Genomic DNA, 72089 nt, shown 5'->3' with positions numbered 1-72089 from the left:
GGTTTCCATCTCTTTTCTTGCACGATTAGCATTTGCTAGGGTTTGAGTTCCATTTTAGTTTTTATTCTCTTTTTGCAAGTAGAATAGCCCCTGTAGAATTAGTCTTCAGCCATCACAGTAAAAGCTTCTTCTAAGGACTCATAGGATTTGGCTTGTTCTCCTAGCGAACTTGTGCCAACTGATCTAGTGACAGCCTGCAGTAAGATCTAGTACTTCTGCATACAGCACAATCACTTCCAAGTTTGTTACGAACTACTAGGTTGATAAAAGTAAAGAAGGGAACCCTAGGAGTTGCAGCATTATTGCTGCAATACTGGAGCTCACCACTCTTTTTGGCGTCATTACCAGGGAAGCATCAGAGTATTTGTGATTACTTCTTTTCTTCTATTTTCTACTGCAACATTCTGCTAAGTAGTTTATTTCAGCAAGAGTAGAGTAGGTGTTTCATTTCAATTCTGCAATTTCATTTTAGAAAGCATAGATTATACATTTCTTGCTTTCATTTCAATTCTGCAATTTCATTTCAGCAAGCATAGATTAGACATTTCCTGCTTTCATTTCAATTTTGCAATTTCATTTCAGCAAGCATAGATTATACATTTCCTACTTTCATTTCAATACTGCAATTTCATTTCAACGAAAGTAGATTAGGCATCTCCTGCTTTCATTTCAATTCTGAAATTTTCATTTCAGCAAGGTTTATTTTAGTTAGCTACAATTTGATGTTCAATCCATTCAGTTTTTGCAAGTACAAGCAGAAAAAGAAACACAAAAATTCAAAAAAGAGATTTCCTTTAATGCCTCGTAGGAATAGAGACAATTCAGGAAAATTCCTACCCAACACCCTTAACACATCATTGAGTCACCCTTCTCTCTTCTTTGGTGGTAGTGATCCAGAAGATCTTATAGGTGAACCTCCAGAGATATACTGAGATCCTATAACAAAAGAAGAGCGAGAAAACATTCCTCCTTAGACCATAGATGAAAACAAAAACGTTAGAGGGAATGGGGAAAGAATAGAAGGTACCTTTCCTATCCAGGAGACCAATGGGGACACAATAATGAAAAACATAAGTCCTTCAACCCTACCTCACTTCCATGGACTGACTACCGAAGATCCTGATACATTCTTGTTTGAATTTGTTGTTCTCTATCAAACCTATGACTATGCAGAAGATGAGAAGAAGTTAAATCTATTTTCTTCTACCCTCAAGGATGTAGTCTTGCGCTGGTTCATGGGGTTACCTAGACATAGTATCACAACTTGGGCTCAGATGCAGTAAGCCTTTAACAACAAATACCGAGACTATTTCTGGTCAAAGGAAACCAAGGAATAAATCTTCTATATGACCATGGGTAGTGATGAATCTTTTGAAGATTATGAAGAGAGGTTTCAACTCAGTTATGAAAAGGCCAGGTGCACACTTGACCCCGAATCTCTGAAGTTGGTTTTGCTCAGAGGAGTCCCTGAAGACCTTCTAGATACCCTCCATTTGATCCTTAGGGGAGATATCTATCAACTACCTTTATGATGACATAAATACTGTGTTTAGAAACCATTCCAGGTTAGGTAGGAAGAGAGGTAGGGGAAGTCAACCATTAGCCAGTACATCCTCATCCAGCTCGTCCCTTAGAAACTAACTTGAGAATCGACTAGAAGATTTCAAGAGCAAGGTGAGGTAGACTCTTGCCATGCAAATGGATACCTTGCATATCAAAAGGAAATAAGAGGAAGCCGAGAAAGCTCTAGCCATCTTTTGTCTAAGGTGCATGAGAAAGCACCCTAGGAACGAATGCCCACTGCACTCTATAGAAGTGTGCGTAGTCTGTGAACAAGACCACCCTGCGAATTAGTGCCCTTAATTTCACAGATTCAAAGCTGTATATCAAGGTGCCAAGGGAGCCACATGGGCCAAGACCTTACCAACAGGGGATGCAAGGGACATCCCAGAGCTATTACAACCCCAATCAATCCACTTCCATGCCTTATTGGGGTCCCCCTACTCATCCTTCTTGGTCCACACCCCCTCCTTAGTCATATCCTCCTCAATACCAGGCCCCTCCAGTTGCTCATTCATTTCATCCTTATGCTCAACCACAGCTCCAGTGGAGTGCACCCCATCAGGTGTGGAGGCACTAGTATAACTCTCCCCCTCGCTCTTTTGCCTCCACCACCTGCTCAACCACAACCATTACTTCTTGCTCCTCCAAGACAACCTCAAATACCTACTCAACTAAACCCGAACCCTAACAACAGATAGGCCTAGCAGGTATATAGTGGGGAAAAATCATGCCCAACCTATGCTATGGAGATTCAAGAAATTAACCTATGATCTGGGAAGGTTCTCCCAACTAGCCAACCTCCTCCTAAGGAGGATGAGGAAGAAAAACAAGAAAGTGAACCCAAATTCATTCCACCCTTTTCTAAGAGACTAACTGGAACCACCCAACCGACCCCGGAAGAAACTAAAATTTTGGGAGAACTGAAATAGTTATTTGTAAAAATACCCCTTCTCTAAGCCATAAAGGATGTGCCTATATACAACAGGATGATCAAGGAGAAGTGCTTCAAACACCTAGGAAGGCAAAAGAGAGATGCCCCAACTATCAATGGCATAGGACAACTTCCCGATCTGATGTTGGGGCAAGTAATTTGTGTGAAATATCTAGACCCCGGGAGTCCTGTAGTCAATGTCCACATCAATGGCACCATAATCTCCCATACCTTGATTGATCTAGGGGCTTCCATTAATGTGATGACCAGGGACACTATGCTCAAACTCAACCTTCAGGGTTCCCTAAGAAAGACCTCAACAGTACTGCAGTTAGCAGACCGCTCCACTGTGACCCCTAAGGGGATTGTGGAAGATGTCATGGTCTCTATTGATTCCTGGGAGTACCCTGCTGATTTCTTGGTTCTCCAACCAAAGGAAAAGCTCACTAGGTATCCTCTCATCCTGGGAAGACCTTGGTTGGCTACTGCAGATGCCTACATCAATTGTCGAGCTAGGAACATGACAATCAAGAATGGGCATATGTCCAAGCAGCTAGTCCTCTATCCTCCTACCCAACCTCTGCTGGAACATGATTTACCCCTCTGGTTGGAGGAGGAAGATGAGGATGAAGTCTATTCCACACCATTGTGTACAATAGAAACTACCATGGGGGGTCCACAAACCGAGGATGATCTTATTGAGAACTTGATCCAGAATCCACCCCCCAGTGTGTTGCCCTTAGAAGAGCTGGTGGAAGAAACCCAAGCTAATCCTCTAGTTGATCTCTGTGTGGCTGATCTGACCTCCCACTGAGTCAAGAACGTGGAATTTGGCCCAGAAAAAACTTTGAAGATCAACTCATCCCTGTCCACCTCTCAGGAGAAAGAATTGTGTAGCTTATTGAAGAATCACTTGGATGCTTTTGCTTGGAGTTATAAGGAGATGAAGGGAGTCCACCCTTCCGTCTGTACTCATCACATTTACATTAGGGAAGATTGTAAACCAGTTAGGTAGCCTCAAAGGAGGATGAATCCAGCCCTTAAGGACATTGTCAAAGAAGAACTGCAAAAGTTGTCGGATGCAGGATTCATCTACGCCATCTTTGATAGCAAATGGGTTTCTCCTTTGGTGCTAGTGCCAAAGAAAAATAGGAAGTGGAGAATCTGTGTGGATTATCGGGAACTTAACAAGGCCACCAAGAAGGAACATTTCCCTTTGCCTTTCATAGATCAAGTGTTAGATGGACTGGCATGGAAGAAGTTCTTCTCCTTCCTAAATGGGTTTAATGGGTACAACCAAATCCAAATCGGCTCGGAAGACTAGGATAAGACCACTTTAACTTGTCCATGGGGTACTTTTGCATACCCGATCCTTCCTTTTGGTTTGTGTAATGCTGCCACCACTGTCCAAAGAGTAGTACTAAGCATATTTGTTGAACTGGTTCATGATTCAGTGGAGATCTATATGGATGACTTTACCCCTTATGGTTCTAACTTCCAGGAAGCTTTGACTAACCTGGAAAAAGTTTTATCCAAGTGTATTTAAATGAACTTGTCCCTTAGTCTTGAAAAATGTTAATTCCTGATGACTGAAGGGACCGTGCTAGGTCATACAATTTCTTAGCAAGGATTACAGGTGGATCCCAACAAGATTGTTATCATCCAAATGGTCCCACCTCCTCAAAAGGTAATAGATGTTCGGAGCTTTCTAGGCTTAGCGGGGTATTATGGAAGATTCATTAAGGATTTTAGTAAGCTAGCCTCTCCATTGTTTGGTCTTTTGGGGAAAGATGTTGAGTTTATATGGACTGACAACTGTCAGGAGGCTCTGGATGCCTTGAAAGGTAAGCTAGTAACTGCCCCAATCTTGAGAGGTCCAAATTGGGCCCTACCTTTCCACATTCACACAGATGCCTCAAACAAAGCGATAGGAGCAGCCTTAGGGCAAGTTGAAGAGAAGCTGCCTTATGCCATATATTTTGTCAGTAAAAACCTGTCTAAGGTAGAATTAAACTACACTGTAACTGAAAAGGAGCTCCTAGTTGTAGTCCATTCCCTAAACAAGTTCAGACACTACATCACTAGCTATCAAACATTCGTACACATTGATCATGCTGCAATTAGGTATTTGATGAATAAACCAGATGTAAACACTCATATCATTAGATGGTTACTTTTATTACGACAATTTGATTTTACTGTTGTTGATAAGCCGGGTAAGGAAAATGTTGTTGTTGATTTTCTGTCTAGACTAGAACTGCCTGTAGGTGAATAAGGAATGGTGGATGATCAAATTCCAGATGAACACTTATTTGTTATTTCACTAATCTCTCCATGGTTTACTGATATCGCAAATTACCTGGTTTCAGCATAGTTTCCGCCACACTTGTCCTCAAAAGAGAAGAGCAAGATTGTGAGGAAAAGCGCCCCATTCACTTGGATTGGGGGCAATCTTTTCAAAATTGGCCCAGATCAGATTTTGAGGCGATGTGTCAGGGAAATAGGAAGTCTTTGACATACTCTTAACCTGTCATGATGGACCTTGTGGGGGTCACTTTGCAGCAGAGAGGACTACTTTCAAAATTTTGCAGGAAAGTTACTATTGGCCCACTCTTCATCAAGATGTTAGGAGATACATCAGCCAATGTGACTAATGTCAGAGGATGGAGAAACCGACTCCAAGGGATGAGATGCCCATGCAACTTCAAGTGACCTTCGAGCCATTTGAGAAGTGGGGCATGGAATTTGTGGGTCCTATCAACCCTCCTTCAAAACAAAAATCTTACATCATTGTGTGTACTAATTATCTGACAAAATGGGCAGAAACAAAGGTGATTAAAGTGGAAATAGAAGAAAATGTAGCTGAGTTTTTAAGGGAAATTATCTTCTACAAGTTTGGCTACCCAAGAGATTTAGTTACAGATCAAGGGAGTCAGTTTACCTCCAATTTGGTTGAAGACCTACTCACACACCACAAGATTAAGCACATAATTTCCACCCCTTACCATCCACAATCAAATGGATAGGTGGAAGTCACCAACAGAGCTTTGGAAGGGATTTTGACTAAGGTAGTGAGCAGCAGCAAGAAAGATTTGGCAGATCAATTAGTTGAGGCCACCTGGGCCTATAACACCACCTGGAAAACCACCACAGGGTTTACACCCTATGAGCTGGTCTATGAGAAGAAGGCTCTACTATCAATATAATTTGAATATAACACATTAAGGATGGCAGCTTAGCTGGACCTAGATCTCAGCCATGCACAAAAGGAAAGATTGCTTCAGCTAAATGGATTGGAAGAACAGAGAATGCAAGCGCTACTCTACTCAGAGGTAGTCCAACTTCAAAGAAAAATATGGCATGACAGACACCTCAAATAAAAACAATTCTAGCAAGGAGATTGGGCAGTTTTGTATGATTCAAGATATACATATTTCAAGGAAAAAATGAGGACAAGATGACTGGGACCCTATACAGTAGAAAAATGCAATGAAAATGGTTCAGTCGTTATCTGGACCTTAGATGAAGAATCCATCCCTATGCTCGTTAATGAGCATAGATTAAATATTTATAGGAAGCCCCTTTCCAAGCAAGAGTTCATTGAGAATTTGGGAAAAATAGTGTTGGTAGTGGAGCAGGTCCCTGTCTCCACTCCACCCACACCCTGAACCAAAAAAAAAGAAGAGAAAAACAAGAGGAAAAAAATAGAAAAAAAAAGAAAGAGGAATAAAAGATCCTTGGCGAAAACCTCTTGGAGGCACCTAGGGTAGGCAATGAGGGTGAAAATCGCCTGGAGGTGCCCCAACTATCTCAAAAAAAAAAAAAAAAAAACCTAACTTCTTTTGAATGAATTGTAGGTCGTAAGAGTGTCACGCAAGAGAGAAAGATAGGATCGGGCTACATGCACCCTTCATAGTCCATCCCTCCATCACTATTATCCTTTTCCAGACCTCAGTCTCATTTGTTCTGAAAATTTCGCATCATATAGGAAACTCTATGTATTCTACAGGAGGATCCTATAGAAATTACAGAAAGGCCAAAATCAATTTTAGAAACGAACCCGAGGGTTGGAAATTCGTCTAGAAGGCCTGTGAACCTCCCTACCACCATCCATCTTCTTAACTCTCCATGTCTTCTCTGGACACCCGCATTTCCACTCGTTTTTTCCTTTCACTGCACAGACAAAATACAGAAATTATGTTTTTTTCCACTTTGAATACACAAAAGAATATGACAAATAAAGTAGCAACGTTCTTCTTGCTTATTCTTACCTGATACCTTCCATCTGCAATGTCTTCCATTCAAAACCTTTGCCAACTTTTTTTTTAAGCCTACTCAAGCAGCAACCTGAATTTTAGAAGGAGAAGCAGCTACAGGAAATCCTGTAGGATTATTGTAGCAGCTGATCCCTTTGAAAAACAAACTCTAGAGACAGGATCAATGCAACATGACATATGTAGCATGTAAGGAGTAGATCTTGATCAAGGAATCATCAGCATAAGATGAAGGCGGAGCATGCAAAGCACTAGCAGCAACAACAATGAGGAAATGTGGTGCCAGAGTCCGAGGTATGCATAGCACAACAGCGACTAAGCAGGTAAGTGGCTAAACCTTTTCCTCGATTGCATGAATACTATTTGAAAGCTGCATGAACTATGGGAATAGTCACGATTAAGCAGACTTGGTGGCCAGCTAACTGGCCACCCTCGTTCAGTTCCCTACACCCTCGTGGAATTCAGTTGATCCATGTCCAACTCAAACAACTGATCAGATACGCGTCAACATGTGTGGCATGTCAACTCGTGAAGAAAACATTCGAAACCAGTAGTGGTGGCGGTGTATAATGGGAGTAAGGGAGGTGATGGTGGTCAGGCGACATGAAGAACCATAATTACACTGGCGTAGGACTAACGGTATGGATGGGGATAACGTACCCATTTGGCCACCTCATCTCCTCACCGCAGATTACGCCAACAATTAAGTACAGTGCAGTCTAGGCCTCCACCACCCTTTGGTTCATTTTCATGTTACAAAGCTCTCAACTCCAATGCTTGTCTACCACCTTTAGAGCAGTGAACCAGTAGTTTCTTCCATTTTTTCAAAACCCTCCCGCCTTTCGGGTTCTACAGGAGCACTACTGCATTCTACATGAGCAGGAGCACCTTGTATAGGAATATTTCTACAGGGAAAATAGAGAGCAGCTCTACAGGCGAAAAAGTCAGAATTCTTGTCAAATTCGAGCTGGGAATGAGGTAGGCTTGAAAACCTGCTCTGCATACGATATGTTTAGATAAGGTGGTAGCTTAAAACTAGAGTAGTGGGTGAAGAGAAATGAAGAAAGATAAATTCAAAAGTCTACTGTGTCTTTTTTGAAGTTCTACACAGTCTCTCCATTCCCTTCTCTGTGTTCAAATTTGCCTTCTCTAGCTCACATTCTGTTGTAAAAAAAAGGGGGATGCAGTCATAGAAATCAAACCTGGGGAGGAAACGAAAATTGCAAGTCTATTTACTTTGTGAAAAAACCATTGTTTATATAGTCCCTGTTCTGTCAGCGTATTGATTTCTTCCAAGAACCAAGAAGAAAATTTAGGTTGAGAATAGTTTGAAGAAAGGGAGAATTGCAAATTGGTGTTGTGAAGAAGGAGCACACGGGAAATTCCTCCTACAGTTCAGAGAAGAAAAAACAAAACTTAGTTGTCCCTTTGTTTCTGATTTTGGAAATTGTTGTTTTTTCCTCACCTAAGCACTTCAGAAACCAGTAAAAACCATGCTTGGAGGTTTAATGAGAAAGGAGCCTTTGAACTCCAACCAATTGCATGAGCACCCTAAGGTGGTGGCCCTCTTCACCAGGGAAAATTGGATTATTTTATTTGAAATAATTGATGGATATTATGATGAGTTGACTGAAGAATGTTTTATGTCCTTAAGGCCCCATTTGAAAACACATGCTATAGTCAGTTTCAGGGGTCTAACCCTAGAGCTTACACCTGATTTTATTAGTCTAATCACAGGTCTTCCACTTGGGATCCCTTGGAGCAAGGAGGAAAAAACATTGGGACAAGTTGCTAAGAAGACACTTTTTAAACCTGGGGAGCATCCAATGGAGGATAAAAATGGGGTCAGAAGGACAAGCTTACCTCCTCCATGGAGTGAAGTCAAATACCAAATAATGAAATATATCACTTGTGAAGGAAGGTTCAATATAATTTATGGTTATCACTTTAGGCTATTGCATGAATTGAGGTATCAGATGGACCTACCTCTAGTTAGAAAACTCAGTCTCCCATATTTCCTCCTCCAATCTTTGATAGAATTTGGCACCAAGATGAATACAGGGGTCCTAGACCAGCTGGCCCACCATGGTCTCATTAAATTATTGGTGGAAGATGCCCTACACACATACACCATCCCCATAGCTTGGGAAATTTTCGGGAATATGTCCAGAGAAGATGACATCAAAACTTTGATTGAGGACATCAGCCCTTCTGGCAGCCAGCAGGAGGAAGAGAGAGGAAATTGAGAAAGAAATGCATGAGGAGACACAAAATATTCAAACATAGGAAGAGCAGGAAATAGAAGAGGAGTAGAAATAAGAGGAGAAACTTGACAAACCCATTGTAATAATTGAGGCAGAAAAGAAAACAACCTCAAAGATAGAGAAGAGGAAAGGAACAAAATCTAGGAAGAAAAAGCCCAAGAAAGCCCGAAAAAGACTGCCACAGGAGAGGCAACGACCTAGCAAGGGAAAGAGAAGACATTACCAGAGATAACAGAGACATAAGCAAAAAAACAGACACAGAAAAGACTGCAGAAGATGAAGGGGAAGAACAACAGAGAGAAACATCCCCTGAAACATTGGCAAAAGAAGCAGCAATTGTGCTTTCTGCATTGAGCACTTCAGCAAAACAAGAGGGCAAAAGAAAAAGAGAAACATCCATGTATTTCAAAGCCAAAAGGAGCACCAGGATTAAGGTGGGCAAGCCCCAGCCACCATCAAAAGAACCTATAATAATTGAGGATGGACCTATTGAGAAAAAGGAGGAATCCCCCTCCAAAATCTCTATCACCTATGAGAGAGGGAGTCCTAAAACTTGCACCTGGAAGGAAAGAATCAAACTAATGGACTCCAAAGCAGTTCTACAGGAAGCTCAAACCTCTCTAGATGAAACACTGGGCAAACTAAAAGAGACTGAAAAATTAGAAGAGAAGGTAGCAGAACAGTCACAAGAGGAAGGTAAGGCCAAAGACATACCTGAACCAAGCCCTCAGTCTAATTTAGGCTCATATTACAATCTACTAGAAGGTGGGAAGATCATCCCACAAAAATTCTTTGTGCCCCTTTCCTTTGAACTAGAACAAGAAAGGGCTAGAACCCACACCCGGATGAAGATTGCTAAATCTAAAGGAGTGGAAGATATCAGGCACATGGAAGAATGGTTGAAAGAGTTGAGAAGGGAGTTGGGCATGGTGAGGCACATCGAGAGCATTAGAAGAGCCCAACTACAGGAAGAGAATGAGCTGTTGAAAAAGTAGTTACAGGAGTGGGAAACTCAAGGGGGAGACAAATCACAAATTTTTGAAGAACAACAACTACGGAAAGGTCCCCTAGCAGATAAGGAAACAACAGAGAAACAACAGCAAGAGGAAAAGCCACAACCTGATGTTGAAATGATGATAAATCAATAGCAAGAAAGAGAATCTCAGGCAGTAGCTGAAGTGCTGATGTTGAAGAAGCAATTGCAGGAAAGGGAAGCCCAGATGGCCTGCATGGCTAGCTAGGAAATGGAGGCCTTGCAGTACAAGAAACCAACTAAATCCTATGCACTATATCTCAAAGACTGATGGCTCCAGTTCCAGCTTAAAACATTGGCCCAAAGGGGCATAATCCCATTCCAAAATTATGGTGAGTTTATGCATCTATGTGCTAGTAGTTCAGTTGAGGATAAAGCCAAATTAATAGAATTTTACTTAAAAAATATGGCACTCCCTGATATGAATTTTTGGGATCCGAATGTTGCATTGGGAGACCTACAACTCATGTCTATGGCTTCTTGGATGATCCATGAGGAAAAGAGAGTAGTGGAAATTCAACAGATCATGGCAAGAGCTAAGTGAGACCCAGTTAATAAGGGTTGAATCGGAAGACCACTCATCTCTCATATATGCTCATCAACACCTTGCAAGCAATCCTCAAGTTCTCCCTGATTATGTTGAAATGCAAGCACAAGCTATCACTCATTTTGAAGATATGGAAAGATTATTTGGTGATCATTGCTTCATGCTTGCATGAGAAGGTGCAATACATTGTCATATAGCTTAAAGATCAAGGAGTATCACTCCCCAACCAGAATGAGCGAGGCTTTGGTGAGAGTGCCCCTATACAAACAATCAATGAAAAACTTGAAATCCAACTAGATTGGCCTTAAGTTCAGTCCTCCACTACTCTTAGGACTATTGGAAGGGGTTAAGGAAGAAGAAGAACAAAAGCAATGGGAGGAAGTGGATAGAGTGGTAGGTTTTCATGAAAGGGAAGAGGACATCACCTCAGAGGCTTGGGATGTCAGGGAAGCTATTAAAGCTATCAAGGATGAATAACTGGATTAGTTTCTTAGAGGATGAGCAACCCATTCAATAGGAGGGTGATGATGAGCCCCAAAAATAGGTAACTATATGGGCTCATTTTGCCTATTATTTCCATTTAATCCACCATTCTCCATATTTTTGTGCATTTTTTTGAATATATTTATGTCAATTGAGTGAATGGGGATAGTCACTTTGCCACATAGTCTAATGAGTGTTTATTGCAGATTTTTGGACAAGGACCAGGCATTTATGAGCAGATTGGCAGCCAAACTTGAGGAAACAGGGCTGAGGACTTATAGGAGGGGTGTCTCCTACATTAATGACCCCTTCCTGGAGTTCTCCACTAGTAGCTTGGAGTTTAAAGGCCCACAATGATGATCCAAAGGGGCAGCCGACCAAGTCTAGTAGAAGTTGTTGTTATCTTTTGTTTAGGCAGTTGAGTTCCTTAAGTTAGGAGGACTATTTGGAGTCCCCACTTGTATAAATAAGAAGGCTTCAGGCCTCAGTAGGTTAGCCATTTCATAGTTTATTTTTGCGCTTTTTTGCAGTCTTGCACTCAGCTCATTTTTGAGCTCCTTTTGCAGACAGTTTCGTGATGTAACTATTATTTTTTGATCAATGAAGATGAATCCAGCTTTGAACCAGCACTGATATTTTCTAAAGGGCTGAAGCTCTTGGATTAGGGCCCAACCCAAGCTGCCCAGCACCCCCTTTGTGTGTTTATATGTTTTTTTCTTACATTCATAAGCTGATTTCTGTTGTTTAGAATTAATCTTGCTTTGGTAAAATCGGTTGCTTTTGATGATTAAATTACTTGTTCTCGCTTCAAGTTGTTTAAGTAGTTTTCTATAGTAATAGTGAAATATCCAAAAGGGCTACCAGTAGGCCTTGATCCCCTTTCTCCCTCCTTTGGACCATGAATTGAGGACATGGCACTGCTGCTGCCACCAAAAACACGTCTTTTCCTTTCATGCAATCGCTAGTGTGATGATTTGAGTTGGAGAAGCTTATATTTGCTTGGATTCACATGCTTAGACCATCTCTTGTTCATTTACCATGGCTTGCTCACATAGTTTCCTATTCATAAAGTTTTGTTCAACACTTTTCTATTTTTAGGTTAGATTTTAGGTGAAATTAGACAAACTCGGTTTTTCAGTTCTTGCTTGGGTAAATATTAAGAAGTAGGTGTGCAGCTCACTTGAAAAACATTCCAGCTTGTCATCCCTCCATAGCACAAACTACACCAGCTCATATTTCGTAGATTCCTTCACTCATGCACCACGTTTCACCAAATTGTCCTAATTTCTCCGCTTTTGTGCAAAGTTGCTTTCTTCCCCTTTGAGCAAGTCCAACCCTCTCCTTCATTCTTGATCTTCATTAACAGAGTCCTAGAACCTCCAACACCTTCATCAAGCCTTCATTTCCTTTTTCCCACCATTTTTCCACCTTCAAACCTCCAAAAATCACTTTTCGCCTCCTCTTGTAGAACTTCCTGTAGATTACCCGAAAACTCCTGTAGAAATTCATGCAATCGATTTTTCGAAGTCTGATCACAATGGAAGTCTCCAGAAGGGTACTAGGGACTTCTTAGGACCCCTCCACACCTTCCTCACCATCTACAAAAGCCAACTCCATCCTCCTTTGCCACCAAACCTTTGCACAGTCACAATTAGTCAAATCACAAGCATAATAAATCCGCATAAAAATACTCAAAATTGCAAAAAGATGATTTCTTTCCGTTTCTCTTCAGAAGTAGCTTCAATAAATAAAATTTACCTTTTTAGTAATCAATGGCACCTATTTGGATAGTTATAATTTAATTATGAATTTGATGCAATATATTTCAACTCGATGGGGAATGGAGAGGAGGATGCATGGGCTAGGGTTTGATCCAGGAACCCTAGGCCATAGGCCTAGGTGATGCAGGTGGTACAGGGAAGGCTCTGCCGGTACGGGGTTTGGCGTAGCTGGCGAATACACCGAGGACGGTTTGGGCGGACAACTGGAGAAGGCGACAGCTAGGGATTAGGACTGCAAACATCTTGATTTCGGCGAACAGGGTTGTGTGGTTACGGATGTTTTGGTATTACTCTTATGTGATTTTCTCTGTGGTGAAACCTCTCTGGCGGTATTTCCCTTGCGGTTTTTTCTTGAAACGGTCAAAACAGAAGTGGTTTCTGCAGTTTCTCTTCGGTTTACGGTTGTAAGGCGGTCTCAGATTTTTACGGAGAGTTTTAACCATGGTAAAACAAAGCGAATCGGTTGATCTTGACCCAGCCCCGGAAGACATTCTTACTGTCTGGGGAAAGGAGGTCACGGAGAAAAATATCAATGAGATCTTAGGGCATTCAGCCAACCTTTCGTCTGCATTATTCCCGGGAGGAGGTCCGTGGCGTTCAAATCCGGCAAAAGGGTTATTGGAAGAAAGTCTGGAGCTCGCTAGCGGTTTCGGAAAAGGAGGCAGGGTTTCGGAGGAGATAAACCCTCATGCAAGACCGGGCTCGCTGAAAGACAAGTTTAGTTCTTCGCCAAACAGTAAGTCCTTTTCCCCTGCAAAAAACTTTGTTTCTTCGGGCGGTCTCGAGGACATTATCAATTTTTCCCAAAACAAAGGGGTGTGGAGGACGGTGGGGGGTGTTCAGGGCGTTGGGAAAGGTTCGGGAGATAGGAACAACCAGCCGGCTGTAAATAGATCTCTCTTTACAAAAGAATCTTTGCAGAGTTTTTCCAAGGGGGAGGGGGATTTTGCGGGTTTTTGCAAGCTTTCGAATTCGGGGGTTTCCGCAAACCCTTCTGTTCATGGGAAGGCGGAGGTAGGCGGCTCTTCGGCTTCAGGAGAAGCGGGCAGTCCTGTGGAGGGTTTGATTGAAACCCCATCAGGCAATGAGTTTCAAAAAATCGTGGATGATGGAAATTTCCATCAAAGGGATGAAGGAGGTTCGAACCCTGCCTCAGGCGGTAGAGAATCGGAGCCGGCACCAGAGAAGGTAGGGGAAAAAAGAAAGAAGGCCAAATCGTGGAAAAAGAAGCGGGTCTCAAACCTGGTTCTAGGTATGGACGTTCAGGTCGAGGATGCTCTGGATGTGGCAGAATGTACTCTTGTGGGCAGAGCAAGAGGGAGGTATGTTTCTGGAAAAATTTTAAAGCAGTGGGCAGAGAGTCAGTGGTTGGAGACCCCGGCAAAGTCATTCAGGACCGCCACGTTGGTAAAGGGCTGGTTTATGGTTAAATTCGATTCTAAGGAAGCTATGGAATGGGTCGAGGGGAGAAATTGGGCATTCGGGAATAGGCCTGTCTTTTTTAAAAGATGGTCTCCTCTGTTCGATGCTTCGAAGGAGAAGGTTGACGAAATCCCTGTATGGGTCAGGGCACCAAATCTCCCTCCGTTCTTATGGGTGGACTCAGTCTTTAAGTCAATTGGGAACCATTTGGGCACATATTTGGATTTTTACAGATCTTTCATGCATACCTTTGAAAGAGCGGTGGCGAGGATCCTCGTAAGGCTTAATCCGACGGAAGGGCTTGCTGAATCGTTTACACTGCAGTATAAGGACTATGTTTACGAGCAGATCTTAGATTATGAACTTTTCCCCTTCAGATGCCACTGCTGTCATGAGTACGGGCATTTAGCGAGGGATTGCCCGCTGGGGAAAAGAAGAAGGAAGGCACAGCACAAGGAAGAGGAATGGGAGGGAATGCTGGGGAAACCCGAGGTTCAGATGAAGGCAAACAGCACGGAGGTAGATCATCAGAAAGAAGACCCTCTTCACCTGTCGGAAGAAGGCGTGCCGCGGAAGGAGGAGATGGCGGATCGTGATGCAGAAGTCTAGTCTCACCCAGAAATGCCGGAAGCAGCTCTGGTCGCCCCATCTGAGGAAGCCCCATCCGGTATGCAGTCTTCTCCATTATTGTTCTCTGTAAATTCTGAATCTTATAATGGTGACATAGTGTCGGATGTACCTATGGTTCCAAATTTAGATGATCCTCTACAAAACATTGAATCACTATCAAAAGCTATCCCTTCTCTAAATCTGAACTGTGAGGATCTTCCTAAGAAGTGTCAGGGGTTGGGTAGTTCGTCTGCTGTCCGACATTATAACCTCAGATCTCACCATAAGAGACCCTCTTTCACCCATGACATCCTAGAGACGGTGGGTGGTCTTAGTCCTGAGACGTCTAAGGGCACCTCTAAGAAAGGCAGAGGGCAGAAATCCCTTTTTTCAAAAGCACAAGTTAAGGCAAAATTTGATGTGGCTGACGGGAAACAAATGTCGATCCCTGGGGCGCTTAGAGCAGCAAAAACCCCTGAGACGGTTATCAAATGATTTGTCTTTCTTGGAATTGCAGGGGTTTAGCTAGTAAACCCAAAAAACTAGCTCTGAAAGATCTCATCACTCGTCACAACCCGGATTTAGTTTTTCTCCAGGAAACCCTGGGCAAAAGTGCTGAAGTTGAAACCATTTTGCGATCCCTCTTTCCGGGTTGGGTTTTCATTGCACTAGATGCTGCTGGTCACTCTGGAGGTCTTGCCATTGGTTTCAAGGAAGGAAGATTTAAGGTTCAAAATTGCTGGGGATCGCCCCATGCTCTTGGTATGGAGATTCTCTCGACTGATTTTGATCAGCCTTTGTTGTTTATAAATGTGTATGGACCCTGTCAGGGTAGGGTCTCTTTTTGGAATGACTTTTTTTCTAAAGAGCTTTTAACAGATAAAAACCTGATAATAGGGGGTGATTTAAATTTCTCCCTGGGGATTGCAGAAGCTTGGGGACCCTCTGCGAGGGAAGACCCGTTGACAGATTTTTTCTCAAAAGCTCTTCAGACTTTTAAATTGATTGATGTAAATATTATAAAGGCTAAACCGACTTGGAGGAACAGAAGAACGGGAGAGGGGAGAATTGCAAAGAGATTGGATCGTTTGCTCATCAATGAACCACTGGCTTCATATATTCCCTTGTTCAGGCAATGGGTGGGGGAAGGGGGAAACTCGGATCATTTTCCCATATTCCTTGAATTCTCAAAGCCCCCTGCCAAGCCGGCCACACCTTTCAAATTCAATGCCTCTTGGCTACAGGAGGAGTCTTATCAACAGCTTTTCAGGAATACCTGGAGACATTTGGGACCAAATTCTCCGGACAACAAAGGAGGCCATTTTATGGAGAATTTAAAAAGGCTTAAGAGAGCAACCATCGAATGGGCTTCAGCAAGAAGAAGAAAACAAAATGAGGAGTTGGTTAAAATTGAGGAGGCTCTAAGTTTGCTGGAAGATCCTGAATTGGATGCATATGTAACCCAGGAGTCGAAAGAAAAAATTTTGGCTTTAGAAAAGAGTAGAGCAAAGATCTTGTTGGACAAAGAAGAGGAGTGGAGGCTGAAAAGCAGGGCCATTTGGTTGAAAGCTGGGGATGAAAATACAAAATTCTTCCATAACTATGCAAAGGGCCGGAAAAATGCAAATACTATATGGAAAATGAAAGATCCTGAAGGAAGGGAGGTGTCTTCTTTTGAAGCCATTTCCTCCTTGGGCAAGAGCCACTTTCAATCTCTCTTTTCTGATCTTGTGGGGGTCTCTTTAGCCGAAATTATCAGAACAGCCCAAGCTTTTCCTAGGTTTGTGGAAGGGGAGGAAGCTAAAAATCTCTATAGGGAAGTGGATAAGGAGGAAGTAGAGCGTATTATAAAAGCAATGCCAAAAGATAAAAGCCCGGGCCCGGATGGCTGGACTATAGAGCTATTTTCTCACTTTTTTGATCTTATTGGTGATGAGCTTACTGAGGTGGTGGAGGAATCTAGAAAGAAAGGAGAAATCTATGGCCCTTTTAACTCTACTTTCATTGCCCTCATTCCAAAAAAAGAGAATCCGGATTCTTTTGAAGACTTCAGACCCATCTCCCTTTGCAATACCATTTACAAGATAATTGCAAAAATCATTGCGGTTCGTCTGAAACCTATTTTATCTGGCTGTATTTCAAATGAGCAATTTGGTTTCCTGGATGGTCGGCAAATTCATGAAGCAATAGGGGTGGCCCAGGAAACCATCCACAGCATCAGACAAGCAAAGAAAAAAGGGGCAGTGTTAAAAATTGATCTTTCCAAAGCCTATGACAGGATTAGCTGGTCGTATCTCAGGTTATTACTGACACACCTGGGTTTCAAGGTGGAATTTATAAATTGGATAATGGGGTGCATTACAAATGAAAGTTTTTGTATTTTGATAAATGGGGCTGCCTCCCATTTTTTCAAAAGCCAGAGAGGTCTGAGACAAGGATGCCCTCTTTCTCCCTTGCTCTTCCTCCTGGCTGCTGAAGGCCTCAGTAGACTGATATTAAAAGCCAAGCGATCAGGTTTGCTCACAGGTTTGGAGGTTGCTGTTAACCTATTCATAACTCATCTACTATTTGTTGATGATATATTGTTATTCATAAATGGGAATTTAAATGAAATAAAAGTTCTTAAAGACATCATTGACCTGTTTCTGAAAGCTACAGGACTTCAAATCAATCCCAGAAAGTCTCATTTTATCATGGAAGGCTTCAACAGGCAAGAGGAAACTGCAATTACATCCTACTTGCCTTTTGAAACCTGCCATATGGATCGGCCTTTCAAGTACCTTGGGTTTTGGTTAAAGCCGTCTTCATACCGAAAACAGGATTGGCATTGGTTAGTGGCAAAAATTGAACAAAGGATATCCCACTGGAGCTTCAAGTGGTTATCAAGAGCTGGTAGATTGACTCTGGTAAATTCAGTTCTCCAAGCCATTCCGGTCTTCTGGGCAGCACTGACATGGATTCCCAAAGGGATTATTCATAAAATCAAGCAGATTTGTAGCAGATTTCTGTGGTCTGGTTCTAAGGAAGACTCTGTGCTTCCCTGGGTAGCTTGGGATAAGATTGCTAGACCAAAGGAGTGGGGAGGGTGGGGAGTAAAGCAGCTCGTGGATTTTTGTCAATCTTTGGCAGCAAAATCAGGCTGGCGAATTGTTAAGGCGGAGAACCTTTGGACTAGAGTAGTCAAAAGGAAATACATTGATCCAGTACCGCTTGAGGACTGGATCAGAAATCCAAACAAAAAAGGAAGAAATTTCTCGGTCATTTGGAAGGCAACCACTAAGGCATTTAAAATTATAGAACAAGGCTTAGCATGGCAAGTGGGGAATGGAGAAAGTTTGCGGATTGGCAAGGACCCTTGGGTAGGGTGCAATGACCTGTTTGCATTATCTCCTGGTCTGATTGCACATCTTGACGCAAAAGGAATCAAAAATTTAAATCAAATAGCAAACATGGAGTTATCGTCCATCTGGGGACAGGCTTGGAGATCAGAAGAGGACTTGGACATCGATCCCATTTGGAGAGCTGAGTGGCGGGGTTTCATCCAGGAACTAAATCGTTCAAATGTCAGGCTAAAGGACATTCCAGATTCACTGGTTTGGGCACATGCAGAGACTGGTCTTTACTCCCCAAAGGCCGGCTATAACTTCCTGATGAAAAGAAAGGGATGGGACCCCCCGGTTTGGTGGGCGAAGCCTCTGTTTAAGCTGAAATGCCCCAAAAAGGCCAGAATCTTTCTCTGGTGCGCCTTAAAAAACAAGATCCCTACTTGGGAAATTCTTCAAGCTCGCTTCAAGCAGGGGCCGAGTAGATGCCCATTATGCCTGGTTGAATCTGAATCCATTCCTCACCTATTTTTGAGTTGTACTTTCACTAGACAAGTCTGGGAGGAAACAAAAAAACTTTTGAACATTACCGCGAGATGGGAAGGGGAAGATCTATCTGCAGCTTGGGAATTCTGGTGGTCCCACTATCCTGAGAAAAACCTGAGGAACCTTCCTCCTATTGTCTGTTGGGGTATTTGGATTGCCCGGAATGGATGCATTTTTAAAGAAAAAGTCACCCCAGCGGATGTCATTGCAATTCAAGCCTCAGCTATATTAGCTAGCATTCCTGAACCGGAGAGTCCTTCAACTTCAAATCAGCGAAAGGAATTCGTCATCAGAGAAGGCATCCCCTGGGCCTTCTTTGACGGGGCAGCTCAAAACAACACCACTGGAGCCGGAATTATAATCCATCTAAGTCCCTCACATTCATTAAAAGCCTCAGTGGGTCTTGGGATGGGCACAAACAATTTCGCTGAATTATCAGCCCTAAAACTTCTCCTTTGCTGGCTCATTCATAGAAATGTCCTCACAGTTCAGATTTTTGGAGACTCTGCAAATGTTGTAAACTGGGTCAATGGGAAATTTAGATGCAGAAATTATATGTTGATGCCTCTGTTAGAAGAAATCCAAAATCTAAAGCTTCATTTTAATGTTTTCTCCATTGATCATATTTACAGGGATAAAAATGAAGAGGCAGACAGGTATTCTAAAGCAGGTTTACAGCAGATTCTGGGTTCGTGGAGGATAACAGAGCAGTTTCAGGATCAGATCCGTGTGTCGGATCTTCCACCATACTCATAATATATCTTTTTCTTTTCTGAACATGCTTGAAAATGCTCCTGAAGCAGGAGAGACAGTTTGTTTTTTTGTTTTTTGATATTATGCATTGGGCTGTTTTTCCTGAAAAAAAGGAGGCCCAGATACTTTGAGACAGTTTGGACTATTATTTTTTGATATGGCTGTACAGGCCGCGGTCAGGAGAACTTTTTAGTCTCTTGTTAAAAGTCATGGTCTTAAAGACACCACAGAGGAGATTTGAATATCTCTATGGCACAAGCAATCTTTGCTGAATGTTCACTCATTCGTTTTGTAGCTTTTTTATTTCTGACTAATAGAAAAGCTCGGCTTTTTTCTTCGGAAAAAAATCAATGGCACCTATTTCAGTAGTTTCCATCTCTTTTCTTGCACGATTAGGGTTCACTAGGGTTTGTTAGGGTTTGAGTTCCATTTCAGTTTTCATTCTCTTTCTGCAAGTAGAATAGCCCTATAGAATTATTCTTCTTCCATCACAGTAAAATATTCTTTTGAGAACTCATAGAAGTTGGCTTGAGCTCCTAGTGAACTTGTGCCAGCTGATCCAATGACAATCTGCAGTAAGAGCTAGTACTTGTGCATACAACATCATCGCTTCCAAGTTTGTTACGAGCTACCGGGTTGATAAAGTAAAGAAGGGATCCCTAGGAGTTGCAGCATTATTGCTGCAATACTAGAGCTCACCAGATATATACGACTAACAATGCTTATCAAATTCACTTTTTATTGTTACATGTATCAAGTGATGTGCATAGGTCATAGTGTAAGATAGAACACACTTATGTTTAGTTTGTAATGGACTCTTCTGTGTAATAATGGAAAAAAATTAACTAGGGAACTGCGAGGAAGCCAAAAACAAGGTTTTGAACCATGGGATATTCCACTTTCGATAGGGTAGTTTGGATTCTAACTTTGCAGGGGAATTATTTATGACACATTTGTGGATACTAAAAGATCCAAACTGATGATCATTTTCCTAATTGTGACAAAATGACATGTAACAAATTCCGCCCTAAAGTGTAAAGTTAAAAGAGATGTTTGATGACTGAAGCACTTTATCATTCCAAGGTTTGGGTTAGAGAATGTAGTCAGAGACCTAAAATAATCAAATAAATGTTACAATGCAATTTCAAATCATCGGTGAGGTAGGCATTCCCATACTCAGAGTATAAATGTCTCAAAGTTATACTATGGAAATACATATGAATATCCATTTCAATAGAAGACATAGTATGGACACAATGATCAATGGATATATGTTTACAATCATGAATATTTAATAACTCTGTGCAACCTGGATGGATCAAACTAGATCCAGGGTCTTGATCTCCATCTCTCAGTTCATAGTATCAATTTAGCCATGCGAGTGAATGTCTCATGGTCAAACATGGTAGAAACCACTTGATTATGGTTAATGATGTGAATCATTAACAAGTGCAAGAGATACCGTCAATAATGAAAATGGTTCTCAAGGTACTTCCAGTACAATATATGAAGTGTCAATCAATGTGTTGATGTCAAACATTCATAGAATCATTATATTGAAGGTCAATGATGAGAACCTATCATCGAAGGCAAGAAACCTTCCATTAAGGCATCTAGGCTCTAAGGTCTTGAATGTTTCTAGATCAAATTCCTAGGTAATGATCTGAAGTCGATAGGAAGCGACCCGTCACAGGAGGACCTACGATATGAAACTTATGTCATGTTTTGAAGAATAACAGTTTAGAGTAATCTAGGAATGAATCAAGGATTTTTTATGTTATTTAAGGCTACGAATGGAAATGTAATTTGAATGAAGTTATACTACTCTTGAACATATCAATGACACGACATGATGAGTTGGCATCATTTGACTCAAAAAGAATACCCAAGCCAACTGAAGATTGATCCAAATCTAAGGGGGGGGGGGGGGCTCAAGATCCAAAAGATTGAATTTGATCTTTTGGGGGGGAGGCCCCCAAGATTTGAAAAAATTGAAATTACCAAAAGAAAAAGAGTAGATGCCCAATAAAAAAAATCGCAAAGATTCTTTTTTTATTAAAACAGATAATAATTGTAAGGACTACATTGAGGTGGACAATCTTTCCTTTTACAAATTGTAAATTGTTACTTATAGTATTATTAAGTTACAATACCAGGGGTCAATTCCATGGGTGAATGAAGACAATGGGTGGATGTCACAATACCATAGTTCAATTCCATGAGTGAATGAATACCATGGGTTGATGTCATAATACCACGGGCCAAATCAATGGGTGAATGAATACCATGGGTGGATGTCACAATACCATGGGAAAATACCATGCGTGAATGAATACAATGGGTAGATGTCACTTACAATACCATGGGTAAATGCCACTTACAATACCATCGGTAAATTCCATCGATGGATGAATAACATGGGTGGATGAATGTTGGCATTATGATTCAGGTGTTGTCCTTGATGGCAAACCCATTCAGGTGATAAATCAAGAAGGACGCTGGAAATATGTTCAGCCAGTGCGTCCCTGCAGGTATACCATACAGAACCCGCGTCCAGGGACGCAGGCCAGCCGTTCAGGAGGTGCGTCCGCCCAGTGCACACATTTCAAGGCAGAGAAAAGCACGTGGGGGTTTCTTGTGTGGTATCTAGCCGACGGTTTTGTGTTTCTATGGTGTCGGCTCGTGGTATTGTTCCATGTTTTGGGGAGAAGCTTGCCTATATAAAGCAAAGGAGTTCATTTGGATTATGCATCATCTTGGTTGAATATCTTTTGGGGAGATCTAGTCCAGATCTATGAAGGCGAATCTTCTAATGGACTGTGATCTCTATGGCGCATGATCAGATCTGTGGATCTAAGTGTTTGGGTTGGTTCTGAAGTCCTCTTATCTTCTATATCTGAAGGGACGCAGATTCAGTGAAGGGAAAGTGCGCCGGGACGCAGTACAGTAAAGGCTCAGGTGCGTCTCTGAGGCAAAGGACGCGGTGCAACTGTGTTATTGGGTGCGTCTCTGAAGCAAAAGACGCGGCGCGACTGTGTTATTGGGTGCGTCTCTGAAGCAAAAGACGCGGTGCGACAGTGTCTTTGGGTGCGCCGGTCGCAGCTAAGCATAGAGGAACAGTGCGTCTGCACGCCGAGCAGCGGAAGGTAGACTGCGTCCAGTCGCAGGCCACAGAAATAAAATATGCGTCCCTGTCTTGAGATGATCTGTTGACTATATATTTCTATTCGTAAGGTGTTCTGGGTTATTTCTGTAATTACTGATCTGATATCTGTAGTGGACTGTATCTGTTGTATACTTGTTGATCATTTGATTCTTCATGAAAAGAAGTAGGGGGTTGTAGCTCCCTTCCAGGAGAGACTGGAAAACGAGAGAGAGTTGTAGCTCTCTGCAGGTTGCAGCCTGCGTGCTGATAAAGGACTGCACCAGCACAAAATCATTGTAAAAAGAATTTCTTGAAAGAAGATAGAGACATATTGCAGCAGGTGGTTTTCTCCCGCATTGGGTTTCCACCTTACATCTTATGTTCTTTGGTGTGACTGTCTATTTTCTTTATTCATGCTCATTGTTTTATGGTACTGATATGCAAGAATAATTCAAAAGATCAAATAAGGAAGATTTGGTAATTTGCTAGATAATACTGATTCACCCCCCCTCTCAGTATTATTTCCAACAATTGGTATCAGAGCAGGTCCTTCAGAAAAGCTTGATCGCTTGAAGGTAGATCGTTCATCATGAGCAAATACGAGAGAGAAGCATCAATCAGGCCACCCGTCTTCGATGGGACAAACTTCAATTATTGGAAGGTAAGAATTACTGCATATCTTCAATCTCTTGGTACAGAAGTTTGGAACATTGTAGAAACAGGCTATGCCTTTCCTTCAGTTACTCCTACAGATCCAGCTGAGAAAAAGCAGTATGAAACAAATGCAAAAGCAGTCAGTACTCTATTAGGAAGTATATCCCAAACAGAGTTCATGAAGGTCATGCACTTCAAATCAGCAAAAGAGATATGGGACAAAATGATCACTAGCTATGAAGGAGATGAACAGGTAAAAGAAGCTAAACTTCAAACTCTCAGGATTCAATATGAGACTCTCAAGATGTACAATGATGAAAGTGTGGCTAATTATTTTCTTCGGGTAGATGAGATTGTTAATTGTATGAAAAATTTGGGTGAAGAAATAAAAGAGACTATAGTAGTTCAAAAGATTCTAAGATCATTATCCCCCAAGTTTGAATCTAAAGTATCTGCAGTAGAAGAAAAGGAAAATCTCCGTGTTCTCACTATGTCTCAGCTGCATGGAATTCTAACTGCTTATGAAATGAGAAAGGGAGGTCCATCAGACAGAAGGGAAGCCGCTTTTAAAGCATCAGGCAAAGAAGATCACTATGAAGCAAGTCATGTTCCAGAAGAAGAGGAAGAAGAATCAAATTTTGTCAGAAATCTTCAAAGGGGTTCTGGAAGGTTCAGAGGTAAGCTACCTTTCAAATGCTTTGCTTGTGGAAGAGTAGGTCATTATGCTGCAAAATGCTCTTATAAGGATAAAGGAAAGGAACCAATTAGATGGAACAAGAAACAGAGTGCAAATAAGAAAAGCTACTACACCCATGAAGATAGTGATTGCTTATCAAACAGTGATGAAGATGAACAAGGTAATAAATATAGGTTGTTAATGGCATTTGAAGATGATGATTATGAGGATGCTGTAGATGTGGATAACCTTTATGATGAAATTACTAGACTCAAGAGATGCATAGAAGAAAAGAACATGATTATTGATACTCTACAATTCCAAATTGATGAAAAAGAAAAACATCTTGAAAAATTAGAAGGTGAAATTGTTGGTCTTAGAAAAGAAATTGAGAAAACAAAAACTATTAATCTCAAGTTTGTCAAAGGATCTGAAACTTTGGATGAGATTATCAGTGTGCAGCGGTCTCCACTAAATAAGACAGGTTTGGGCTATAATGGAGAAACTTCTCAAGCATCCACTTCAAAAAGTTATCTTGATGCAGCAAGAAGAAATGAGCAAGAGCACAAGGAAGATCATCAGGTAAAGCAGGGACAAATGTCAAACAGAAACTATCAAGGGCAATCCAGCTCAAGGGTGAACAAAAGCCACAACCAGCCACAGGTAAAATCTTCTCAATTTGGTTCAAGAATAGATGAAAATAGAAATTACAATCAGTTGGCTGGTAGATCCAATAATCGCAGAAGCTTCTTCAATGGACAATGCTTTTCTTGCCATAACTTTGGTCACAAAGCAGCTCAATGTGTTGCGTATAAAACAATCATGACTAGGGAAGCTCAAAAACAAAGAAGTATGACAGGGATTACAAAAAGGACCTATAACAACTTTTCAGCTCTTGAAAATGAAGTTGAATGTTCTATTTGCAATAATTTTGGACATAAAGACTTTGAATGCAGAAGCAGGTTTCCGGAAAGAAAGGTACAAGAGCAGAAAAAGGAACAAGCCTCAGGCGCCAAAACATGGAGAATAAAGGAACCTCAAACAGAAAGATGTGGGATAGCATTTTATGCAGAAGGACAAGAAAATCTATGGTACATTGACAGTGGATGTTCGAAGCATATGACAGGTGATAAAGAAAAACTTGAGTCTTATTCTAATTTAGAAAAGGGAAAGAAAGTCTCTTTTGGAAATGATACTCCTGCAACTATAAAAGGAAAAGGTATTGCTCCTTTAAAAGAAGATGTTAAGGCTGGAAATGTTTTATTTGTTGATGGATTGAAGCATAATCTACTAAGTGTCAGCCAGATGTGTGATCAAAGAACCGAGGTTATATTCAGATCAAATGGATGTCTTGTTCGTGATCTTGATACAGGGAAAACAGTTCTCAAAGGGAAAAGAACTCCAAATAATCTGTACATATTTGAAGAAGGACAACAACAATGCTATCTAAGCAAGGATGAAGAGCACTGGTTATGGCATCGAAGGTTGGGACATCTAAGCTTCTCACAAATAAGGAAAGCATGTAAATATCAGGCAGTTCGCGATCTTCCAGATATCAAAATTCCTGACAACACCATATGCAGATCATGTCAGTTTGGAAAACAAACCAGGACTAACTTTCCAGAGAAAGAAGGATCAGCTAGCATGCCTCTTGAGCTAGTACATACAGATGTATGTGGGCCATTCAGGAAAAGAACACCTAGAGGAGAGGAATACTTGATATTATTTATTGACGATTTCTCCAGGTTTGTTTGGTTAGGACTTATGAAGCACAAAGATGAAGCATTCGAAAAATTCAAAACCTTCAAAGCCTTGGCTGAAAATGAATCAGGTCACAAAATTAAGTGCCTCAGATCTGACAGAGGTGGGGAATTTACTTCAAATGAATTTTTCGATTTCTGTGATGAACATGGGATAAGGAGAGAATTCTCTACAGCTAGAACGCCTCAGCAAAATGGAGTTGTTGAAAGAATGAACAGAACAATCCAACAAATGGCTCGTGCTATGCTTGATGAATCAGGAACCCCCGCAACCTTCTGGGGTGAGGCTGCACATACTGCGGTTATTATTCTCAACAAGACAAATGTCTGGGTGAACAGCACTCAAACCCCTCATGAGCTCTGGAGTGGTAAAACTCCTTCGGTAAAGCACTTCAAAATCTTTGGGAGCAAATGCTATATCAAGAATACTGAGGAGCAGCTTGGCAAACTTGATCCTAGAGCAGATGAAGGCATTCTTCTTGGCTATTCTCCACATAGCAAAGCATACAAATGCTACAATAAAAGACTTGGCAGAATTGTTGACAGCATTGATGTAGTGGTTGATGAGAAGGGATACATTCCTAGGCAAATACATCGTGAAGACATCGAAGAAGATGAAAGCTACCCTCAAAGACAGAATGATGAAGAAGAAGAACCGCAAGAAGAATCTCAAGAAGAACCTCACGAAGAAGCAGAAGAACGAACAAGAATAGAAGAAAAGACTCCATCCAGATATGTTCAAAAGAACCATCCAGAATCTCAGATCATGGGACAAAAAGAAGCAGGTATACAAACTAGAAGAACAGTTGCAGAAGCTTCAAGTTATTTGGCATTACTCTCCTCTACTGAACCACAAAATGTGAAAGAGGCATGCAAAGATGAATGTTGGGTGAAAGCAATGGATGAAGAACTCGAGCAAATCGAAAAGAACAACACTTGGGAGCTGGTTCCTAGACCAAAGGATAAGAATGTTATCGGAACAAAATGGGTCTTCAAAAATAAATTGAATGAAAATGGAGAAGTAATTAGAAACAAAGCCAGACTTGTTTGTAAAGGGTATGCACAGCAAGAAGGAATAGACTTTGAAGAAACTTTTGCTCCTGTTGCAAGACTTGAGGCCATCCGAATGTTCCTTGCTCTCTCAAGTTCTCAAAACTTCAAAGTATTTCAAATGGACGTAAAATCAGCCTTTCTGAATGGAGACTTGGAAGAAGAAGTGTACATTGAACAGCCAGATGGGTTCATTCTTGGAAATGATCCAAATCTTGTATGCCGATTGAAAAAGGCTCTCTATGGTCTCAAACAAGCCCCAAGGGCTTGGTACTACCGGTTGGACAAATATCTTCATCAACAAGGTTTTTCAAAAGGTTCAGCAGATAGCAATCTATATATAAAAATTGAAAATGACAAATTGCTAATACTTGTTGTGTATGTAGATGACATTATTTTTGGCAGCAATGAAGAAGCTATGAGCCAAAGCTTTGCCTCAGTCATGCAGAAAGAATTTGAAATGTCCTTGCTAGGAGAACTGACATACTTCCTTGGTTTGCAAATCCAACAAAGGAAAGGAGGAATCCTTTTATCTCAAACCAAGTATCTCAAGCAGATTTTGAAGAAATATGGCATGGAAGATGCAAAACCAGTATGTACACCCATGGTCACAGGATGTAGTCTCAGTGCAAATGATGATTCTGCAGCAGTACATCAACCAACCTACAGATCTATGATTGGAAGTTTACTATATTTGACAGGTACCCGACCAGACATCATGCATGCAGTTGGAATAGTTGGAAGATTTCAGGCAAATCCGAAGGAGACTCATCTTCAAGCAGTGAAGAGAATTTTCAAATATCTTCAAGGGACTCAAAATTATGGCTTATGGTATCCTAGAGATACAGATCTTACTCTTCATGCCTATACAGATGCAGATTGGGCCGGAAGCGTGGATGACAGGAAAAGCACAAGTGGTGGTGCGTTCTTTATGGGTCCCAGACTGGTCTCTTGGTTCAGCAAGAAACAGAGTTCAATTGCCTTGTCTACAGCTAAAGCAGAATATGTTGCTGTTGCATCTTGTTGCACCCAACTCCTTTGGATGATGCAGAATTTGCAGGATTATCAAATCACTTGTACTCCTCCAATCCCTATCTTATGTGACAACACAAGTGCAATCAGCATCTCAAAGAATCCGGTTATGCATTCAAAAACCAAGCACATACCAATCAAGTACCATTTTCTCCGGGAACAAGTACTTGAACAGAAGGTCAAGTTGGAGTATGTTCCTTCTAAGGAACAAGTTGCTGATATTTTCACCAAACCGTTGCCCAGGGACACTTTTGAATACCTCAGGCAAAAGCTGGGGGTTGTTGATGCATCATCTTACTGTTGATCATCTTCCTATTGGTGGTATAGGCTCAGGGGGAGCACATAATGCATTGTTGGCATTATGGAGAAGGAGATCTTGGAAATAGCTGCAATATGTCTCTATCTCCTTCATGATGGATTTCTGGTTACATATCTGGAGATGCATGAGCATAGGGGGAGCATACCCTTTGCCCTTGATGTCAAAGGGGGAGAATGAAGCTGAAGATTATGAGGTTGCCATCAAGTCCAAAGGGGGAGATTGTTGGCATTATGATTCAGGTGTTGTCCTTGATGGCAAACCCATTCAGGTGATAAATCAAGAAGGACGCTGGAAATATGTTCAGCCAGTGCGTCCCCGCAGGTATACCATACAGAACCCGCGTCCAGGGACGCAGGCCAGCCGTTCAGGAGGTGCGTCCGCCCAGTGCACACATTTCAAGGCAGAGAAAAGCACGTGGGGGTTTCTTGTGTGGTATCTAGCCGACGGTTTTGTGTTTCTATGGTGTCGGCTCATGGTATTGTTCCATGTTTTGGGGAGAAGCTTGCCTATATAAAGCAAAGGAGTTCATTTGGATTATGCATCATCTTGGTTGAATATCTTTTGGGGAGATCTAGTCCAGATCTATGAAGGCGAATCTTCTAATGGACTGTGATCTCTATGGCGCATGATCAGATCTATGGATCTAAGTGTTTGGGTTGGTTCTGAAGTCCTCTTATCTTCTATATCTGAAGGGACGTAGATTCAGTGAAGGGAAAGTGCGCCGGGACGCAGTACAGTAAAGGCTCAGGTGCGTCTCTGAGGCAAAGGACGCGGCGCAACTGTGTTATTGGGTGCGTCTCTGAAGCAAAAGACGCGGCGCGACTGTGTTATTGGGTGCGTCTCTGAAGCAAAAGACGCGGTGCGACAGTGTCTTTGGGTGCGCCGGTCGCAGCTAAGCATAGAGGAACAGTGCGTCTACACGCCGAGCAGCGGAAGGTAGACTGCGTCCAGTCGCAGGCCACAGAAATAAAATATGCGTCCCTGTCTTGAGATGATCTGTTGACTGTATATTTCTATTCGTAAGGTGTTCTGGGTTATTTCTGTAATTACTAATCTGATATCTGTAGTGGACTGTATCTGTTGTATACTTATTGATCATTTGATTCTTCATGAAAAGAAGTAGGGGGTTGTAGCTCCCTTCCAGGAGAGACTGGAAAATGAGAGAGAGTTGTAGCTCTCTGCAGGTTGCAGCCTGCGTGCTGGTAAAGGACTGCACCAGCACAAAATCATTGTAAAAAGAATTTCTTGAAAGAAGATAGAGACATATTGCAGCAGGTGGTTTTCTCCCGCATTGGGTTTCCACCTTACATCTTGTGTTCTTTGGTGTGACTGTCTATTTTCTTTATTCATGCTCATTGTTTTATGGTACTGATATGCAAGAATAATTCAAAAGATCAAATAAGGAAGATTTGGTAATTTGCTAGATAATACTGATTCACCCCCCCTCTCAGTATTATTTCCAACAATGAATACCATGGATGGATGAATAACATGGGTGGATGAATACCATGGATTGATGCCATTTCCATTTGGATCATTCCTCGCTCCTTAAGAAGAAATGGTCCCCATTGCGTGAAGTTCCCTCCTGTGAAGCCTTTGTTGAATATGAAGAGTCACTAAAGAGAAGGGTTTTATGTGGTTAACCCATAACCATGACGAACGAAGATTTGAGGATAGAGATACCCTGTAATGCTTGTGACCAACTGTGATACTGATAGTGTGTGGCCTAGAAAATGGACTTCAATGAAGTGTGGGTTTGTGGATGACCCATAACCATGACAAATGAAGATCCGAGGATAGAGATACCCTATAATTCTTGTGACCAACTGTGATACTAGCAGTGTGTGGCCTAGCAAATGGACTTCGATGACAAGGATTTTGTGCGGCTGACCCATAACCGTGATATTGGTTGTTGATGAAGTAGCAGGTGCCTAAATAGCTTGGGGTGGGAGGGAACGTCTCCAAATAACTCAAGTTGAATGTTTCTATGTTGAAACTAATGAATGTGAAGAAAGTGCCTACTAAAGTGGGGTGGGAGGGCATGTCTCCAAAGGGAACCTGCTCTGAATGTTGCTCCAGAATTACAATGGACATAGCTCAGTCAATATAACTCAAAATATTAAATATAACCTATTTGTGGAAACAGAAGGACCATTTTGCATCTTCCAATGTGTTGGAAGTCCCTATCTGGACACTCTAAATTCTTAGATTCGCACTGCAATTTTTCCACCGTCACAAAAGTTCTAAAAAAATTGTTGAATTTAAATTAGCGATATCTCCCACATCTGAACTCCAATTCGACCCTCTTTTTTTTAAATTGGGTAATTTTTAAAGAGAAGCTCAGATATGAAATCCTTTTTATGAAATTCTACACAAAAACTTCAAAAAATGATAGGAGAGTCATCGTCCAACAGTTGTTAAGAAAAATAAAAATAAATAAATAACTCTACAACATAGTTGATTTTAAATTAGTGATATCTCCCTCATCTAGACTTTGATTTTGCCGATTTGTTTTTTGAATTTTGGTATTTTTTCGCAAGGAATCCATATATGTTATTTTTTTTAAATATTGCACCAAAATATTTCAAATATGATCTGCAAACTTGTCACCCAAAAAAAACTCATGCAAAAATGAAAAAATAATAAATTCTTCCTACTTGGCACAAGAAAGTGCTCTATAGAGGTCGCAATGCGTGCCTGAAGCTTTTTGAATATTGATGCAAAAATTTGAAACTGAAATATGCATGAAACCATCATTCCCATGGAATTGTAACCTACTCCGATACCACTGATCCAGATCTGAGGGAGAGGCCCTCAAGATCTAAAAGATTGAAATGGATCTTTGGGGAGAGGCCCCGAAGAACTGAAAAAATTGAAATTGCTAGAAGAAAAGGAGTAGAACGCCCAATAAACAAAACCACAAAGAATTTTTTTATTAAAACTGATAATAACTGTAAGGACTACATTGTGGTGGAAAATCTGTCCTCTTAAAAAATGTGACTTGTTACTTATAGTATTTTTCAGTTACAATACCATGGGTCAATTCCATGGGTGAATGAATACCATGGGTGGATAAATACCATGGCTAGATGCCACTTGCAATACCATGGGTAAATTCCATAGATGGATGAATACATGGGTGGATGAATACCATGGGTTGATGCCATTTTCCATTCGAATCAAAGAATTTCAATGAGGTGTGCTCAACTGAGAGGAAAATGGATTTCCTAACCCAAACATAAAAAGTGACGGGGTGTCATGTTCAAGAGAAACATACTTCCTTTCATAAAAAATAAAAAAATAAAAAAAAGTTCTTTATCACTTTTCCCCCACCATTACTAGAAAGTGCCTTTTCATTTTCTACAAGGAGGATAAAATATGCTTTTCCTGTAAGCTCATCCTTTAGATGAGTCCTTCGAAGTAGTTTTAATGAACCCTAGGAAGGAGTGGTTTAGTCTCGTCATGCTTAATGAGTCCTGCACTGTTTAAGTTTTACAAGTCCGGTGAAGGGGTAACTCGATGTCATTTTCATGTTTAAATAGTTTGAAAATAAATAAAAGGAAACTCGTTCAACACTTTCAACTTATATTTTAACGAGTCCAGAGAAAGTAAAGCTCAATGTTTTTGAGTTTAAGGGAGTCAGGAGAAAAACATAAGTAATCTCCACAATATAAATTTTCATAATTAGAGTCCCTCAAGCCCAAAAAAGGATAAAATAATGTAGGAGATAAATCTATTGACCATGATTAGTCAACACATACCTTTTTCATAAACAGTCTAGTTCAGTCCATAAAAGGGGTAAACTTATACTGAATAGATGGTTGTTCATTTACTTTTATGAGTTTGAACAATAAAATACTCTAAGGTATTTTCATGTTTAATGAGTTTGAAAAGGGTGTAAAGAGAACTCCTGGTTTTTGATTTCTTATAAGTTTTTGTCGCGCGGAAAGAGTCGTTAGTGCGAACACAACCGACCTTCCTAGAAATCCTAAGACTCTCTAATGACAATTAAGACAAATAATAGCAATCCTTCCCTAAATATGCTTTTACAATATGAGAAATCAAGTGTTTAGATCCTACCTGTAATCCAACGCTGTTGTAGTAGTCCAACTTCGTTGATCCAGATGAGCTCCTCCTTCCCTTCGAAACCTGCATTCACCAACAATCAAACAATTAAATAGCACCTGAATATCACATAAAATAAAACATATTTAACATGTAGACCAAGGAGTACATAAAACAACTCATTAATAACAAATTGTTGAGAAGAATGGACTAATTTGTATTAAAAGGTAACAAAAGGAACCATTACAACCTGAGCCTTGGTGTTGTGCAAGTTCCTCCCAGGGTCCACAAGAGTTCTCCCTTACTCTGATCAGCTCACCCACCTCCCAATGGAAACAAGTAAAGATGGTAATCTCTCCTCACAAGCTTCTACAAGGAAGTCCTAATTCCAGAAGCATCTACCCTTAGGAATGTTTAGCTTTCAACCTCCCCTCCCTTTGGCCCAATGCCTATATTTATAATGCTCTAGAGGAAGTCATTCAGGTCCACCATCAATGGGATAAGTCCCTCTTTGGATGGGATAGCTCCCCTATTGATGGGATAAGTTCCTCTTTGGTAGGGATACATGAACCATCTGGAGGCGCTTCATACACGTCAAACATGCTTCTAGAAGACTCTAGAAATGACCACAAGTAACTTTTTTGGAGTGAAACTTGCGCCTTTTGACCTTTACAGGAGTATGCACCCATCCCTTTACATACAGAGCGTACAATTACGCAGGTATTGTGAACTTGGGTTGCGTACCCGCAGGTAAAGCTAAGAGAAGCTGCGTACCAGAGATAATTGACTTTAAATGACTTTTCTCTCTTTCTTGAAGTTTGACATGAAGAGCAGAGGCATGAGACTTGCCAAGGAGGATAGTATGACAGTGGATGGAGCCATACTAACTACAAATAGTCATGGTGACATTTTTTAGTGTAACAGATTGCCCCCTAAAGTGCGAAGCTTGTAGTAGATTAGGGTTTTTATGATCTAGGAAGGGTGAAGTACTTTATCATTTCAAAGAGTATCTTGTGGAGAACCTGGTCAGAACCTGCAAATATTCAACACAAAATACATATATAAGATGATATCATCATTGGGGTAGGCATTCCCATAATCAGATTGAAAACTTTAACTAATGATCTAACTACTACTCTGATACAAGAATGATTTTGCAGTACATCACAATCATAGACTTTTGTAGACACAGTATGGACGCAACCATCTGTTTATGATTAGTCTACTGTATAATGAATACAAAACTCCTCGCAGCCTGGATGGTGGAAACTAGATCCAGGGTCTTCATTTCTACTTCCTGAATTGGTACGATTCTATCCATGCGAATAAATGAGTTGATGTCGAGCATGGTAGAAACCACTTGATTACCAGTCAATGATGTAAACTGTTAACAAGTGTGAGAGAGACCACTAGTGATGTCAATGATTCTCAAAGTACCCAATACAATCCATGAAATGTGAATGAATGGGTTGATGTCGAACACGTCACGGAATCCTTTGATCGAAAGTCAATGATGGAAACTGTCGTCAAAGGTGAGAAACCTGCCATTGATGCATGCAGACCTCAAGGTACTGTCGATTTCTATGTCATTTTTCTAGATAATGTGATGATGTCGATAGAAGGCGACTCGTTGCAGGCAAGCCCACAACACGAAATCATTGTTCAAGTTGAAGAAATGTTGCTGTAAAGACTGACTCAGGGATGGTCAAATGGATGACAAGTATTTTGCATATGAATGGTTTATTTGCAGAGACCTCTTGAACACATAACGACACTATAGATGGCTTGGTGACGATTGACCCAAAGTTAATACCCGGAAATGGTTGAAGACTTTCAAAGTGGTTTGATCAACTTTTAAGGCAAAGGATTTCCCAACCCAGGTGAATGAAAAGTGTCGTGTTCAAGAGTGGTGATAAGGTTCTTCTGTAACAAAGGATGACAAATCGGTTCATTCTTCTCTCTTTTCCCCCACCATTTCTGGCAAGTACCTCTTTATTTTTTTACAAGCTTGAGGAGGATAACATATGCTTGATTATAAGCTCATCCTTCGGATGAGTCCAACTTAGTTTAGATTCGGACCCTAAGAAGGAGTGGTTCGTTCCTGTTTGTAATCGAACAGGTCCTTTACTGTGAAATTTTAACGAGTCCAGTATAGGAGAAACTCGACGTTTTTCATTTTTAGAGAGTCTGAAAAAACTAAAGAAGACTCCACGGTGAAATTTTTCGTAAATTTGTGTCTCCCAAGCCCGAAAAAGTATAAAATAATACCTGAGAGAACCGCTTGATCTTGCGACCAAGGAGTACTTTCATGATTAGTGTCTCTGACCTGAAAAGTAAAAAGCGATCAAGGACACATCGTTTTATTTCCATATCGAGTTTGAAACGACAAAAACCCGGCAATCTTTTCCTGTTTTTTCGATCAGAAAAGAGCTATAAGGGGACCGTCTTTTAGTTCCGTTTTAACGAGTGTAAAAGAAACGCTCGGCAACCTTTTCATGTTTTAGGAGTCAGAAAAGAGCTTAAAAGATGACTCTGAGGTTTTGGTTCGTGAAAAATGATGATTTTGCTCTAAAGTCCTTTTGTCCTGCACAAAAACGACACATTACTCATACCTGTTTAAGATGGGTAAAAATACATTGAAAAATGTCCTTTCATGGTGAAAAATAAACAAACTTAGCATTCATTCATCCAAAAAACCTATAAAAAGACTTTTTACCATGTCATTTTACCATTTTACTGCTGAGGTTGAGAAAAGGGCTTTTGACAAGAAAACTTCCCGTGGACTTTGCGGAGAATCCGACCGTCAGAATCGAGCACCGTCTCTTTCAGGTATTTCACAACATCCTCTTCTTCAATTTCATCCATTTAGAATTTCATTTCAAGTTTTAGTTTGATTTTTTGGAGGGTTTAGGGTTTTAAAATGCGCTTCTCGGGGGACGCAGGTGCCCCATGGGCGACCTGCGTACCCTGACTTTTTTATATATGGGAAAAAGGTCGGGGTACGCAACCCGCCTTCAGACCAGCTGCGTACCGCCGCTCTGTGTTCTGAACGCGGGGTGCGTACCCCGTGAAACACGGATTTTGAAACCCCAAACTCAAATTTTAACCAACCAAATTTTATTTAATGAATTCTAACTATTGTTTCTTGGTGTGTAGGTCACTCACCATGCTGGATTGGCGTGAAAGAGAGCACGAAGACGTTGATTTGGCCGCAATAGGTCATCAACCTTCTATTGATGCGTTAAAGGCATGCGGTCTCTATAAGTACTGGGCCATACCTGGCATGAGGTCTTAGGTGCCATTCTTAGAGTGGCTGGTTGAAAGGTGGAACATTCAGGAGCAATGTTTTTACATCGGAGAATACCAGCTCGAGATAGAGTACTCCGACATATACTTTCTCACTAGCTTGCCTAACAGGGGCGAGCAACTCTCTCTATTCGGGACTAGGCCGGGTGGCCAATCCCTTGCTAGTCTCCGGCTAGAGTTGTGCAACAATCAAAACCAGGAGAAGGGGATAGAAATCAAATATATATCTCGACTTGAACTTATGGTATTGCCTTTACAGTTACCAGACTCTACAGCGCTGCCGCTTTGCACATGGCCACTGGATCCCAAATGCGGATGGCTATAGATTTCTTCCAAGGCACCATTTTCAACTGGTGCGATGCTGTGTTGGCCAATATGAAGGGCCAACTAACGAGGGCAAAGAGAGGACAACTGAAGACCTTTGGATACGGGCCTTTAGTTGTGAGCTTTGCCCTAGAGAGAGTTCCAATGCTAATCCCCCAGCATCTTACAGTTCCAGTTGGGGCTCCTCGGGAGCCTAAGTTGACGAGATGGGTCACGGTAATGGCCCGGCATCCTGATGAGGGACCAGCAGTTGCGCGATTTCCTGATGGTTACTTTCACTGGCTAGAGGGCCAGGTCTTTGCGATTCAGGATTTTTCGTATGCCAGAATGGATTTTCGCAATGATCCGGACATGTTTCTTCCACAGGGAGAACAATGGGACGACAGAGGTACTTCATTCTTCACAAGTTTTTAAATTATGTATTTTTTTGTTTTTTATATATCGTCTCAAAACTGACAGCACAAATTTTCAAAATGCAGATGTAGGTCCACGGCGTCCGGCCAACCTCTGGGCTTTTGAGAGGAGAGTACCAGCTGTACCAGCACCAGCCCCACAGGATGCGGCCGCAGAGACCTTAGCCGAGCTGGAACAGGATCTAGAGCATCTGACGGCGGATATACCAGAGACCACTATAGATGACATTCCTATCTGACTTCAGCGCTATGTGGTCGCAGTCCCAGGACCTTTCAGGAGGTTCCTGTGTAGGGTAGCGCGGGCAGTGGTCTCATATAGAGAGCACCACCAGTGATTGGCTAGTCACTTTTGTAGACACATATGACATTTTTGGTTTTTTGTACTTATCATTTTTGCCGATCATAAGGTGTTTTTCAACCTATGATCGAAGACGATGTATATTTTTTGACACACTCCTATCTATATATATCATTATTACCAGCTTATTTTGTTAAACATGTGTGATGAAATGTTTATAAATTTACATTTATGATTGTTACAAATGTCTATTTAACATTCGAGACGCCATTGCATCTACTAATGTATTTAAAGACCTTGGAATATGCTGATATTCAATGTAATCAAATTCATGTTCCAAGAGACGCACCCTCAAAAACAATCTTAATAACACTGGATTTCTAATGGCATAGACTCTATTAAGCTGTAATACAACGAGTTCAGAATCTAACCTCACTATCAAACTCTGAATCCCAAATGAAATAGATTCAGATAATAATTCAATCACTGCACTGTATTCTGCAATGTTGTTTGTTGTTTGACCGAGGCTCACCCCATGCATAGAAACTAACTCGTCAGAGGGCGAATAGATAACCCAAGCTGCGGAAGAGATATTCCGTGTACTACGACAAGCACCATCAGCAAATCCAATGTATGTTTGGAGAGGCGTCGACATCTGCAATATCAAGAGTAAAACCAAGATAAGCCAGAATAACGACAAAAGCACATTCTTTAAACTAAGCACACAGCCTAAACTAAGCAAACACTCCAGCTAGAAAGAAAATTAACCTAACTAGAACTAACTAAATCTCCATACCCACCATTTAAGCATAATACCTCTTAAGGTAAAGTCCATTTCTGGGTTTACCCAAATAGTCCCCATCAAAATCTACCAGCTCATAGGCCCCTTTTGCCAGATTTCGCTTGACAATGTAGGGCCCATGCCACATGGGAACGAATTTTCCAGCACCTAATTTATCGTTAGCTTTATCATATAATAGCACTAGGTCTCCTTCCGAAAAATTACGAGGGGTTACGTTACGGTCATACTGAGCTTTCATCCTTTTTGTGTGAGTCTCGATTGCCAAAGCAGCATCACGTCGAGTCTCATCTAATTTAGCTAAGTATAACAGACACTTCTCCTCTTCGGAAGTAGCTGGGAGTAATTCGATAGCCATTTGAAGTGATGGGATTTCGCATTCAATGGGCAACACTGCTTCCAAACCATAAACTAGTTGGAAAGGAGTGAACCCTGTTGATGTTTTTACTGAGGTTCGATACGCCCAAAGCGCTGAGAATAACATGTTGTGCCAATTTGACCGATGAATACCAATGATTCGTTGGATCATGATAACTAGAACTTTGTTGATGGATTCAACCAAACCATTTGCTTGAGGATAATAAGGAGTAGAACTATCATGGCGTAAACCAAGCTGGCTTGTAAGTTCTGTCATCATAATGTTTCGAAAATGGCGCCCATGGTCAGTGATTATCGCTTGTGGGACACCAAACCTAGCAATAATATGATTGAATACGAAAATCGCTGCTGTTTTTCCGCTTTCCTCGAATGTAGGCATCGCCTCGGCCCATTTAGTAAAATAATCAACCGCAAGGATGATATACGAATGCCCCCCGGCCAAGTGAGGGTTACAAGTAATAAAATCGATACCCCATTTAGCAAAAGGACCAACGGAAATTATAGGGTGGAGAGGAACAGGTGGTGCGCGCATCTTGCGATCAAACACTTAACAGTTGTGGCATTTTCGGACCGCAATGATACAATCTTTAAACATGGATGGCCAGAAATAGCCAGCACGCAACACCTTCTAAGCTGTGGCATACCCAGACATATGACCGCCACACGCTCCAGAATGACAGTCGTTCAAAACCCTTTCTGCCTCTTCATGAGTTAAGCAACGATGAAAAACCAAATCCGCCCCACGACGATAAAGAGTATCTCCAATAATTCTGTATTGTTGGGACTAGAATCGAATTTTCCGGCGTTCCGACTTTGAAGCTTCGGGCCGAAAGGATTGGGTTTGGAGATAGACGATTATATCCCCATACCAAGGATCTAAAGTGTTGATAAGAAACAGAGATTCATCAGCAATGGGTTCCTCTGCCATAGTCTCCGTGTCAGCACGTGGGAAGTCACACATCAATTCCGCAAAAACTAAGGATTTCTTAGACTTGGACTTCTCGAATTCCAAATCGAACTCCTGCAGGATAAAAATCCATTTGGAGTACTTGCCCCCTAGCAATTGTTTTGTCAAAATGTAGATCATAGGGTTTCAATCCGAAATCACTGTAGTTTTACGGAGAAGAATGTAATGACGAAAACGCTGGACAGCCTGAACAGCTGCCAGGGCCAATTTCTCCACATGCGAATATTTTAGCTCAGTGGGATTTAATGTCCTACTAAGATAATATATCACATGTTCCGTTCCGAATTCATCTTCCTGAACTAAGACCATTCCAATGGTGGAGTGGGAGGCGGCGAGATACAAAAAGTAATCCTGGTTGTAGTTGGCAGGATGCAGCAACGGTGCATGGGTCAACGCGTGCTTAAGTGCATCAAAAGATTTCTGAGCTATCTCATCCCAAGAAAATTGAGCATTTTGCTTCAACAACCGGGTGAAACCCTTTGTAACCTCGGCGTAGTTAGGAATGAATCGACGTAAAAAGTTTGCTTTCCCTTGCAAACTTTGGAGTTGGCGCAAACTCGAAGGAGGAGGCAATTTGATGATAGCTTCAAACTTCGAGGGATCGACGCGGATACCGGATTTTGAAACGACAAATCCTAGCAATCGTCCCACTTCTATGCAGAAAACACATTTGTGTGGGTTCAACTGAATTCGATAATGCCGACACCTCATAAAAATAGCGCGTAAGTGGACAAGGTGATCAGCTCGATGTAAAGAATGAGCAAGAAAATCATCGAGATACGGTTGCACAATGTGCTTGATGTCGTGAAACGCGTAAGACATTGCCCGTTGAAAAGTGGCTCCGAAATTCTTAAGTCCGAAAGGTAATTTGCAGTAAGCAAATGTCCCCCAAGGACAAATGAAAGCCGTTTTTGGTTGATCGGCAGGTAGAATATTGATTTGGTTGTAACCGGAAAAACCGTACATAAAGGAAAATATTTCATTGCCGGCACAATCATCAATTATTTGATCGATATAGGGGGTAGGATAGTTGTCTTTTGGACAAGGACGATTTATATCCCTATAGTCGATACATATTCTTATTGTTCATTGTTTCTTGTTAACCGGAACAATATTCGATACCCAATCTGTTAATGGGATCGGATAAATGAAACTTGCTTTCAATAGCTTCTCGACTTCTGCTTTAATCGCAGCCGCTTTCCTAGGGTGTATCTAACGTAGACGTTGCCGAATGGGTTTAGCGTCCGGGTAGGTCTTGATTTCATGAACAACAATGGAGGGAACAATTCCTGGCATTTCCTCATAGGACCAGGCAAACATGTCGCGGAATTCTTGAAATAGCACCTTGTATGTTTGAATTTCGTTATCTGTACATGAGGCGCCTATATGAATGTTTTCAATAACTCCGGTTTTGACTGAAATGTCGATGGCAATAGTTTGGGAAATGTTTCCCAAATTCAACTCTGAATCAGGATGTTTCCTGGGATTCTGAGCGTCCTTGACATATTCAGCTGTAAAAATTGATGAAAAATCATTTTCAATGTCATCAGCCTCAGGTAAAAACGAAGATCTATGATGAAGATCTTCCCATGGTAGATCGTCTACACTTAGGATTTCGCGAAGTTGTTCGTCAGATGACACAACTTCGGGAAACGTTATCCGTTCTGAGGTTGATGTGAAAAGTGATTCCTCACAGACCACATTCATTTGGTCGAATTGGGTTGAACTGGAGTCGGAAAAAGACTGCACGGCCTCATAAGCAATTTCATATGGACTCACAGGCATTGCATTACCGAAGGAGTCTATTTCAGATTCAGATGGGATAATCCAAGGATCATCGTAAATAATAGTGTCTAAAGTAATCATATGAATGGATGCGAATGAAGGGTCTGCATTGATCGAAGGAAAGGGAAAATTTCCCAGTAAATCGGAATCTTTAACCAATCCTACACCAACATCCTTGTAAGGGATAGTCGTTTTACCGACATGCTGGATACTCTCTGAAGAGGCTGGGTCAGATGAAAAGTAAGCCAGCTGGTCTATCGTCACGATCTTACCATTATGTGGAAACTTTATAACTCTGAAGACCGATGACACGACCGCTGTCATAGCGTAAGACCAACTGCGACCCAAAAGAAGGTTGTAGTCTAGAGGGGCATCAACCACCTCCACATCCAGACTAACAGTTTTTCCTTCAAGTTTCAACCCCTATAGGCAAATCCTGTAGAATGCCAAGCGGATGGAACCCACGGCCATCAAAGGCCTTAAGAATCGTCGGGGATTGGTTCAGTGAAGGAGAACCAAGCGATCTCCAACACTGAATCGACATAATACACGTAGAAGCTCCTTCATCAATTACAGTCTGATGAATAGGCCTATTTTTTACTATCACTGGGATCTGGAAAGCCATTTGATGAGGGAGACGCGGTGTACTATTTTCTAGATCAAAGATTATCAGGTTCGGGTCCTGAATATCAACAGCTCCTATAGCCGACAAGAGTAATTTTCGTTGTGCTGGGCATGATTGCAGCACTTCCAAAGCCGACATTGCTGAGGGTGAAACAGCTAAATCCTCAACAATGTTATAATTCTGAGCTACTCTCGCATGTGGATTGAAAGCAGACTTTCGAAGTATACCCTTGGCAGGAGGTTTAATTACCAAGTCCGGGTTAGGTTTCTCGATCTGTAGTGGATCGGAACCGGGAGCTGAGGTTGATGGATTAGAATGAGAAGATTCTGCTTCTTTACCATCAACAGGATTCTTACTACCATAATCTTGCGATCGAGTCGCAATCCGTACATGAGACATCATCAATATGGGTTCTTCACTGACACTCGAGGAAGAACCTATCATTTTACTCTCCTACTTTGGGAATGGATCTTTCAAAACAGCAGGAGTTGGGGAACCTTTAACGATTTTCACAACCTCTGCCTAATGAGGGCAATCTCTGGTGAAATGATCTTCTTCACAAATTAAACAAGGATAGTGAGGTTTGTGTTTTTCGTCGTTAGATTCCGACTTCTCTTTTTTCTCTTTTGGAGCCTTATCTGCTTTATCCTTCTTCTTGCCTTTCTTCTTACCACCGTTTTTTTATTTAGCCTTAGATGACTCTACAGTATGAATATCGGCAGTAATTTCAAGAGAAGACTCTCTTGTCGGGGAGTCTGGTAAGGTTATTATTGGAGAAGAATTCTTTGAGGATTTCTTCTTACTTTTAGTATTTACCGTACCAATCATGCCATCAGCAGCATGAGACCCCGAAGGAGCAGCAGCAATTTGATTCGACTTAGGAAGATCTGGGATCTTCTCATGCAACGTACCCGACTGAGTGTAAACTAAGTCAAGGTATTGGGCTTGAGCAATGACTTGCTCCTCAGTAACTACTCCGGCCTTAGCTACATCTTCAGTAATCTTCGGTAATAATGATTTTGCAAACCATTCAGCTAAGATTTGGTCCAAGATAAAAACTTTCACTAAACGTCTTCGACGTCTCCATTCATGAATATGATCGGAAATATAAGTGGAGTTCGACTGCTTTAATGAAGTTAATAGCTCCGTTCTGTTATCGTATCTGACCGGCAACTAAAAATGAGTTAGGAACGAGGTAGCTAACTGGCTAAAATTGTAAAAAGAGGCCCGTGGTAACTCAATGTACCACTTGGCCGCGAGACCAATGAGCGTACGCTGGAAAAGATGTAAGCGAATCGAATCATCCGAGATAGAATTGGAAGCATACCAGAGGTGGTAAGTCATCACGTGATTGGACGGATCCTCTCCAGACTTACCTTCGAACTTGGGTATATCACTGGGCAACTTATTTGGCATTGGCGGCCAGAATGGAAGATATTGAATTGGATCATTCGTTAGGCGCGTCAAGTATGGTAAATCCAAAGTTGCAATAAACGGTAACTGCCGGTTAGGATCTCTAAAATTCTGGGTCACAAGACCAGTCCCAGGAGGAGGATATCCAGGATAACTAGGAACAGGAATCGCATTAGGGATATTATATCCTCCTGGAAAACCAGGATTAACCGGACCGTACTGGGGTTGTTGAGGTTGTTGATAAGTGTACCCAGGATACAGTTGATACTGGTAAACCGGTTGTTGGACAGCAAGACCGAATTGGTATTGTCACTGGTACTGTTGGTGAGTAAATTGAGGTTGAGTTGTTACAACAGTACTTAAACCAGGCTGCCCTACAGGCATCTGGACCGTAGTTTGAATCGTAGATCCGGACAACGGTAAAGATGTCTGAGGAGTGGTTGCATAGACGGTAGAAACCGGAGCTGTCGATGCTCCAGAAGTAAGTGCGGTAGATGTTGTGGTAGTTGCAGCAGCCGTTTGAGATGGAGTACTAGGTGCAATTGGCAGCTGAGTAACTACCAAAGTTACAGAAGTTTGAACATTTGACTGGACAGGTTGCGGTTGCTGGGGTGAACCAGAAACTACGGGTTGTCCAGTTTGAGGTAACAACTGTATACTTTGCTGCAACACCTGTTGACCCTGTGATGGATCCCACACTATCATCCCGGGGTATTGACCCGTAACAGGTTGAGGATACTGAGATCCATAACCGGATTGAGGATAGGATTGATAACTGAAAGGTATAGTTCCCATACCTTGAACATACGACTAACCTTGAGGTGGTTGATAACCTTGACTCGAGTATTGACCTTGAGGTTGATAACCTTGGGGTAAATATTGATACTGGGGTTGACCTTGACCTTGAAGTTGATACCCTTGAGGTTGATACCCTTGGGGTAAATACTGATACTGAGGTTGACCCTAGGGTACATATTGAGGCTGGGGTTGACCCTGAGGCATGTATTGTACCATGGGTACATACTGAACTTGAAGCTGCCCCCTAGACACAATTTGTGTACCTTGAGGTTGCCCCCCAGGCGGTAATTGAGGCTGCCCCCCAGGCGGTAATTGACCACCTTGAGGTTGAGAAACGGGAACTGAACCTCACATCATGTAAATGTCCCCTACACCCAACGGTTTATTACCATTGTTTCCAGCTAATAACCCATGATCAATGGGTTGAGGAGATGCCCCCGTAAAGGTACCAGAAAGTGACTGATACCCGGTGGGAACAGAAGGACCGCCGTGTAAAAAAGATTCAGGAGATTGAGTGAACACGGACAACTGACCAGACATATTTACAGGAGTATAAATACCTCCAGGTGGAAAAGGAGTACGAGGTGGAGAAAAACCTACCCCTAAGTTGTCTAAATAATTGGTTAACGAAAGGTACCATGTAGTACACTTAGGAGGACTGTAAAAGATAGATTCACGCTCTCTTAGATCAATAGTAGGTTGATCTTCAAGGGTAGACACGCCTAATTCTTCCTCTGGAGCAAGTTCTTCAATAGCTATCAAACCAGTAGGAAGATTTTCGGTGATGACTCTTTCTACCCTAGGTGAATCTGGTACACTATAAGTTGGAGTAACAGGTTCAGATATTTCAGGTTCTTCGCATATATCACTAGTAGATGAAAAACTACCAGCAAGCTCAGAAACTTCAATTGCTTCAAGATTATAACCTGTTTCTAGACTTTGGTAATCTTGATGGACTACAAAGGAAGACTCTCCTTATTCTGGTGAACCTACTCTACTGCCGCTAGGAGGAGTTACAAGGACCTTTAAACCTTCGTAATGACTTGGGACCACTTGAGGAGATTCACCCCGAAGTCTACGGGATTTTCTCAACAATTCGGCCACAGAAACAACCTCAGGAGACTTGCCTCGAAGTCTACGGGACTGTCTCGGTAATTCCGCCACAGTTAAAAACTTTTAACTACTGCACACGCAAACAAAGTAAAATCTCAAAGCAAACCACCTAAAGTCTCTAAAGAACCAAACAAATTTGAATCATACGTCTAAAGAATCTAGGGTGTCAAACCAAGCACAAACAGTAGCCTTCCAGACCGAAAACGCTACTTGGAGATGAAACCCAACATCGCCGGATTCAGTACAGAAGTGGCGGGTGGAACAGTTACCCCGACAACCTGCTTAATGAATAGACCGGCACAAGTTCCTCCACCTTAACCGTCTCGAGTGAAGTGAACCCCCCGGAAAATCCAAGTGAGTCTAGCCGACGTCTGCTCCAGGTACAGTGGGATCTTCCCTCCACCGTCACCTCGGTAGAATCCTAAAGATAATGGTCACTAAGGTTACCAACCGCAACAAATGCACCTGGGGGAACAGTCTACACTCCGACAGCACGCAAAGGGCAGAGTATCAAGCTCAATCCCCTTGCCGGTTCCTTGACAATAATCCAAGGTTTACCGACAAGTGACCCCTGGCTCCACGACAATGGTTAATCTGAGGTTTACCGTTTGTAATACGTGTGTGTCTGGCGTCGTTCCCAATGAGGGAGGATTGATCCCCTCACTGGTTCGGACACGAGCTCGTGCTTCTCCTTTAAGAGGAGCTTTCCCAGAGTACAAATGAGACAATTGGATTTATTCTATCACAAGATAAGCTACTTTTTTGGTTTTGTTGTCTTGGAGAGTTAATTACTCTCCTACTCCAAGGCACTAGCCTGATCTAAATTGGTGTTTCAGAGCCCTAGTAAATAAAAGTTACTATGTTGATTTTACTTTAAGCGTTAATTTTATGGTTTTTCTTAAAGACAAAAAGGTGATGGAGATGAAACTGGTGGTGTGTAGACTCGACTCGCAACCACTACAAAGATGCACCTAAGATGATTTACACTACTTTTCTTTTTCAATGAATCTCCTAACTAAGAGAGTTGGAAAATGCAAATTTTATAGAAAACAACTTTCTTAGTAAAGACAATCAAAGAAACAATTCTCTTTATCTTTTCAAAACACACAACTCATGACCACTAATTACTCTACGAAATTTCCTTTTTCTCTCAAAAGTCTACAAATGACACCAAAGCAAACTTTTTCCAAAAGAATTTTTGCGTTTTTTCTATGTTAATAAAGCATATAAAACTATTTTATCAAATCGAATTTAACAAATCTAAGACAATCAAATCAAATTCACTGAAAAGAAAATTAAAAGGAAATTTACCTAAAAGCAAAAAATAATGAGGACAAAAGCCTACAAGGATGATTCCCGGATGTTTTACTTAGTCAAAATGCAACTAAGGATCAGTTCATGCAGAATCATAAACTAACCAAAAAACAAAATCGAAATCTTTTTGTTCTTTTTTCTCAAGAATGGAATTCAAGGCTTTAACAAACAAACTTTTCGAGATTCGCAAAGAGAAGACACAAAGGTAGGTCTCTCACTAGGGTGACTTCTATGACAGGTCCAACTCCTAAGAGGACTGATCAAAACCAGGGAGATCCAAAGTTTGAAAACCCCTAACGCCAAAGTCACTACAGAACTAGTTAAAAATCAAACCCTAAGGCAAAATCCCTATGAATTCCACCAAAACCCTCGACACTAACGGGACAAGTTCAGGTGAAGATCTTTGACAGTAAACTGATGGATCTGGGCAGAAAAAACAAAGTAAAAGAAAAATCTAAAGAGCAAAAAGAAAAAATTGAAATTTTCTCAAAATTGACAGGGCTACGCAGGTCATCTGTTTACACAGGCGCGGGTACGCACTGTGCGCAAAGACGCAGCGCGTACAAGTACGCACTGTGTTAAACCCAGAGACTGCGTACTGCTGGCAAGGCTAAGAAAAATAAAAAACTAAATTGAATCTAAGCTAACCCACCCAAATACACGGCTAGACAACCAAGAATCAGAAAACAAGCAATTTTTCTCAGACCAAAATATCAAATCAAAAAGAACTCAAACACATTAATGGATTCCCCAGTATGGTCGCCATTTTGTCACGCGGAAAGAGTCATTAGTGCGGACACAACCGACCATCCTAGAAAGCCTAAGACTCTCTAATGACAAACAAGACAAATAAGAGCAATCCTTCCCTAAATATGCTTTTACAATATGAGAAATCAAGTGTTTAGATCCTACCTGTAATCCAATGCTGTTGTAGTAGTCCAGCTTCATTGATCCGGATGAGCTCCTCCTTCCCTTCGAAACCTGCATTCACCAACAATCAAACGATTAAATAGCACCTGAATATCACATAAAATAAAACATATTTAACATGTAGACCAAGGAGTACATAAAACAACTCATTAATAACAAATTGTTGAGAAGAATGGACTAATTTGTATTAAAAGGTAACAAAAGGAACCATTACAACCTGAGCCTTGGTGTTGTGCAAGTTCCTCGCAGGGTCCACAAGAGTTCTCCCTTACTTTGATCAGCTCACCCACCTCCCAATGGAAACAAGTAAAGATGGTAATCTCTCCTCACAAGCTTCTACAAGGAAGTCCTAATTCCAGCAGCATCTACCCTTAGGAATGCTCAGCTTTCAACCTCCCCTCCCTTTGGCCCAATGCCTGTATTTATAATTCTCTAGAGGAAGTTATTCAGGTCCACCATCAATGGGATAAGTCCCTCTTTGGATGGGATAGCTCCCCTATTGATGGGATAACTTCCTCTTTGGTAGGGATACATGAACCATCTGGAGGCGCTTCATACACGTCAAAATGCTTCTCGAAGACTCTAGAAATGACCACAAGTAAATTTTTTGGAGTGAAACTTGCGCCTTTTGACCTTTACAGGAGTACGCACCCATCCCTTTACATACAGAGCGTACAAGTATGCAGGTATTGTGAACTTGGGTTGCGTACCCGCAAGTAAGGCTAAGAGAAGCTGCGTACCAGAGATAATTGACTTTAAATGACTTTTCTCTCTTTCTTGAAGTTTGACATGGAGAGCAGAGGCATGAGACTTGCCAAGGAGGATAGTATGACAGTGGATGGAGCCATACTAATTGCAAATAGTCATGGTGACATTTTTTAGTGTAACAGTTTTAACGAGTCCAAAAAAGTGATAAAAGTGTACTCATATTACCAACTTTCAATTTAATTACAAGGAGGAAAAGATGGAAAGAAATCAATATTTTCATGTATGTTTTACAAGCATGAAAATATAGCAAAATGAGCTCAGCATTTTCATGATTTTAATGAGTCTTGAAAATAATAACCAAAATGGAGTCGAGATATGTTTCATTTTTATACAAGGTTGAAACAAAAATAAACAAAGTGGTTTCATTTTTACACAAGATTGAAAAAGAGAGGAAATTATGCTTGAGATAAGTTTTAATGCCCCCCTAGCATAACCTACAGAGGTATGTGCCCCCAAGATTCGTTTGATCTGCCTATGTAGTCTAATAGTTACTAATAGGCAGATGAAATGAAGGTTCAATTTCAAGATCAGGTAAAAGACTTGACTCAATTAGGGGAGGATTTGTTTCAATTTTTAACGAGCTTGACACAGGAAAAGAACTATACTCATAGGACCTTGTTTCATTTTTTAAAGAGATAGGCAAAAGAAAAGGAACTCTTCTCCATGGGTTGTTTCATTTTTATGCGAGCTTGAAATGAAAATAACTATGCTTGTAAGAACATGTTTCATATTTTAACGAGGTTGAAACCCTAAAAGAACTATCCTCTCAAGTATATATTTCATTTTTTAATGAGGCTGACATAGTAAAAGAATTATCCTCATAAGTATTTTTTTTCATTTTTTAACGAGGTTGACACAATAAAAGAACTTTCCTCATAAGTATTTGTTTCATTTTTTAACGAGGTTGGCATAGTAAAAGAACTATCCTCATAGGGACCTGTTTCATTTTTTAACGAGGTTGACACAGTAAAATAATTATCCTCATAGAACCTTGTTTCCTTTTTTAACAACCTTGAAATAGAAAAAGACACTATGCTGATGGGTTGTTTCATGTTTTTTTGATCTTGAAACATAGAGGAAACTATGCTCATAAGAACTTGTTTCATTCTTTTAACGACGTTGAAAAAATAAAAAGAACTATCCTCATAATGACCCATTTCCTTTTTTAACAAGGTTGCCACAGTAACATAACCATCCTCACAGTGACTTGGATCATGGTTCGATTTGAAAGAAACACATTCCAAGGGATGCTTCTTGACCATGACCTCTAAGAGATCTTCATCAGAAGGAAGAATAACTCTCTGGAAGGAATACATGTGAAGGGAATCAAAAGGGGTAACAAAATCCATTTCAAATTCCTCCATAAGGTTCCCTATGTCAATTACAAGATCTAAGTCATACAAATACGATAAAATAGTGAGGAGCTCACTTTCATTGGCAACTGAAGACATGGGAGTGGTTGCCACATAATTAACCCATGGCAGGGTGGATACCACTTACACATAAGGAATATTCAAGGATGTCGGGTGGATGGTAGTCGAATCAAGATGAATGAATGAAATCTAGTCAATATCTATAATGTTTCCATTGTGAGGAAAATAAATCATGTGAAAGAGTTTCGATACGTCAACTTCCATAGCATAGATATAGTCTTGCCTAAGGAGAAAATTGATGTCCAAGGTTCCTCAGACTACCATAAGATCAATATAGACATTTTTACCTTCAAAAGTAATAGGTAACTTAGGAAGGATCCTTGAAGGCTCACTAATGGTTCTATAAAGAGCCAAAATATTATGTGTAATAGGCAAAAGCTGAGGGGAACCCAAATCTTGCCAAGAAGATGAGGATAAAATACTGACAGAAGCACCTTCATATACATTTGTGCGCTTCACATTCTTACCATACGCTTTCACAATTATTTGGAAAGGGGCAGAAGAAGGAAGACGATGTCCTATCAGTATACTCTAAGCAAAGGAAGTAGCCACATAACTGGGAGGGGGGTCAATGGAAACCGTGAAATTCCCCCATGTGTAGAAGAATATGAAGTAACAAGAAGAACCTAAGCGATATGAATTTCACTCTCTAAAGGGAGAGTAGGATCGACCGAAGATGGAATTGAGTCGATCACTTGATCAACCAATGGTTCATCAACCTTAGTGATATTTGTTTCAATATCCAATGGAAGAGTGGTATTGAATGTACTTGGAATTAGATTCAACTAACAATATGTTGAGAGAAAGTTTATGATAACGAGTTGGAAGTTGTTGTTGTGGAATAAAGTTTTTCCAACAATTTTGAGGATTCATCCATATGAGGGAAATGGTAACTATGATGAATACCTTTTCATAAACTATAAGGAAACTTAACTTTACCCTTTTTCTTGGGAACCTCACAATCACAATTTTATGGATCAACAACAAGTTGATGAGAATTTTCTAGCCATAATTCCATGACCTAAGGAATACCAGGACAATCAATAAGGAAGTGGTCAGCCTTCCAAATCTTGAAAGGGTATATGGGATTGCAATGGATGTTGGAATTTTCCTCAACATTACTTTACCTACAACCATGGTTGGTTGGTTGACTTCTTTCTTATCTTGCCTCTTCTTCTTCTTATTAGTCACCAGGTTACTAGCATCAAGGATTTTACCAAGTGAAGGAGAAGACAGGGAGGATGAAATGTTAGGTGAAGAAGGTAAAGGGTCAACAAGAGGTTGGTGATGTTGAGAGGATGTACTTGGTAGAGGTGAAAGACTCAGCTGAGGTGGAATATTTTGGGTATTTTGGATCAAAGAAGTTAAAAACAACCACACTCGTAAACCTATCGTGAATCCAATAAGTGACAATGTAGCCATTTAAGGAGGACCAACATTTGTAAAATTAGGGAGAGGACTAGGGTTCCCGATAAAAGCGATGTATTTATCAATAACTTCCAACATTATTTCCATTAGATTAAACTTAGATAAATTTACTATCAATATTAACAATTGAAATTTGAAATCCACACTTAAGGTCTGTAAAAAAGTAAAAACAAACAATTAACACACGTTAGTAAATATAAGAATCCAAACCATGCAAACAAGCTTTTCACACTGAAATCACTAGTTTGTGATGGAACCTAATGTCACAGAGATCAAAGTGAAAGGTGACTATAGATAGAGCCAGTGGAACCAATTACGCTGACAACTTGTTTAATATACATGATCCGATGCAAGTGAACTTCATTTATTCCAACTCGAATGAATAGTATCCTCTATAAAGGTCCAATTGAGCATAGCTAACATTTTTTCTAGGTACAATAGAGACTTCCCCTCCACCATAACCTCAAGTAAATCCATAATATTATGGTCTATAAGGTTATCATGTAAAACAATTTAACCTGGGGGGACAATCGTAGATTGGACGTACACGCAAAGGTAGAGTAACAAATATCAATCCCCTTGAAAGCTCCTCAACATGTTTACTATGAGGTTTACTTCCAAGTGAGTCCAAATTACCTTTCAGTACCATTTTTAATACGTGTAGATCACCCTACCATAACCAATGAAGTGGGGTCAATCACTCCACTAGGTCGGATATGATCTCGTGCTTGACTCCTTTGTAACGAGAGCTTCCTAGAGCAGAATTGCAGTAAATGGATTTTTCTCCCTATCTCAAGATGCTAATGTTTGTTTGCAGCTTTGGAAAGTTAACTCACTTCCCTATTCCAAATCCCTACAACTTGATCTAATGTATGTGGAAAAGAGCCCTAAACTAATAAAACATTTCTAGATTGCTTTTATTAGCATTATTTTAAAAGTTGTTATTTACTCACAGGGTAGATGGATGTGAAATGGATGGTGTTATGATCTGACTCAAAACTTTAATGCAATCAAAAAAGATATTGTGATCTTTTCATTTCGATGAATTCTAGCTAAAGCAAGGAGATAGATTCTTCCTTAAAATATTAGCTCCAAAATGAACCACTTCTAATTTTCCAATGAAATTAGAAGCCCTAAATTCCAAACCATGCAATGTATTCTATGTAAAATTTTCTTTAAAACTATGAAAATGTAATCTATCCACAATTTCCATTCATGCTATGAAAATGATAATTCTAACTATGGAAATGTAATCTATGCAAGATAATTCTTCAAAACAAACACAAGATGATTCCAAATCGAAAACATAACAACAAGACTATTTTCCTTCACCAATGTAACTAAAGAATCAATCAAGTGTAAGTAATGGAAATTGCGTGAAATTTTTGAAGATCAAAAGTGAAGACACTAAAAGGTGATTAACACTCAGACACAATTTAGTCCCCCCCCCCAGCAATTGAGGGGAAATTAAAAACATGAAAAAATTGTTAAGAAACTGAGTCAAACCTCTGAGTAATGACTAAAGGAAATAAATTTAATAATTTCGCTAAAAGGAAAATTCAAAACACCCAATCAACTTGACAGAGACTGAAAGAAGGTACAAATATGTGTACTTAAATAGGAAAAATCAAAATCTCTGGACTTGATGAGGATAAGACTGAAATTTTCAAAAATTTCAAGTATGTGTGTAGGTCATAGAGAAAACCAGTGTGCATAAGCATTGTTGTGGAAAGAAAATAGCACATAAGTGTGCTCTATGATTGAATATAAAGTGCGTACAATGGGAAATTTTGGAGAAAATAAAAAGCCAGTAAAATAAAACCCAAAATCCATTTTTTTAAGATTTCTAAACACTCAGAGAGGGCTCTATAGAAGGTTCAAAAGGTCAAACATGAAAAATAATGGATAGTGAGATGAATCCCCAGTGGAGTCACAAATTTGTTATGTGGACTTATCCCTCTTACAGACAAGAGTGATATCCATAGACCTTAGATAAATATAGTAACAAACAACTAGGAACTACTACCTTTCTCTAGAGTACGATTGACTGAAGCCAATAATATGATAGAGGCCACTTACCCTTTAATCGAAATGATTAATCAAGTCCCCTTTACAACTTTCGGTCATCTTCTCCTCCTCGATGCTTTAGAGATCCTCCCATTTCTTCCCACAACTTCTCCATGATGTCCTGAAGGAGTTATGCATAGACATAAACATATATGAGATCAAAGAATTTAGTATATAACATAAGAGATAAATGGACTAATTAACTCAATCATGTATTACAAAGTGATCAATATGCGATCACAGTATATGTAGTTGATCAAGGAACCCAACAAATTGTATCAATAAATATACAATTGAGAAATAACTGTTGTCTTTGTATTAATAAAATAGAGAATAGTCTTAAAATCATGAAGCCTTGATGTTGCAAGTCCCTTCCCACAATCTCCAACACACTCCTTAAATAAATAGCCTTCAAACCTTATTCCTAAAGCATAAACCTACTTCCAATAGTCCTCCTCAATCCTCAGGTTTGGGTTAGCTTTATAGTCCAAGAGTGGGAAGTTTGGATCCATTATACAAGGAATGTGATACAATAATGGTTATATAGGGGTTCCACAAAGAGAGGGAGTAGCTTTGTGATGGGAGGGATCAGGGTTGAATATGAAACCATTCAAAGCTTGTTAGTTGGGATGTATATGACTAACAATGTTTCTATACTTTAATTTTTATTTTCACATGCATTAAGTCATGCATGCAGGTCACAGTGTACGATAGAGTGCACTTATGCATAGTTTCTAATGGACTCTTCTATGTATGCAAAGAAATTGACTAGCGAACAGTGGAGGAAACCAAAAATAGGGTTTTGATCCATGGGATCCAGTAATTCTACTTTCTTTGGGATATTTTTGATTCGAAATTTGTAGGGGAATGCTTTGGGACACATTTGTTGATAGTGAAAGATCCAAAATGATGGTCATTTGCCTAATGTGACAAAATAACGTGAAACACATACCATACTGGGACACTTTTTGATACAATTTATAAATATCTCACCTATGATAAAAAGACATATTCTATTGCGTAGGCTTGCTGACAATAGAAACATTACATTTTGGGGAAGAGACGGTCATCTGCAAGATCACTGACCTCTTTAATTTATACAGATACAAGGGAACTTGTAGAACGATCGCTATCATAAGTGGTCTACATATCTACAACAATTCCATTTCAACATTAAATACAAAAAGGGAAGTACCAATCATGTTGCAGATTGTCTCCAACAACCTCCAACTGTAGCAGTAACTACTTTTCTCAACTCTAATGGCCACAACACCTCTGTATGGTTGCAACTATACAAAAATTATCTAAAGTTAACCACCACATAATATATGTTAGTGGCTAGAAAGAAAGTTCCATATTTCCACCTCCACAATGCATTATTATGATACCTAGACCACCTTTATGTTCCTTCAAGAAAACGTGCAAGTTGATTTTGGAGGAACATTATAGTTGGGTTGCAAGGCCCTTTGGTGTGGAGAAAGTTGTGGCTATACTATAGAAGTATTTATATTGGCCAAGACTTTGATAGGATATTGCAAAATATATATGATCCTGCATTGCTTGTGCCATCACCAAGCCAACTGTCAAGAAGAAAGGCCTATACACTACTCTGTCTATTCCTAGCCAATGCTGGGAATCCATCTCCATGGAAAATCTATATGGCCTCCCTTCTACCAAGCATGGTAATGACTGTGTATTTTTGGTCGTGGAAAAATTCTCTAAGATGGGTAAATTGGTAGCTTATAAGAAGAGTATCACTGGAGAAGACACTACCAAAAATCTTCCGTGAATGAGTGTGGGTACATTTTTGGATCCTACAAACCATTATATCATATCAAGATAGAAGATTCCTGAGAACATTTTGGTTGAGCCTCTGGACACTATTGGACACCATGCTCACCAAGTCGACTGCATTCGATCCGCAAACTAATAACGGTCATCAATAGGATGATAGTGCACATACTACGCATGTACAACTCCAAACATCCACAAAACTAGGGTGAGAGCCTTACCTATCTGCATCATAGCTATAACATATCTCTTCATAACTCAATTGCTCACGGTCCCTTTCAAGTGGGTCTAGGATTTTAACCATTGTGTTTGATTAATGTTGTCATTCCTCATGTGACTACATAAATATAATCCACACATGTATATTTTGTGTCTTATATACCAACTAGGTTTATTGAATGCATCCAATAAATACACCAGCAGGTTCATGGCACCTCGAAGAAGTCGAATACCAAGTACAAGCAGCAACATGATCAACATCAGGTGTCACATAATTTTCAAGTGGGTGATAAAGTTTGGCTGCATTTGTAGAAAGAAAGACTTCTTGGAGTCCATCGGTAGATACGACCACTCTAATATGGGCCTTACATTATCATCAAGGCTATGGGTGATAATGATTTCAAGCTCAACATTCCCCCATGTTGTAGCAGCTACAACAACCCTCCAAAATTTTGGCTCACATGTAAATTTCAAAGCCTACCTTCGATCCCGCGATCAATTATCCTTGGTCACCTATTGGTAAGCCAATGGTTTCAAGCTCCCCTCCTTGATCTTAAGAGTTGATCGTATTCTCATCTTCATGCAACATGTGTCATATTTGGGCATAGGGGTTGTTGCTTGTCATGTAATGGGAATGTTGTCTTGCTTCAAGGGAATTGTGTGCTTATGAGTGATTGTCATCACATAGACATGTTTCACACTCACCTCACACTCTCACTTCATGAAGGTTATTGCATCAAGAACGGTATGTATTATGTATTTTGGATGGTTACGTTGTATCACTAAGTGTCCTATAAATGTTTGCATATGTTTCACTGATCTCACACTTAGCCATTTTTCCAAGCAACCTAGCCTCATCTAACTTCTTGTAACTGTGTTCTTTTCTTCTGTAACCATCCAGCTTCCTCCCTTATCTATGAAAACCACACAACCCACAGAGGCCCCAACCTGCACTGCATTCAGAAATTGCACAGAGGTGTCCTCCTAGGAACCTTATCCTACAACAATGCCTTGAGGCTCAAATTTGTGCAATGTTGTCCAAGTTATCTTGTTTGTCTTGCACATAGAAATTGCGCAGATGGGCCTCCTCAGGCCCCATTACAGCAGTAGTCATTGTCTGATGAAATCATGCAGATCTACCTCTCAATGACTATAGGAAAGGGTGACATGTTGAAATTACTTCCAAGGAGTTGAGGAGAAGGACCAAGGAACCAGGTAATGGAAAATATCAGGACCGCATGCAAAATCAACTATATGATTTCTAATATTGAGTGTAAGTATGGTAAGTAAAGAACATCTTTCGAAGTATGCCTCTTAGTTGAGTTTTCGAGACTACTTGTCATTGTCATACATTAACATATCATCCTATCCTCAGTAACATGCATGGGTGAAAGCACAAAAATTCATCTCAAGTGTTTCTTTTACATGTCTTGCTCCTTTTCACTTGTTCGACTAACTATCGTCTTTCGTATGTTGATTGATATTTCATGCTTGCAACCTCATTCTGGTGATATTGAAGGTTTTTGTTTGAGTTTTATTCACCATGCACACATCTATCTCACTCATACACAATGTTATATGCACAGCCACACAAGCATCATCACAGTCGTTCAACAATCCATCGCAAGCATCGCGCTTGTCTCTTGCACCTTCAGTCAGTCATGTTGAGCATATGTCATGTTGATGGTTTAAGGCATCTTGTCGTCAAGTTATGTTGAGTGTGTGTTCACAATGTTCGTGTATGCACAAATTCAGTGGCTCATACACTTAGTCATTTTACTGAAGTTCTGACGACTGGATCACCCTATGATAGACAGACCTCCACCTTACAATTGAATCGACTGACTGTCACCTAAGATAGCACAAAAGTGTCTAACACTCCATTTCAATCTACACTAACTACAAGCTGATCATCCAACCCTCATGTAGGTAAACCAGAGAATTTGACCAGGCAATCACCTGAGACTCGCTCCCCTCAAAAATTGTGTAGAAGTTGAAGACCTTCTCCACTCCACTAAATAAGAAAACTATGGAGACAAGATGGACAGACACAAATTTTTCATCCTTGTCTCCCCTCCAATATTGTGCAATCTCTCCAGCCAGTCACTAGTAAGCTGACCAGTTGCTCACCCCAAAAATTGTGTAGATTTCTGAGCAAGCCCCTCAAAAGTCGAGCATCCCACTCGACTCAAAAACTGTGCAAAGGTAGTAAGCAAGACAGCCTCCAAGAAATTGCACATTTTTTGTCTCCAACAAACATCGCAGCCTGGTGCCAGCTCCCTCTAGGAGTTGCGTAGTTTTTTCTGCAAAGCATCCTGAAGCACACAACTTGCTCCCTCTAGGAATTATGCAGTTTTTGCTGCCAAGGCCCTCTACTACACAAAATACTTCACCCAAGAGATCTTCTCTCCAGCTAAGCCAGATCCCACAGAAATTCACTACTGATCTTAATTTTCCATCTCAGTCTCCCAGTGACCTCTGCCAATTTTCACTAGTAGTTCCTGGAGCTCTCATCCCAACTCGAAACTTGCCTCACACAGTTTTGTAGCCTTGTCCTATCTCCAAGTCACTTGCATCCAAAAGTGAACAATCGTACATCATGGTAGACTAGGAGGTTTATGGACTTGATGTTGTTTCGTCATGAGTGATTGCAGATACAGGTACATGAACAAACATGACATGACAAAGAATTGGATGATCAAGGAGAGTACATCCAAAGGGATGTGTTCGAGAATAGACGAACGAAAAAAACATACAGAGAGACAGTTTTGCGAACACATGAAACATGCGAAGAGACAATTTTGCAAATGGACGAAACATGCGAAGTGACAATTTCACGTATAGATAAAACATGTGAAGAGATAGTTTCGTGAATGGATGAAATATGCGAAGAGATAGTTTCACAAATGGACTAACGACAAAACATGGAAGGACATATTTTCACGAATAAACAAACATGTCAAGCATGCCAAAGTACATAAAAAGGAGCAATGTGCAGATGCAACATCAAGCAAACCCAATGACCTTCAAGGACTCCACACACATTACCATGCGGAGGTGAAGCTGTGATACACCAAGGAGTCATCCATCACTCAACAATACTATAGTTTGACATGCACACCAGCAAAAGAATGAACATACCAACATTGCCATGTCGAGTTGTGTCACGAGTCATGTCGGAAACATCACTACTATGGACCATACTATTGTCAATGAATGTAATGTAAAGTGAAAGTCCAAGAGACCCACTTGTAATCTGAAGATTCATGTAATCTAAGAAGTCATGAGAGTCAAACAGTTATGAGGGAAGTTGAATGATCACAAGGGCTAGTTTCACCCTTGGCTATAAATACCCCTTCATTTGTACACACAAAGGACTTTTCAACTTGGCTCCTCCCAAATATCCTTGAGAGTCTGTAATCTTTTCTTTGAGGAGTGAGTAGTGACTCTAACTTCCCACCCATGGGGTTAGTGATGTATGGTGTATCGATGTGTCTTTTAACTTTCGCTTAATTTAGAAGCATGTTCACAAGCCAGCATGTTTTCTCACATGTGTTGTAACTGTTTGTAAGAATTAAGCTTGAACACTTGTAATACATGTTTCTTTAACCTGAGTTAAACAATTGAACTCATTTAGTTGTTCTAATACATATACTTATGAAAATGTGTTGTGTAAGTTGTTAATGATGTCATGCCCGTGTTGGTTACCTCTTGAACATCAAACAGAACCTTTTACAAAACCTACAATAACAACTGTTTCACTCGCATCTATTGCCCGATGGTTGTTGTACATGTTATCTTCCTTTGTGTGTTTTGACTGCCGCATTGGGACTTCCTCCCCTCCAACCTGAGACTCACTCCCACCCTCTCTCTTGTGGAAGAACCTTGACACAAGTAACACTCGCACTCACCAGTCACGTGAACCTCATTGTTCAATAATAAAGAAAATTACTCTCACATGCTAAAGAGAAAGAGATAAGGCATATATTTACGATAATCGAAACTGGCCCATCATACCGGATAGGAATCCTACACCAAATGGTGTGAGGTCTAATTGGGACTACATACCAGGGAGATCTCCTGATGTTGGTGGGTCTAGCAACATAAAAATTATGGCGCTAGAAGGAGGGCCAAATGACCAATCGAGTCCTCACAATCTATTTTGAATCTTTGCATACCTATCATGACTAACTATAGAGTTTCTCTATTAGAGAATATGTCTTATGGAAACAACTTTGAAATCTCAGAAAAGCTCTTGGATTACTTGTCACATAAAACATATGTCGGTGGAGGCTATGCAGCCGTGGTTAGGCACATAGTTAGCATTGTAGGCTCATGTGAAAGATATGGAATCTTTGAAGATTACATGACCTACACGTTGCTCGCATACACGCTTCAAGAGCACCCAATGCATTGTTGTGCCAGACTGCCCAAAAAATATATTCATTCTCTTTCTCATCCGGTCGCAGAGATAGACCATGCTTTCAATCACTTGACCATTAAGCACTCAACAAAGAAATTCTAAAATTACGAAAATCACTCAATGAATCTGTTGAACAGTTTCACACACACTTTTGTAATCTTGCATACCAATTTATCGAATATGAAATTGATTGAGAATTTCTTGATGGAATATTTGAGTATCTTCTATAAATATCCGAAAATGTGCAATTCTTGAAAGCACTTGAATCCTGCTTAGCATACTTTGGTGATGGATCTACACAATCATAGGCAGGCACAGTTGTTGTCACAAGTGATTTTCTGCCTTCACCTTATCAAACAGCTTCAGCACTGCAGAGTGATGTGGGAGAAAATGCACACACAAAAATCATTTCCAAATGTTTCTACTTCCAATCGTTCACAAGACACATCGTATGTTAGTCTATCATTACATCACAAAGAGGACACATCTTTCTTTGAAATTCCATCTAATCTGTCATCTATAATTTATGAAAACATAAAGGGTGAACATCCTTGCTTCTCACCTACCCCTTTGCATGATTCATCAGGATTCCAATGAACATCCCAAATTTTCTGATCATGGCTATTGTGATCTTTGTACTTCATCTGATCACAATGTTGATTCACTAGCTGTTAATATTTCTAGGCCACTAGTCTTCGGTGATCTACCTATTGATGAATTCGAAACCCCGCAGGCTATCAAGGCACTTCAGGTTGAGCTGATGGTTATGTCAGGCCATTGCTATCCTAAGGTTGGTTTCACTTCTGATCAGGAGATTTTTGAAACATGCAAGGCTCCTCATCACTCTCTACTTTGCATTGAAGATCAACCAAACACCCAGATTTCGCTTCCTCCACTCAAATCACATGATGCCATCGCTCTTACATTGGAGGAATCTTACACATCAACCACACTTGTGTGCAATGTAAGTGGTCTACCTTTCTCACATTTTCTTGCATGTCACAACCAAAAGAATGCGTATACTTAACATCTGCATGTAGTCTAGCACAAAACCATGGCAGGTCCACACAGTGCATGCCATTCACTTTCACTCATTTCTTTTATGTGGACGCACTTAAGCCCAAAGTGTGTTTTTCTTCATCATTATATCTTTCATGTTTGTTGGTTTGCTTGACTATGTTGTCCGAGAACCACGCCTTCACCAACATGGGTCGCCCAATGTGACAGTGGATGCATTGGAAATATCACTTCACGTGAGTAGGCCCATGCACTATTTAGCATAGGAGTCGGAATATTCTTTTCTTCTTTCTTTTCTTTTATTTCTAGTTTGCATGTCTTATTGCTTGCTTAATTTCTTTGGTTATCTTGCTTGCTTACTTTCTTTGGTTGTCTCGCTTCCTTGCTTTGATTACTTGTTTTTCTTTTTCTTTACTTCTGCTTTTTCTTTTTTTCTTTCTTTGTTTTTTGTACCTGTAGGTTAGCTCTTGTGAAATCGTGTTTGGCTCTTGAGACAGGCCGGGTGGCTCTAAGAGGACTTGTATAGCTATCAACATCTGGTTGTATGTTGTCCTCTCTCTTTATGAAGAACCTGTTGTCTTCAGTGGATGATGCCTTGATGGAAAATAATTTTTCTCAGAGTGAGTATTAGTGAAAGCAAAATGCTTGCACTCTACCTAGAACCACCAACTCTAGTCAGCTCTTTTGGGTTAATCCTTGCTAGCTCAATAAAGAAGAGTAAAGTGAGGGGGGAAACCTTAACAAGTATGTCAGAAGTATACATAACATAATTATCTGAAGGAAAAACGTATTCTACTATCAATAAGTAGGGATCCCTCTTACACCTCTAAAATAAACAAGTTCTTATGCACAGTTCTTTGAAAAATGAAAAATGAAAAAAATAAAAATATGAAAATTCTGACAAAAATAATAAGGCAAAAGAAGAGAAAGGCTTCCTATGTAGAGAGGTGATGCAAGTAACTCTTTCATGGTACTAACCAGGCTCATTGGAAGCAGAGTGATTTTGTGTTCCTTCTTGACTCCATTCGAGTATTGTCTAGGCCTGCTGGCAACAGAGCAACACCAAAGTTGAAACTTAAACTCTCATTGTCATATTACTTATGCACCAATATACCCCTCATACCCAATCAAAACAACTAATTTTACTTGCCTTGGAATGTGTGTTGATCTATCAAGGGAATGGTAGGGACTACATCTTTGAAACAAGCTAGTGTGGAAACCACAATGATCAAAGAATCAAACAATACTTCTGGAAGTGTTAGACTTGTTTTTCATGAAGCAAGGTCCATTGAGAGAGTTGGAGTTCTACTAGTGTGTCACCAAGTGTTGTAAGGGCAACAACAACCATCCAAAATTTTAGCTCACATGCAAATTTTAAACCCTAAATCAGATCCTCCAATTGATTATCTTTGGTCGCTTGTTGGTAAGCTCATGATTTCAAGCTCCCCTCGATATCTAGAGTTGACCGTGTTCTCATCTTCATGCACCATGTGTCATATTTGGGCATAGGAGTTTTTGTTTGTCATGTAAAGGGAATGTTGTCTTGCTTCAATGGATTTGTGTGTGTATGAGTGATTTTCATCACATAGACATGTTTCACACTCACCTCACGCACTCATGTCACGAAGGTTATTGCATTAAGCAAGGCATGTCTTATGTATTCTACATAATATACCTTGTTAGTGTGATCACAGTCAAGTCCTATCAATGTTTGCATGTGTTTCACTGATCTAACACTTCGCCATTTTCCCAAGAAACCTATCCTCATCTAACTTCCCAAAACTGTGCGATTTGCTTCTGCAGCCATTAAGCTTTTGCCCTTGTCTTCTCAAACCTCACAGTGCACATAGACACCAACCTCCATTTCCTACTGAAACCTTGCAGCCCAGAGACGCCACAACCTGCACTCCACTAAAAAATTGCGCAGAGGTGTCCTCCCAAGACCCTTGTCCTACAGCAGTTCTTTGAGCCTCAAAACTACATAGTTTTTTCCAAGTTTTGTTGTTTGTCTTGCATGCAGAAACTGCACAGACGAGCCTCCCAGGGCCGCATTCCAACAGCAGTCACTGTGTGCTGAAATCATGAAGATTGATCTATTAGTGACTACAGGAAAAGGTGACATGTTGAAATTGATTCCAAGGAGTTGAGGAGAAGGACCAAGGAACCAGGTAATGGAAAAGATCAGGACCATATGCGAACTCTACCAAATGCATGATCATCTTGAGGGTAAGTATGGTAAGTAAAGAAAATATTCTGAAGTACACTTCTTAGTTGAGTTTGCAGGACTATTTATCATTGTCATACATTGTCATATCATCATGTCCTCAATAACATGCATTAGTGAAAATGCAAAAATTCATCTCATGTGTTTCTTCTACATGTCTTTCTTCTTTCACTTGTTCAACCAACTGTCCTCTTCTACATGTTGATTGATATGTCATGTTTGCGACCTCATCCTGTTAATGTTGAAGGCTATGCTTGAGTTATGTTCCCCATGAACACATCCATCACATTAACACAAAATGTTGTATACCCTGTCATGCAAGCGTCGTCGTGGTCATTCAATGATCCATCACAAGCATCTCGCTTGTCACTCACACCTTCAGTCAATCATGTTGAGCATATGTTGTCTTGATGGTTTGAGGCATCTTGTCATCAAGTTAGGTTGAGTGTGTGCTCACAATGTTTGTGTATGCACAAATTCACTTGCTCACACACTTACTAATTTTGTTGAAGCTATGATGACTAGATCACCCTCTAACAGCCATACCTCCACCTTGCAATCGAATTGACCAATTTTCACCCATAATAGCATAGAAGTTTCTAATAAGCCATTTAAATCTGAGTTGACTTCAAGCTGATCATCTAACCCTCTTACTGGTTAACCAAAGAGTTTGACCGAGCAGTGACCCAGGACTCACTCCCCTAAATCTTTTTGTAGAAGTTGCAGACCTGGTCCGCTCTATTGACTAAGAAAACCTTACAGACAGTCTAGACAAACATAGAGTATCCATCCTTATCTCTCCTCCAAGATTGCATAGTTTTTCCAGCCAATCACCAGTAAACTGACCGAATACTCACCTAGAAAACTGTACAAATTTTTGAGAAAGCCCCTTAGTAGCCCAATATCTCGCTCATCTTAGAACCTGCATAGAGGTGATCAACATGTGAGCCTCCCAGAAATTGCGCAGTTTTTGTCTCCAGCAAACCCCACAATTTGTTGCCAACTCCCTCGAGGAATTGCACAGTTTTTGCTACCAAGCCTCTTGAAGGCTGTAGCCTGCTCCCTCTAGGAATTATGCAGTTTTTGCTGCCAAGGCCCTCTACTACACAAACTGCTTCACCCCATAAATTGTGCAGATCTTCCCTCTAGTCAAGCCAAATCCCACGGAAAGTCACTGCTGATCCAGATTATCCATCTCAGCCTCTTAGTGACATCTGCGCAATTTTCACCAATAGTGCTCGGACCTCGCATCCTGGCTCGAAACTTTCCTCACACAGTTTTGTAGCCTTGTCCTCTCTCCAAGTAACCTGCATCTAAAAGCGAATGATCATGCATCATGGTAGACTAGGAGGTTTATGGATTTGATGTTATCTTGTCATGAGTGATTGCAAATATAGGTACATGAACAAACATTACATGATAATGAATGGGATGAACAAGGAGAGCACATGCAAAGGGATGTGTTCTTGAATGGACCAACGGAAAAAACATGTGAAGGGACAGTTTCACGAACAAAGTCCCAGCCGATATGATGGCCCAGTTACCATTATCTTAAAGATATTCCTTAGCTCTTGCTTCTCAACATGTGAGAGTGCTCTACTTTGTTTTCAAACAATGAGGTTTGCATTCCTAATGAGTGCTAGTGTTAGTTATGTCAAGGTTCCTCCATAGTAGAGAGAGAGGGTGGGAGTGAGTCTCAGGTTGGAGGGGAGGAAATACCAACTATGTCAGAGAAACACAACACAACAGGACATGAACAACTTCCGGAAGAGTAATCCACATGGATGTGGTAGTCACAACACACAAAGGAAGATAGCATGTACAACACCCAATGGGTAGTCCACACGAGTGTGATAGTCGTTACAACAGGTTTCGTAAAAGGTTTTGTTTGATGTTTGGGAGGTAACCAATGTGGGAAGGATAGTGTTAACAACTTATATAATGCATTTTCATAAATATATGTATTAGAACAATTGAATGAGTTCAATTGTTTAATACATGTTAAAGAAACATGTATTACAATTTTTCACTATTAATTCTTACAAACAATTATAACTCATTTGAGAAAACGTTCTAGCATGTGAGTGGGCTTCTAAATTAAGTGAAAGTCCCAAGACACGTCAATACACCATACATCAATAATTTTTTGGGCGAGGCATTGGAGCCATTACTCACTCCTCAAAGAAAATATCACAAACTCACAAGGCTATGTGGTAGGAGCCAAGGTGAAAATTCCTTTGCATGTACAAATGAGAGGGAACTTATAGCCAAGGGTGAAACTGGCCCTTGTGACTGTTCGACTTCCCTCATGACTGTTTGACTCTTATGACATTTAAAATTACATGACTCTTCAGATTAGATGTGGGTCTCTTGGACTTCCACTTTAGAGTAAATTCATTGACAACAGTATGGCCCATAGTAGCGATGTGGACGACATTACTCATGACAAAAATCAACATGGAAGTGCTGGTATGTTCATGTTCCTGTTGGTGTGCATGTCGAGCTGCAGTTTTGTTAAGTGATGGATGTCTTCTTGGTGTATCGCAACTTCAACTCCGCATGGCAAGGTGTGTTAAGTCCTCGATGGTCATTAGGTTCACTTGATGTTGCATGTGCACAATGCTCCTTTTTTGTACTTTGGCATGATAGACATGTTTATCCATTCTTGAGAATATGTCCTCACATGTTTTGTCCTTTTTCCATTGTGTTAATACTCAGGTTGTTCCCTTTGACTCCTAAGGGAATACGGCCGAGGTAACCACAAACCAACTTTGGATTAAAGGTTCTAGCCTACCTGCAATCATAGAGGGCTCTCTATTTTGATTTAGCTTTGTTTTTAGGATTTTAGGCTAGTTATGAAGTATAAGGTTTTGTTTGAATTTTGGTTGTCATCTGTTGTCTGAAGAAGGGTTTGCAATGATCAAAGAGGGTTTATTCCATTGGGCAAATGGAGTCCATGACTGATTATTACTTAGTATTTGTGATAGAAGAGTGTTACTGCAGAACCAGATAGGTATCCATGATACAAACCTTTGATTTGAGAAGAAATAGTATAGAATCACACCATGAAAGGCAACAAAGATTTCTTTCTTGGTGACACAGAACATAAAAGGCTGAATCTTATTCAAGAGCAAAAGAGAATTCTCGAATAGAATTTACCATAAAATTAGAGTAAACAGGAGCATTTAAGAATTTCATATTTACAGCTAATCTTGAAGAAAACATAGTTAGCAGGAATGATTGAGTTTAGGGTGTCTTACTGGACAAATCCTGAACTATTCATTTTCCTTCCTACTAAGAAAACGTATATCATAGATGAGTTATGTAAACATATAAAACATAGAGACAGTTAGGAAAAAACTTATTGTATCATGAGAAAACACGAGAGTTTTGCAACAGCCAACAATCCCATCACAACATGTCCAAGCATAGCCAAGTTGAGAAAACCAGCAGCTTCTTGTATTATACTTCTCAGAACATAAAGCCGATTTCTTCAGAACAAATAAACAACAACCCCCAAATAAGCTAAGCGGGGCGTATATATACAAAATTGTCTTTACAAAATATCTGAAAATGAGTCATTGACTCATAACTTTCTCTACCAACTCTCAAAAATAGTGGATACAATAGTTATTGCTATTAAAGCAGATTGATTACAGCTAGTCATTCCTGTCAGAGATCTTTTGACTTTTGGGGTGTCTTGGGACGGGTGAGCACCTTTGCATCGATTTTGAGAATTCTTGCATTTGGGCTGCCCTGTCATGGTGTTGCTGTGTTGGACACATCAATTGCATTATCCAGCTTTACCCAGACATTGCCTTTTTTATCTAGCTGTCTTCCACTGTTGCTTTAAGTAGATTTGATACATGAGTCATTTTGAAAATGCTGACTTTAGGCCAAAACTAATTTATCAAAGTAAATTTTGTATCATACTTCTCCACCATTCTTCAGTGGGCAGTTGGTGCCTCTGCATTTTGATTATAATTTCATCAGCTTCAATGTATTTGTAATAATTGGGAGTAACTGCAAAAAGGTTCCTAATCTCATGCTCAATAAAAAATAGATTTTCCAGCTTATCGTAAAGATCCTGCCCAGATGGGGGCCCTACTTCCTCTGGAGTGCTTGCATATGTTGTTATTTGATTTGTTGCAAAGTTGTTGACCCTTTTGGCATAATGTTCATGTGATAACAATCTTCCTGCACTGGTCACCAAACTGGGGAGGCCCCTGTTATGTAAAGCTGTGATTTTTGCAATAAATTCATTCACTTCTGCTTGTATTTCCTGACACTTTCTCTCAAATGACTCGACATAACTTCTCAGGGTAAGCACCCTTTTTATCAGCAGAATAGTATCAGTCCTGTCTATAATGCCCATTCCTGCTAGCTGAAGGCCAGTCCGATTGTTAAGGACATTTATCATTCGGTTGGCTATTTCAGGCATACTCCCTAAAGATGCCCTGGCTCTTTGATTTTCAGCCTGAGCTCTGCCCTGAAGATTCATTTGCTCATGAACTGTTTCAATGGACTGCCATTGATCTGTAATAGATTGGCCAATTTTAGCCCATAGAATTTTCTTTACATCAGCTATAGTTTTGTTCATGGTTAATTCATTTTCCAGCTCCTTTATCTTCTTTTCCAGGGTTCTTAGTTCTCTTGTCCTCTCAGCCACATTCTGCTTTGATTTATCATATTTCTCTTCGAGTGTAGCCAATTTTTCTTTTTCTACCTTTAGTTCTGCCATCTGTGCCTCAAGAGCCTCCAGTTCCTTCCTCATATTCTGCATGTCAAGGCTGGGTGCCTGCTCTGGTGTTGCCACATCTGGTGATGGTGCTGAAGGGCCTGCTTCTGATGTCCTTTCTGGGGGAGGAATTATTACTTGAGGAGTATCCTCAAGATTTATAACCTGCTGAGGTGGCCGAGACACCTGTTCTCCTTCCTTTTGCTTTAGGGCCGCCTCCAAGGCACCCTCTGTTTCCACTAGCCTTTTGTGCAAAGCCACCAGCATAGTCGTCACATCTTGATCTTTTCTTTGCTGGGCAACATCTTCAGTCTGAGGGTGAAGGGTTGGTGGTAGCTTAACCAGCTTCTTCAAAGCTGCTATTTCCTCATCTTTCTTCTTCATTAATGCTTGCACTCCCTTAGGGTCATTTGGATCATGGCCCAGTTCTATGATGATTTCTTCCAAGGACTTGATTCTGTTATCCTTGGTTTGAGAGGAAGCTTTCTCTAGCTCCAATTGAGCAGTAGTGTTATTTAGGGAGTTTTGCAACCTATCTGCCAATAGAGTCTTATCAGCCAATGTAGCATAAACCATCTCCCCTGTTTGTTTGTGCAATTCTATCTGATCCATAGGATGGATGTCCTTGGCAAAGACCTCTAGGTTGGTCCTAATATAGTCGACAGCTGACTGAGGCTGCAGCATGGTGGGCCTAAAATGACTAAGAGTCATTTTTCCCTCTTGAATATCATAGGCCGACATATGCCTTTCTTGATTGGTTGGCGTCATCTTGAGTAGTTGGTTATAGAGTTGGATTCTAATTGGCTCATTTCTTGCTTTTATCTCTATAAACCGCTTCTTGATGCTAGACTCAAACCTTGTCTGCTGCCCTGATTAACTAACTTCTCCTCCATGCTGTATTTCTTGTTCCTGCTGAAAGGAACTGGCTGATGTTTCAATGTTGGGAGGGAGCATGGTACCAGTGGGCCTTTCAGGCATCTCCTCCTCAGAAAAGGGATTCAGCCTTTGTCTTTTCTCACCTTGTTGATCTGTTGAAGTGGTGAGAGGAGTTTCCTCCTGCCTATCTCTCTTCCTTGTTCTTTCCTCATTAGCTGGAGTTTGCAGCACCGAGGTTTCCACTGTTACCTCCTGCCTAGGAGGGAATTTTCCCTCAGTTTGTTGCTCTGTATTTGAAGGTGCCTCATCCATTTCTTCTTGCCTTTCTCCTTGTTGTTTTATGTTAGAGAGTAGCTCCTCTTGTTGCATCTCTTTTCCTTTAGCTGTAGTTGTTGCTTGTGTAGAGGCTAGGGCATATTGCTGGGGAGTAGTAGAAGAGGAAGCAACTACTCCAAGATGCTTGAGTACTGGGGAGCAAACCTGTCCAAAAAATTCTAAGTCAACTAATTTTTCTAACTGCTTCATTTCTTTTTGTGCCATTTCTTCCCTAGAACATGCCTCCACTAGGGTGCCCTCCTTCCATTCTAACTGATTTGCATATTTTTCAATGTGTGGGATTCTGACATGGTCATCGCTGGCAAGTCTGTATCTGACTCTTCTAAGACTTATAAAATGATTGGGGTCATAGGGTGACCAAAGGAAGCTTGTTTGCAGCTGGAAGATCTTTAGAATTTTATCTACTTCTTGCCATGCTTCTTCTCTTTTGTTGAAAATGAATGGGCCCAATTGGTGTTTGATTTTGAGCTGTGCTTTCTTATTTCTACTATGAAAGTGAATCATGCCTGCATTTCCAAATTGTCGGAAATACTCTAATGCAAAAAGTCTCATGGGGACATACTTTGGCAGTCTGTAAGGGGCTAGCTCACAGCCATATATTCTAATTACTCTGTGGTCTTGGTAGAAGTACCAATCTCCAATGCTATAATTCTTTGAAAGATGGAGGATCTTCTGCATATTATCGGTGAGTCTAGGAGGAGGAGAACTCTGTAGCAGAGACAAGGCCGGATAGATGACCAGATCAATGAACTCACAATAGCTGTATGGGGAGCAAGAGATATGGTGACAAACTAATGACCAAAATACCACTGACCTCCTGTTTCCTTTTGCATCCAGCTTTCTCAAGGAGACAGGGAAACTATCAGGCTGAAAGTATAACATTAAGTGATATATATAGGACGTGTACTTGAATACCCTTTCCCTCTCCAGGTTCATGAATTGCTCATGAATCTTGTCAGCAATGAATGTGGCATAATCATACTGGGGAGCAGGCGGCTGCCCTGGAGTGAACATGGATAACATCACAAAGGTTGTATCATCCACAAACTCACTGGTATTGAATCCCAGAATGCAGGATATCATGTCCACTAGCAGTCTTCCTGTATCATTGAACCAGACATGTAGATAAGGAGAAGGTTGCCGTGGCTGATATTCTGGTTTCATGAACAACTGACCAATCTTTGTGACCTCTGGGCTGGGCAACTTGGCAGCTTCTTGGAGCAGAAAATTCATAGAAAGGGGGACCAGAGGTTTAGTTGGTTTAAAGTTCAACATCTGATTTATGGATTGTGGAGTGATGTGGAATAGATGAACTCAACACTGCGCTCTGTGAGGGGTCATAGTGTTCGCAACACTGATGGATGAGGTCTGGGAACACATTGACTTGAGGTAGGTAATAAATGGGCAAATTAGACTCCCAAATACCTATGTCATCAGCACCACTCATGTATTTATCCCTCAGCTCACAAACAGTGTGTATGTAATATTTGGTAGTTATCTCAAGAGTCTCTTTAATTTTATGATCCCCGTTAGCAAGGGCCAGCCAGTCTAGGTTCCTCTGTGGGGCACTCAGAGGAGTAATGTTCAAGGCCACAGGGGTATCCATGCTTCACTTATCCTCTAAACTCGATTTATACTTGAATTGTGGATGAATGTGGTGAATTTTGACAGAGAAAAAGATTTTCAGGGAGAAACAGGGTAGCTTTGGCAAAATTGAGGTGAAATGTTGTCAAAAGGGGGTGAAACAGGGTGAATTATTTTGCTGTGGTGTGCCCTGCGACACGAAAAATTTGTGAAGGGTCTAGGTTAAGCATAATGCAGTGAATGAGGGGACTTTGATGAATTTGGGACCTCCAAGGGATATTAGTTCAGTCTTTGAAGGTATAGGAGTTCGGAATGCCGGATGGTGGTTATTTTTTGTTTTTAGCTTGTGAAGACTGAAAAACCAGTTGGTGGGAGAAACAAGTAAATACCTGGTTGTGGCGCGACGGGGGGAAGATGACCGTGTGGAATTCCAGGCAGCAGAAGCTTCAAGGACGAATTTCTGGAGGTTGGCAGAAGAACGACGTAAATGCATGCAGTCAACAGAGTGCTCAAATATATGAAAAATACAAAAAACTATGACTTTTGCACGATAATATGGGAAAAATTGGTTTTTAGCGCCTCTTTGATGGATGACATCAGCATGACGTCATTGGTGGGGTCGGGTACAGCGGGATGACGTGTCAACTGGTGATTTGGTCGACGTGGACGAGCGACGTGGTGGATAGGTCGGAATAATGGCGGAATGGAAGCTGAAGTAATGCTGATGTAGCAATGGCGTGGAGCGGAAAGGGAGAGCGGTAAGCGGTATTATCGGACCGCTTTTGGTATGGGCCCGGTTTGTGTCGGAAGCCACCCAATACAACGAGGAATTGACATGCGCCTCAGGCCTTATGTCATCCTCTGACACTTTTCGGGCGCTAAAGGACAGTGATCGGGGGCGGTCCGAAATCGCCAATGACCATCGGATGGGAGGGCCGGGATCCGACGGATGATGGGACGTGGACATGGTAGAGAGATACGGCGGGACCCGTATAATAAACAATTATTATTTCTGGAAAATTGCGCCGGGACAAAACTTTGGATAAATGAAATTGTGGATTTTTTGAGGTTTTCGGGGATAAATGGTAAACGATATATCCATTTATAAGGTGCGCTTAGGGTTATTAAATCAACCGGGTGTTAATTCAATTCCCAAAAATAAAGTATGAACAGATATTCCATGGGACTCCGACTTTCTCACACTTCCAAACTTTGGGATATATGGCTAGATTTCCCAGGGGGGGAAATATATATATTTCTGGGATTTTTTGCACAATAATGCTATAATAATAGGGAATGGGAGAACTTAGGGAGCTATATAGTAAGTTTAGAAGTTAATATGAATTTTGAGATGTGGAAGAGAAACAGAGAGCTAAGTTTAAGGAGTAAACTTAGATTTTAGAAGCAGATGAGGGTGAGGAATGATTTTACACAAGAAATGTGGCTTCTTTTCAGATAAGAAGGTCACAATTTGTCATGAATTTTTCAAAGGAGAAATGCAAGGAGGACTATTTAGGGAGATCCTAAAGTCCTCAAGGGGATGTTAGAAAGAGAATCTCTGGGGAAAACATGGGAAGTTAGACATGCTTCCATATTTTATCATCAAACTGCTGCATGGATACCTCTGCCAGTGCTAATATGTGCCTTCTTGATCAAGGCCAAAACTGAATAGAATTAGGCTTCTGCAACTTCTGGCTACCTACCCAACTTAGTACCTAGCATTTTTTGTTACTTCAGGGAGGGTGCACTTAGACTTGCAAACCCTCAATTGCTCTTTTTCTTTTTCTTTTCTTTTCCTTTTGAGTTTCTATCTACAACTACCCTTATCACTTCCAAGGCCCCAGATTAAGCAGTTTGGAACCTTCATTCTCTACCTAATCTACTAATCTGCCAAGATTAGATAGTTTGGACATATTCTCTTTCTCTATTCTACAACATCAATTTAAACATGGCATGATCCAGATTAGGCTGTTGGATCACCCATCCAGAAGTAGGACACTATCCAAACTATGTACAGACATGTTCTTCCATAGAAATATGGGATCTTTGCATCATCAAAGTAGAACATATTTGGAATTTCCCCTGCCAATCATGAAAAATGAAACCTATTGGTATAGGAGGATAACACATTCCAAAATTTGTCTCTTCACATGTGTCAATGAATTTAACGTAAAGTGGATGTCCAAGAGACTGACTTGTAATCTAAAGAGTAATGTAATATAAAAATTCATGAGATTGAAATAATCATGAGGGAACTCGAACAGTCACAAGGGCCAGTTTCACCCTTGGCTATAAATACTCTCTCGTTTGTACATGCAAAGGAATACCTTGGCTCCTGGCACATAGCCTTGAGAGTTTGTGATGTTTTCTTTGAGGAGTGAGTAGTGGCTCCAACACCCCACCCAAAGGGTTAGTGATGTATGGTGTATCGATGTGTCTTCGAACTTTTAGTTAATTAAAAAATCTTCTCACAGTCCAAAGCATTTTCTCAC

General features: G+C 40.6%; 1 protein-coding gene across 1 annotated transcript; it reads left to right on the top strand.

Moving 5' to 3' along the window:
• Window positions 1-14919: 14919 nt before the first annotated feature.
• LOC149173610 (uncharacterized) lies at window positions 14920-60365 on the top strand. The gene is made up of 6 exons (XM_089426752.1): window positions 14920-15390; window positions 15504-16853; window positions 16992-17206; window positions 17324-17421; window positions 17566-19432; window positions 60299-60365. Exons 1-6 carry the CDS (start codon window positions 14920-14922, stop codon window positions 60363-60365), a joined length of 4068 nt encoding a protein of 1355 aa, XP_089282878.1.
• Window positions 60366-72089: the final 11724 nt, after the last annotated feature.

The sequence above is a fragment of the Pinus tabuliformis genome, chromosome 4_2, assembly GCF_031772625.1.
Source record: "Pinus tabuliformis cultivar Carrire ecotype Pingquan chromosome 4_2, CPIR1, whole genome shotgun sequence".
Taxonomy (NCBI): Eukaryota; Viridiplantae; Streptophyta; class Pinopsida; order Pinales; family Pinaceae; genus Pinus; species Pinus tabuliformis.
Note: the sequence above shows the minus strand (reverse complement) of the source record. Positions and strands in the feature narration are given on the sequence as shown.

Excerpts from the sequence above, each read along its gene's own strand:
- LOC149173610 (XM_089426752.1), top strand. The coding sequence starts at position 14,920 with ATGCCGGAAGCAGCTCTGGTCGCCCCATCTGAGGAAGCCCCATCCGGT. Across the intron at positions 17,207-17,323 it reads ATTAGCTGGTCGTATCTCAG|CCAGAGAGGTCTGAGACAAG; the intron begins GTTATTACTGAC and ends TTTTTTCAAAAG. Across the intron at positions 17,422-17,565 it reads ATTAAAAGCCAAGCGATCAG|GACTTCAAATCAATCCCAGA; the intron begins GTTTGCTCACAG and ends TGAAAGCTACAG.